We start from the raw sequence: 72,089 nt of genomic DNA on the forward strand, positions 1-72,089 counted from the left end.
TCTTCCTGAGATATAATTTCCCTCATTTTACCTTCACTTTCCTCTTTTTTCTGTTACATCTCTAGTTTCTTTTTCATATTATAACAGTAAAATCAGATTACACATGTCTTCTTAATGTATACCCATAACAGAAATATAGTTCTCAAGAGTTTTTTTTTCTTTTTCCTTTTTATGCTTCTCTTTAGTTCTATATTAAGTCGTCAAATTTTTTGTTTAGCTCTGGTCTTTTCATCAAAAATATATGGAATTCAACAGTTTTATCGAACGTCCATCCTCTTCTCTGAAAGAAAGTGCTCAGTTAGCAGGATAACTTATTTTTGGCTGCATTCCAAGATCCTTCCTTTCAGAATATCAGATTCCAGGACTTTCAATCCTTTAAAGTGGAAGCTGCTAGGTCCTGAGTAATCCTTATTGTGGCTCTTCAGTATTTTAATTGTTTCTTTCTGGCTGCTTATAATATTTTTCCTTGGTTCGATAGTTCTCAAATTTAGCCAAGATATTCCTTGGTGTTTTAATTTTGGGGTCTCTTTCAGGAGGCATTCAGTGAATTCTTTCAATGGTCATTTTACCTTCTGTTTCTCTGATATTCAGGCAGTTCTCTTTGATGATTTCCTGAAAGAACTAGTGTCTAGGCTCTTTTTCTCATCATGTATTTCAGGGAGTCTAATAATCCTTAGATTGTCTCTTCTTTTTTTTTTTAACTTTTTATTATTATTATTATAGCTTTTTATTTACAAGATAAATGCATGGATAATTTTTCAGCATTGACAATTGGAATCTTTTGTTCCAATTTTTCCCCTCCTTCCCTCAACTTCCTCCCCCCAGATGGCAGGTAGACCAATACATGTTAAATATGTTAAAGTATATGTTAAATACAATATATGCATACATATCCATACAGTTATTTTGCTGCATAAGAAGAATCAGACTTTGAAATAATCTACAATTAACCTGTGAAGGAAATATAAAATGCAAGCGGACAAAAACAGAGGGATTGGAAATGCTATGCAGTGGTGCACACTCATTTCCCAGAGTTCTTTCACTGGATGAAACTGGTTCTATTCATTATTGAACAAATGGAACTGATTCGGTTCATCTTATTGTTGAAGAGAGCCACATCCATCATTGATCATCATATAGTATTGTTGTTGAAGTATATAATAATCTCCCAGTTCTGCTCAACATCACTTCATGTAAGTCTCTCCAAGGCTTTCTGAAAACATTCTGCTAGTCATTTCTTACAGAACACAAATTGTCTCTTCTAGATCTATTTTCCAGGTCGGTTGTTTTCCCAATTAGGTATTTTATATTTTTTCTATTTTTTCTTTTTTTTTTTTTTTCTTTTTTTTGCTTAACTGATTCTTGTTGTCTTATTGAGGCATTCATTTCCATTTATTTAATTTTTCAATTTTGAATTTTACCGTGTTATTTTTTTCATTTACTTTTTTAAAAATTCTTTTTGTATTTGTCCAATTGAATTTTTAAATGAGTTGTTTTGTTCTATGGAATTCTTTTTTATTAATTTCATAATTATAATTTTTTGACAGTACATATGCATGGGTAATTTTTTTTACAACATTATCCCTTGTATTCATTTTTCCAAATTTTCCCCTCCCTCCCTCTACTCCCTCCCCTAGATGACAGGCAATCCCATACATATTAAATGTGTTGCAGTATAACCTAGATACAATATATGTGTGTAAAACCAAATTTCTTGTTACACGATAAGAATTGGATTCCGAAAGTATAAGTAACCTGGGTAGAAAGACAATAGTGCAAACATTTTACACTTAATTCCCAATGTTCCTTCTCTGGGTGTAGCTATTTCTGTCCATCATTGATCCACTGGAACTGAACTAGGTCTTCTCTATGTTGAAGATATCCACTTCCATCAGAATACATCTTCATACAGTATCGTTGTTGAAGTGTATAGTGATCTCCTGGTTCTGCTCATTTCACTCAGCATCAGTTCATGTAAGTCTCTTCTATGAATTTTTTTCACATTTCACAAACTCTGTTTTTTAAGAAGTTATTTTCTTTTTCTCTTTCACAAATTCTGTTTTTCCTGGAGTTGCTTTCTTTTTCCATTTTATCAAATCTATATTTTAATGAGTTATATGCTTTTCCCATTTCACTAAGTCTATTTTATGTTCCCTTTTCTAAACTCTCTTGCAAAGCTTTCATTTCCTCTCCCCATTTAGTTTCTTCTACAAGAGCCTTGTGTGATGGGGATCAGGTTATATCACCTTTTAGGGTTTCATCTGAAGACAATCTGCCTTTAGTCTCCTCAGGGTTTGAAATTTGTTCTCTTTCACCATAAAAGCTTTATTTTTTGTTAGAGCTCTCTTTACTTTTTACTCATTTTTCTTTTAAGTTAAGGTCTGCCTTTAGGGTGGGAGAGGTTTTCCAAGTGACCACAACTGTGCTGGATCAATGCTGATTCACTCCCAGTCCTGTGTGAGTGTGGCCAGGTCCCTTGCATTTCTGGCATTTTGGAGTTCACTATTGATCTTTTGTGTTTGTGTTGGATGTTTTATAACTCCTCTGCTGATCTACTAGCTTGCCAGTGGCCCACTGCTGTAGATTCCTGTAGGTTCCTCCCTGTAGAGATTCTCTGCTATGTGGAGTCTGCAATGCCCCAAGGCTCTGTGCTGTCTGCACTAGCATTTGTAGTCAGCTGTTTGTTTTAGGCGGCCTTCATCCCATTTCAGATTAAAACAGACCTTTTCTGCTCTGTTTCCTACCATAAATTCTCTGCTATGCCAAGCCTGTACTGCCCTGAGACTCTGAACTGTCTGCCTGGAGTTTGTACTCAGCTGTACTCTGTTTCCTACTGTAAATTCTCTGCTATGAGGAGCCTGTACTGCCCTGAGACTCTGAGCTGTCTGCCTGGAGTTTGTACTCAGCACTGACTGCCTCTCTCCAATATAAACAGACCTTTTCTGGCAGTCTTTGAAATTATCTTCTGCTGATAATTTGTTATACTCCCAATATTTGTGGGTTCTCCCAATCCAGAGATAATTCAGAGGCTGAATTTCATAATTATTGTGAGGGTTGTAGAGAAGATCAGAGAGAAATGTGTATCATCTTCACCACTTGGCTCCACCCCTGAAGTTCAGCTATACCTAAAAGTTGCATGTGTTTGTCCCCTTCTGTTTCTTACCACCTCTCAATTAGCATTTAAGTACTTCTTTTAAAAGTGATGACTACTTTGAATTCTCTTATCCAAAGATATCTGCTTAAATAGCAATTCTCTCGGGAAATTTAAATTGAAAGCTCATTATTATTGTTGTGTATTCTTTTATTTCCATAGTTAGAATACAAAACCCAGACTCCCCCAAACAACGGGAAAAAAGGTCAGGTGAGGATGGGGTCTTTTGTGTTCAGGGAATTTAATCTTGTATTTTGTAGTTTATACTCTGCACTCCTTTTGCTGACAAAGATCTTGTCATATGGTAGGTGCCTTTTCTCCTGAGACCATAATAAATCCCCCTTTGCTTTTTCTTATTCTGAGAGTCTGTAATTGTTTTTGTGGTCCATACTGTCCCACACAATACTAAAACAGAATTTAAGGAAAAGAATAATTGTAAAAGTACAAAATACCCAAGGTCAACAAAACAAAATGTAGAAATCCTAAACTGCCCAGTCTCAGAAAGAGAAAGAGATCACCTGTAAAACTAACAAAAGAACACAATCTCTGCTTCAAATAGTTTTATAAGTGAATTCTTAAAGGAGAAATTTGTTGTGCCATAGTTTCCTTTTATTGTCCTGCCTCAGTTTCCCTAAATTGTTCTGCCTCAGGTCCTTGAATTGTTCTGCCTCAATCCCCCTTCCTAACCATTAGGACTGAGTTAATTAGGGTTGAGAGCCCTGACCATTAGCATTTCATAAGCAGATATCTCATAACTAAGAGGTATGCCTACATATCTCTAAGTTCCAGACTTTCTGTCTCTAGGTGACTACCAGTTCACTCCTAGTTTACCAGAATTTATGGTCCTACTCCCAACCTGTCAGAACCGAGTTGATGGTCCTTGCCTGGAAATTCCAGCCATTTCCCAGTGTTCCGACTCCATCCCTTGCCTTTGTCTCTTCTGATCTTAAAGCCACATATAAAAATCATTGGAATCTCACATTTGATGTTGGATTCTTTGATATGAAAGAATAGATTCTGCTCTGCCTCCAGACTATCTCTCCCTCTCAGAAACCCAAATAAAATATTAAAAACTCTCTTGGGAGTGTAACAAATTCCTGACAGGGGAAGAGAGTAAATCACTTGATACGGTACAGTGTCTAACAGTAATCTTGAGGTTTCTGACCTTAGAGTGCTATTGTTCTGACAGTATGTCTGTCAATGATTCTGGCCTTCGAAATACAATAATATAGTTATGTATTTCTTCCCCTATATTTTAGGGAAGATAGAGAAATGATCCTGAAGCCTTCTGCTTTAGAGTATTATTCTAATAATCTGTCTGTCAGTGGTTCTAAAGTCTTCTGACCATAGGATAGTCCTACAAACATTGCTGACTGTCAGATAATCTGCAGGTCAGTGATAATCAAGTTCCTGAGATAATAGTGATCACCCCTCAAACCTTTATAAACCATAAACCTTTATAAACCTCAAATCTTTATAAGCCATAAAGTTAGCAAATAAGTCATATGAAGCTCTCATGTCTCTAACTTTGTCTTATAAATGTATCTTCTTTCTCCTGGTTCTTTTCTAAATTCTTTTGGAACTTAGCCCTCTTCAATTGGCATTACAATTACAATAAACTTTGTCCCTTGACTTGGGGGTAGGTTCAAGCCTGCAGATTCTTTTGGGTTACCTTGCAACACCAATCTGCCACCCCAACCTTTTGGGGTTGATGTAAACTGTGTCCCCCTGATCTTTGGGGGGCGGTGGATCTGGGTTACAGGAACCTTAAAATCCCAACTCCTCCTGGCCTCTGGGAGGGGCTCCACCCTCCCAGTTCCTAAGGGAAACTCCCAGATATCCATCTGCAATTCAATTGGAGACTTTGGCCTGGGGCATTATCACCACCCTTCATTGAATTGAAAATTAGTCCCTCAAATTCATCTGGAGATCACTCTCTAGCTTTGAGCCATAAAAACCCAATATAATCAAAGGCTGAACCCCAAACCTTTGCTAAAATTACTTTCAGTATTTAGCCCAACTGAGGAAGTTGTTTCTCAGTGTAATAAACCCATTTTTGCCACAAACCTCACTGAATCGGGTTTGTGAATTTTTTCACAAAAACCTGCAGCACAGGCCAGGGATTTCTCACCCTCATTGCTCACATCTTAACAGGGTCACCTTTTGAACTTTAGCAACATCACTCACTACAAATATTGGTATTTCCACCTTACAGATCAGAGAGATTATGACTTTTTCAATGTTCATTTCAAAGATGGGAATGAAACTTCCTGAAACCAATACAAAAAAACCCTAATGTGCCTAAAAGATGATAAAAAAGATATTAAGAAAACAAGCATCAAGGTGTCCCTAATGAGTTCAAATACTGAGGCAAAAATTAGCCTCTATTACTGAAAGAAAAATATAGCCAAATGTGACTATTGAGTTGAATTCTACTAAATTTGTGTCTCGGCTACATTTTGCTCTAATACTTTGCCCGTGCATATTTTAGATTCATTCTTTTACTCTGAGTTTGTTTTCTAAACTTTCATGTCCCCATCTATCTCTTTATTGCAGAACTTTTTTTCCTTTTTTTATTTTTTTACCTTGTAATCTATTTTCTCATTTTAGATCTGATGCCTGAGCTGGGCTCTGTGCACTTAAGAGTTGGGGGTATTGTCTGAGCTGAACTTTTATCTTCTTAGGTTCTTCTATTGCTTTAATTGCTCAACCTGGGACCTGCAAATTTTCAGTGATTTAAAATTGTTGTGTTCCAGGGCTAAGTCAGCTTCCTGCCCTTCTCATTTGCTCTTGAATATGTTGTTAATACACTTCAGCATCTGTCAGCTTGTCCTTCATCAGAAGTTGTGGAAAACTACTGCTGGAGATATATATGTGTTGGAAGGGGGGCAGGGGGGAGTTGACTTAGAAGCAGCATCAAAACAGTTGAACTTCAGACTATTCTGATCTGGTACTTATATTGAGGCTCAAAAGGAGACCCCCCCCCAAAAAAAAGGTTGGGGTCACAGACCTATGTCATTAGGTGTCTCAAAAGAATTTGCAATCTTGAACCCATCTCCAAGTCAAGGGGCAAAGTTTATTGTAATTGTAAATTGAAGTGAGCTAAGTTCCAAAAGAATTTAGCAAAGGACCAGGAGAAAGACAATAAATTTATAGGACAAAGTTAGAGAGATCAGAACTTCATATGACTTATTTGCTAATTTTATGGCTTCAGGTAGGTTTGAGGGGTAGTATGTTCACTATTATTTCAGGAACTTGGTTATCACTGACCAGAAGATTATCTGATAGTCAGCAATGTTTGCAGGACTATCCTAAGGCCAGAATACTTTAGAATCACTGACAGATTGTTAAACAATAGCATTCTAAGGCAGAAGACCTCAGGATCACTGCCATATCTTCCCCAAAATCTAGGGGAAAATATGTAACTATATTATTATATTTCTAAGACCAGAAGGCTTTAGAATCATTGACAGACAGATTATTAAAACAATAGAACTCTAAGATCAGGAGAAGTCAGGATTATTGCTATATTTCCCTTAGAAGCTGTACCCTATCATTTCTACCATAGTTATTTCACTGAAAGCTTCAGCTTAAGTTGAAAGCTAGAACTGAGTCCTTCCTCTGCTCCTGGGATAAGAGCCATGCAACTATAATTTGCTTCTGTGTTCTTTCCTCAATATGAAGTTCAGGCCCAGGAAAAGGTCTACCAGATGGCACCCATTCTTGTACTCTGTATGAGTTCAGGATTTCTTCCTGCTTCTGTGCTTCCTGCTCGATGCTCATGTTTTCAGCCCTTGGCATTGGAATGCTCCACATGCGAGATGTTCCTAGTGGGACCCTAGACCCTCTGTCCAGAGCACTCTGCCTTTCTCTCTCAGCCTTGGACAATGACTCATTGAGACTTTTTCCTGAATTTCCTGATCAAAATTCATTATAGTATGTTTTCTAGATCTTTGCAGAGGAAGTATTGTGGGGAAACTAAACTATTTCTTTTGGCTACTCTTTTATTTTGACCCCCAGGTGTTTGATGGTATATGTCAGGCATTATGCTAAGCATGGTCTCTGCTCTTACACAGTTTGCTTTCTAATAAAAGAGAATGTAGCAATATGTACTTACAAGACAAATAGAGTATAGATGAAAGTTAACCTAAGACTGAAGTCACTGGATGGGGAGAAGAGATCAGTCTCCTTCAAAAGACCCTGATAAGGGAAGGATTCTGGAGAAATGGTGGAGTAAGTCAGAAAATTCTAAGTACTCCACAATTCCTCCACAAACAAAACAAAATTGTGTCTCAGAGCAAAAACAAATGAGACTTGGGAAAGAACAGGGGTTGAATGTAAAGTTAAATACCTCCAGACCAGTTCTGCTGAAACAGCACAGTGGGAGCCCTGGGACTTCCTGGGTTCAGAGGTAGCCTTAGCCTGAACCATAGGAACTTTCATCTGCTGGACCCACCAGAATCTGAACAAGTCTGGGCTATGACTGGGAAGACTGAAGGAACCTCTCTGATAAGGAACCCCAGGCCCAGATGTGCTGCTGCAATGCTGTCCTGGCTAATAAGGAACCCTTTAGTGAGTACAGAAGCAGTGGGGCAGGATAGCCATGAGTTGTAGGAATTCACAGGAGGTAAAGTTCTTGGTTTGGGGTTCCAGGCCAGAGGGGATTACTGAGGTTAAACTAGAGGCATTATCTCCAGCACCCCAGGACTAAAGGTAATTACACTATTAAATTCTTATTTTAAAAAATGAGCAGGCAAAGTAGAAAGAACCCAACCATAGAAAGTTACTCTGAGAATAGGGAAGAGTAAGGTTCATCTTCAGAGGAGGATACTGATGTAGGGAAAAAAAAAAACCCTCTCCTAATCAAAAGAATATTAAATGATTACTCAAAAAGAATTTATAGAAGAACTCAAAAAAGACTTTAAAAATCACGTGAGATTGGGGAAAGCTTTAAAAAAAGAACAATCCAAGAAAAACAAGAAGATTATGAAAAAAAATCAACCAACTAGAAAAGGAGATCCAAAATTTTAAAGAAGAAAATGATATTTTGAAAATTAGAATTGAACAAAGGAAAGATAGTAAAAGTATAAGAAACTAAGAAATAATAAAGCAAAATATAAAGAATTAAAAAAGAATTTGAAACATAAGAAAAACAACAGATCTAGAGAACAGACCAAGAGAAGAAAACATAAGAATAATTGGACTACCTAAAAGTTATAATCAAAAAAATAAAGAATCTTGACATAATAATACAAAAAAATAATTAAAGAAAATTGTCCTAAAGTGATAGAACAAGAGGGGAAAGTAGAAATAGAAAAAAAAATCTACCAGTCATCACCTCAAAGAAATCCTACAAGGACAACATACAGGAACATCATGACTGAATTTCAAAAACCCTAAGTCAAAGAGAAAATTTTATAGACAACAAGTAATAACAACAAGAAACCAATTCAAATATACTGTAGCTGCAATTAGAATTAAACAGTATTTACCAGCAGCTATAATAAAAGACAACAGGGCCTTAGAATATTATATATTGATGATCAAAAAAACTAAGACTGTGGTTGAAAATATTATATCCAGCAAAATTAAATATAATAATCAATGAAAAAAGTGGACATTCAATGAATTTTTAAGATTTTCAGGATTTTGTCTCAAACTTCAACTCAATAGAAAACTTAACATACAAAAGCCAACATCAGAGACTAATTTCAAGAGATTCAACAAAGAAAACCTTTATGTTTTATACATGCATATGTAAACCACATATCAAAGATTGGCAATGGTAATTAAATAGTCCAAAAAACGAGTGGGATAGAGCTGAGTATAAGGTGACTCTAAAAAGCAACATCATGTGTAAAATGCTGTTGTCTCCAGACAGTTGCCATTAACTCCCGTCCAGAGAAGTGACTTCCCATCCTGCAGAGAGCCACGTCAAGCCTGGTCTAAAGCAGAGACTCACTATCTCTGGAGTGCTGCCCTCCTTATCCTCCCAGAGAATGGGCGTGGGATAATGCAAGGGCTTCTGGGAAGAACTGCTTCAACTAATGAGCTTGCTCCTCCCAAGCACACAAGCTCTTTCCCAGGAATTCACAAGTCAAACTACCAGGAAAGGCCGGAACTAGAAAATTGTCAAGTACCGACTTAGCACTTAGTAAGAACCTAATATCTCATTATCTCATTAGCACTTAGTAAGAACCTAACATCTTCCCCTTTCTTTTGATTTAGAACATAGGGTGGTCATGACCTTGAAACATAAATCCATCAATATGGGAGGCATTACACATAATTACATAGATTACATAAACACATATTAACATAGTAACATAGTAACATAACACATGCTAGAAGTATGTAACAAATAACATGATCAAATAATCATAAATTGAGAATTTATAAATGTCCATAAATCCATTGTCCATTAGTCTCATCTTGTGTTAGGAAATCCAATGATTCCTGCTGGTTTTTAAAGTTCTTTAACAATCTTCTTATTAGCCATGCTCTTTCAGTGTCAGATGTTTCTTAGATTTTCTCCTTTGTTTTGAGGTCTTTCTCTATTTCTGTCTCTCTCTGATGGACAAGACGAATACAGCTCGTTGGCACCCATCTGATTTCTTCTCCATCTGAAGAAATACAAGCAAACCCTCTCCCCCAGGCAGTTAACCTATCTGGTCCTTTCCATTCACCACTTTCTGGGTCTCTCCACATCACCTGGCAATTATCTAAGGACAGTGGAGCTGCTTGCACTGGACACTGCCTTTCTGGTGGGTTATAAAAACTGTCTGCCGGAGCCAGTGCATCTTTGTCAAAAATTAGAACATTAATGGTATAGAGAACTAAATTTAGAAGTTCCCTAGGACTACTTGTGGCTTTTGTTTTTGGAGGAGTGTCTTAATGTCTCTGTTTCTTCTCTCTACTATTGCCTGACCTTGCGGATTAAAAGGTATTCCAGTAATGTGTAATATCTTATACTGCGCACAGAAGTGTGCAAAATGTTTAGAACTACATGCAGGTCCATTATCTGTTTTCATTTCTTGTGGCACATCCATAATTGCAAATGCTTGGATAAGGAATTCAGTGACCACTCAGGCTGTCTCTTTTGCTGTTGGCACTGCAAAAGTGAATCCTGAAAAGGTATCTACCACAACATGAATAAAAGATAGACGACCAAAAGATTTATAATGGATCACATCCATTTGCCAGATTTCATTGGGTCTCAAACCACGAGGATTCTTCCCTGGAGGGAGTGTAGGAGCTTGGAAAGGAAGACAAGCTGTACAGCTTTTTACTATGCTCCTAGCTTCCTCTCTTGTGATTCCAAATTGTAAACGTAAAGCTTGAGCAGCCTGATGATATTTAGAATGAGATTCTTGTGCTTCCTGAAATAAAGGACTACTGGCTAACATGGTTAGAAGGCTATCTGCCTTTGAATTTCCATCAAAAATAGGACCTGGAAGTCCACTATGTGAGTGGACATGCAAGATATAAATCTTGCCTGGATGTTTTCTCACTTGCTCTTGAAGTTCCTTAAAGAGCTGATAAATATTAGAGGCTGCAAATTTTATTTGGGTTGTGACAATTCTTTGTACTACACCTACTGAATAGGCTGAATCAGTAATTATATTTACGTCTCCTGGGTAATAAGTAAGAGCTTACATGATAACAAATAATTCATTCTGTTGAGTGGACTGAAAAGGAGTCCTGACTACTCTTTTTATGGTTAAATCATGAGAGTATACAGCACAAATATTTTCTTTGGGGGCATCTGTAAAAATTGTTGGTCCTTTAAGAGGAACCTTAGAAACCTTTTCTTCAAAAATCCATTGCCAATTATGTAGTAGCCAGGTTATCTTTAATGGAGATCCATGTGCAAAATTTGGAGTGGTGGCTAATAAAATTTGCCATTCTGGGATGGTCTCACAGCATACATTAATTTGTGCATTAGTATAGAATATGTATATTTTTTCAGGACTTATTCCAGATAATTGTGTTACTCTCTTAATAGCCTTTAATAAAATCCTAGCCACAAGCACTGGGTAAGGAGTAAGGCTCTGTTCTGGCTGTGCTTGGAGGTTTACCCACTCAATCACACTGTTTCCTTGATGAAGGACTACTGTGGGTGCCTCTTTTGTAGCAAAAACTGATATTTCCAAGGGTTTTTGAGTGACTCTTTCAACCACATTGGATAAAGCCAGTTCAACTTCTCTCAAAGCCTCTTGTGCTTCTTTTGTAAGCTGGCATGGTGAATTTAAAGCACTGTCTCCCCTTAAAATGTCATATAGATGTTGTAGTTGATTGATAGTTAAGCCTAACACTGGATGCATCCATTGGATATCTCCTATTAATTTTTGGAAATCATTTAAGGTGTTCAACTTCTCTGTTCTTAAAGACAGCTTTTGTACTGTGAGTGTCTTAGGATATACTTCATATCCTAAATATTGAAAAGGAGCATGTCTTTGAATTTTTTCTGTAGCTATATGCAGTTTGTAGTACTTTAGTGTTTCCATGGTCTTTTGTAGACATGCTTCTAACATTTGTTCCTCAGGTGCACATCCCAAAATATCATCCATGTAATGTAACAATATTACTTTTGGAAATGCTTTTCTTATTGGAGCAAAAGCAGCAGCAACATACATTTGGCACATAGTAGGGCTGTTTTTCATTCCCTGTGGCAAAACTGTCCATTCATATCTTTTATAAGGCTCAGCCAAATTAACATTAGGCACTGAAAAAGCAATCCTTTTCATATCCTCCTTATCTAGAGGGATAGAATAGAAAAAATCCTTAATGTCTATAACCCATAGAGGCCATTCTCTTGGCAACTGAGTAGGAGATGGAAGTCCAGGCTGAAGAGTTCCCATAGTTTCCATCTGTTCATTTACTCTTCTTAGATCAGTTAACATCCTCCATTTCCCAGATTTCTTTTTCACCACAAATACTGGGGAATTCCAAGGACTTAGAGAAGGCCGCAAGTGTCCTTGGTCAAGTTGTTCGTTCACTAAAGGCCTGAATTTTATCACTTCTTTAGGGCCACTGTTCTACCCACACTGGTGAATCAGTCTTCCACTGAATAGGAACCGGTAAAAGTGCAGGTAGGCCTTCAACAGCAGCCCTGCCTAAAAAGCCGAAGTGCTTATTTGTAATCCTATCTGCTGTAAAATGTCTCTTCCCCACAGATTGATGGGGATTTTTTCAACCACAAAAGGACTAAAAACTCTTGTTTCTCCTTCAAATATCCATCTCAAAGGCCTAACACTAACTTCTGCTGCTATTGATCCTCCTACCCCAGGCATGTAGGTGTCTGCCTTAATCTTTGGCCAGTGACTGGGCCAATTGGCACCTCTAATAACTGTACTATCTGCACCGTGTCTACCAATCCTTCAAATGGTATTCCATTTATATAAATAGTAAGCATAGGTCGGTTAGCTGTCACAGCTGCTGTCCAATATATTCCTGGATTTTGTTCATTGGAGTCAGAATCTAGGCGACTATCACCAGGTTGCTTATTAGGGATATGTAACAATAAGCCTGATGCTGCTACTTCTCCTGGTTGATAAATCACACATTGTCTACCTGTGTTAGTGACTGGGATATTAGCTACACATTCTCCAGTTTCCCACATCAGTGTATGGATGGACACTGTTTTGTAGGCAAGTGAAATGGTCAAGCCTACTGTGCCTGGAGGCAAAGGATCCATAGGCTCAACAGGAACAGATTTCACTTCTCCAGGGAGTATCTCAGTAGTCTCTATTGCACACAACTCTATTTTTCCTAATTTCAATCCCTTTCTTCCATCTGATTGCCTTTTGGCTGATTGATCATGTCTTAAAATTTTCTGGATGTAACCTCAGCTGTCATCATGCCCCACTTGGGGGGCTGAAGCTGGGCCCCGCCTTTCATTTCCCTGGGTCAATCTATATTCGGAGGCCCAGTGGAGACTCTTGTGACATTTTGGACATGGAGTGTTAGGTCTTCTATCACCCTGTCTTTTCATTGTATCTCCATATCTACACTGAGCTCTTAAATGTCCAATTGAAAACATTGCCGAGTTTCTCTAGAAGTCCCTTGCCAGGAGCGACCCTGTCTTTCCACGTTCTTCATTGTCCGGGTGTAAAAAGCATTTGTTCCCACTGTAGCACAGCGTCTTATGATCTCCTCTAAAGGAGCATCTTTGTCTAATCCCCATATAATTCTTTTGCAAATCTCATTGGCATTTTCCTTAGCCAGATATCTGGTCATTATTTCTGTAGCTGCATTTTCTCCAATAGTTCTTTTGACAGCAGTTTGCAAACGTCCCACAAAATCCGCAAAAGGTTCATTGGGACCTTGCTCTATTTTAGTGAAAGCCTTTCCCCGATCTTTCTGTCCAGGGAGGACACCCCAAGCTTTTATTGCAGCCTTAGCAATTTGCTCATATATTGTCATGGTATAATTAATCTGTTCTGAATTCTCTCCATACTGACCTTCACCAAAAGTGCTCAAAGGTGAATTTTGTGTTAACTCCTATTTCCAAATTGCATCTGACTTGGATTTTACATAATTCATGAAACTCCGCAAGCCATAACAAATTTTCTTCAGGTTCCAGGCATGTCCTTGCTATGGATTTCCAATCATTCGGGGTTAGGACTTCATAAGACAAACCGTCTAGTAATATTTTAACATAAGCTGATGTAGCCCCATAAAGGGTACAACCTTTTTTCAAATCTTTAATTTTATTCAAATCTAAAGGTGCATATTTTCTCCTTTTATGACCTACAGAATCAATCTCTTCAATCACAGAATATGCATGTATAAAATCACTTATATCCTGTCCTTCTCTCTTAGCTTTAACCAATGCTTTTTCTAATCTTGTCATAGGCTTAGGCTGCTTCACAGGCAATTATGTTTGTGTTTCTGCCTCTTCCCCTCCTCCTTCTTGCTCCACCCCTGAAGGGTTAATTGAGGGAGGAGATGGGAGGTGCTCCTGTTGCTCAGAATTGTACTTAACTTCATTGTTATCTGATTCATCCTTTTCACCTAGTTTAGTTGACACTTCCCCATTTTGCTCCTTCTTCTCTTCCTTTAGAATAGCATTTTTTAAAGCCATTTGGATTAAATTGTAGGTATGAATTGTATTTTTGGAAATTGAGTTTAGTCTGGAACCAAAGGGCAAAATGTCATAAGGGCAATTGTAGTGTTCACCTAATTGCTTTCCTACTAATTCCCATTCATCTGGATCCAATTGTTTTTCCAGAGAAAAACAAGGACATATGACCTTCAAAGTTTAAAAGTTCAGTAATATCCTCCAAAATTATAATCAATCCTTGGCTTTTCATAACCTTGATAATGCTCTCCACTATCTCTGGAGTGCTGCCCTCCTTATCCTCCCAGAGAATGGGCGTGGCATAATGCAAGGGCTTCTGGGAAGAACAGCTTCAACTAATGAGCTTGCTCCTCCCAAGCACACAAGCTCTTTCCCAGGAATTCACAAGTCAAACTACCAGGAAAGGCCAGAACTAGAAAATTGTCAAGTACCGACTTAGCACTTAGTAAGAACTTAATATCTCATTATCTCATTAGCACTTAGTAAGAATCTAACAACCATGTAGAAAAAGATTAAAATAGTAATTATGCTATACAAATAATGTGTAAAAGCAAGAACTGATACAGAGGAATTAGATAACAGGTAGTTCTGAAAACCTACTCACATTGGGAATTGATTAAAGAGGGAAATATATATATAAAAGGGTATAGCAACCTCCAAAATCTATAAATAAATAAAAGGGAAAGAAATAGAGTAAAGTGGGATATGGAAGGACATGTAGATTAAAGGGAGTAAAATAAGGTATGCAGATCAATAGGAATGAGATAAAAAGGTAGAGAAAGGAATAGAAGGTCAGAAAAAAAGAAAAAGAATATGAGGGAGGGATTCATGGAGGAGCACAGAGAGGTTAAGTAATAGACAAATTAAGGAGTAGAACTATAGAAAAAGAGAAAATAAGAGATATACACAAATATAATAAAAATGATCAGGAATATAACCTATTATTTTTTTAAAAGTGGAAATATTAATCATTGATCTTAAATGAAGTCAAACTTTAAAAAAATTCCAAAAAGAGAGAAATGTACATTATATGTCAGCCATATTAATATTGCTTTAGTTGGATGTGTCTTTGTGTATGTGTGTGTGTGTGTGTGTGTGTGTGTGTGTGTGTGTGTATGTAGGTATATGTATATATGTATATATATGGGTATATATATACATATATATAATTTATATTTGTGTGTTTATGTGTTTATGTATATGTGTATGTATACATACATAAATATATTTGTGCTTAACTGTAACCTGGGGAGGCGGGGAGGAAGAAAGAGGGGAAAAAGAATAAAGTTAAAAGTGTACAGCACAGAACAAAGAAAACCTACAAAGAAACAAAAAAAAAAAAAAAAAGATGGACAGTCATGAATACAATGTCTTCTATTATATATTTTTTCTTGAAGTGAAAATTTATTGTTATATATTTTGTATCCTCCCTGATGTTCTTGCTGAATATATAACATGTGGCTTTTTTTTCTTTTTCTGTCTTTTTTTTTCCTTTTTTGTTTATTTTTTTTGTATTTAAGTTTTAATTGGATAAATACACTTTTAAAAGGCATTGTCAAGAAGCCAGAATGGAGCGACATTTAATAGACTTCATTACCAAGATGAAATGAACAAGAACCTAATGAAGATCAAGCTTGTGTTCTTGTATACTAAATCAAGAAAATGGCTATCCTTTGGTATATTAATACCATGGGACTTTTTCAGTAATATTCTTGGGTTTAGAAGACAAAATTTTTTTTTCTATGATATAAGAGAATCTACTAAATTCAGAATATTTAAAGAAGTTGAACCCTAGGGGGAAGGTGTAATTTAAAAACTAAGCTAAGTGTTGAAGTCAAGAAAACCCTATGTCAAGAACAGCAAATAAGCCAGTGGCCCTTGATCAGAGTGTATATAGAGAGGGATAAAAGATAACCTAACTAGAAAAATGGGAATGCCAAAACAGAAAACTTTATATTTGTTCTTGGAGGTAAAGGGTATCCACCAAAATTTGTTTAATTTAGTTGGATGAGGGAAGGTAACATGGTCCAACCTTTACTTTATGAAAAATCACTTTAACATTAATTGGAGAATGAATTGGAATGGAGAAACACTTGAGTCATGGAAACTTGGAAATTAGCTAGAGATGATGAGGGCCCACACTAGGATGGGAATTATATGAGCCAAGAAAATGGGACATATATGGGAAATTATGTAAAGGTAAAAATAACAAAACTTGATTTCATTGATTTGGGGAGGTGAGAAAATGAGGAGTCAAGGATGATGCAAAAATTTTTAACTAGGATGACTAGGAAAAGGATGGTATCCTGGAAAGTAATAGGAAATTTGGGAAGAGGAGAATGTTTGAAATGGGGGGAAATAAATCCTATTTTGGACAGATTGAATTTGAAGCCAGATTGAAGAGGGCTTTGAAGCAAGTGAGAGGAAAGGAAATGGAGGTACCACATATAGACATTTTTCTCAAAAAGTTTAACCATGATATGGAGAAGAGATAAAATATGAGAGTCAGATCAAATTACACCTCTTTTTTAAAAAGTTTATGAGACATATTGGCATGTTTGTACATAGTAAAGGTAGATCCAGGAGATTGAGAAAAATTTAAGATTACATAGAATGGCAATGAGAGTAATAGAGGGAATAATTGCTGATGAAGGGCAGGGGAGAAGGGTTGCAGAGAAATATGGAGAAAATTTTCTTGGTAAGAAGGATTAACTTTTCAGATGAGATGGTAATAAAGGAAAAAATAGAAGAGAAAGAATTCTAAGAACTAATAAATGGACAGCCCATGGATTACAGGATCATTCTCATGAGAAAGATTACCCCAGCAAGTTGGTTAGTTTCCTTATTGGGAAGATAAAGACAAGAGTAGCCCAGAGTAAGCAGAATAGATAGGCTAAGATATATACAGAGATTTCCCACATCAATGAAATCACAGTTCCACTTGAATATTCAAGTATTGCCTACATCCCTTTCTCCCATTTTCTCCTCTCTTGTTAAAACTCTTCCTTTGTAAACTTCTTTTATTTGAGATTATTTTGCCCAATCTTCCTGTCCCCTTCTCTTTTTCCAATACCTCTCTCTTACTTTTCCATTCTCCTTTTTAGATCATCTCACCATAATAAATTCATGTCAATAGTCTCTGTCTAATGAAACACCAACATCTAGTGATGATAAAATTTTGAAGGGCTGCATGTATAATATCCCACATGTAAGAATATAACTTAATTTTTTCCACTTCCTTATGATTTCTCGCTTATATTTATTTTTATTTGCATCTCCTGAGTTTGTGTTTGTAAGTCACACTTTCTACTCAGCTTTGTTGTTATTATTTCTTAAATTAGGAATGCTTGAAAGTACTCCATGTCATTAGAAATCAAAATTTCTTCCTACAGAGTCATACTTAATTTTGTTGGGCAAGTTATTTATTTATTTTTTTAAAAATCCTAACTTCTTTTTCTTCTTTAATCCCTCCATTCCTTTGCTAAAACTTGGGTGATTCTGTGGCTCTATAGTATTTGAATTGTTTCTTTCTGCTTGTGATATTTTCTCCTTTATGGAGCTCTGGAATTTGGCTATAACATTCTTGAAGATAACTTTGATATCTCTTTCATGAGATGAATAGTGGAATTTTGCAATTTCTACTTTATCACCTATTCTAAGATATCCAGGCAGTTTTCCTTCATAATTTGTTGAGTAGTGGGGCTGCTGGTACCAGCCCTGGAATTAGGAGGACCTGAGTTCACATCTGACCTCAGACACTCCTCAACAACTTCACTTAACTCCAATTGCCTCAAAAACTAGACCAACTAGTCTCTTCTCTCCTCCCATGGCTTAGAAGTAATTCAATAATTCTTGAATTATTTCTCTTTGATCTATTTTTCAAGTCAGTTTTTTTTCTCTATGAGATATTTCATTTTTTCATTCTTTTGATTTTATTTTATTGTTCCTTGATGGCATGTGGAATCGTTAGGTTCCACTTGACAAATTCTAACTTTTAGGATGTTATTTTCTTCATAATTTTTAATGTCTCTTTTACCAAGTTATTAGTTCTCTTTTCACAAATTTTCTTACAGTGATCTCATTTCTTTTCATAATTTTTCTTCTAATGTTCTTATGATTTTTAAATTCATTAGTTACTCTTTGAAAAATCTCTTTAGTTGTTCTAAGCATTATTCTTGGGCTTATGCTCAATTGGCATTATTTTTAAGGCTTTCTTGGAGAGGTTTTCAAATCATTTTCTTCTGAGTTTGTGTCTTGAGCTTCTTTGTCACCATGGTAGCTTTTATGGCCACATTCTTTTTGTTGTCATTTGTTCATTTTCCTCGAGTTATTTCTTTACTTTGAACTTCATGTTAGAGTTTGGCTCTGCTTACCTTTGGGGTGGATAACTGCCCTGAACTTCAGGCTTTTATGTTTTGCTGTTTTTAAAATTGGGAGAAGGAGAGGAAGAGATGTAAGTTTTTGATGCCTCCAAAGCAGTCTGATCTAGGTCCTAGTCTATGTTCTGATTCTTAATAATAAGATCCCTGCCTCAGGAGTTTGATCTGTGGGAGTTTCTTGAGGCCAGAAGCTATCTGACTAAGGGGTGATCATAATCAGACAATGGCTGTGGAAGTTTACACTCCCCCCAAGATCAGGAGACCACAAAATACTATTATATCAATCCTACAGAAATCACTTAACCCTTTTTGTCTTAGTTACTCATCTATAAAATGAGTTAGAGAAGAAAATGACAAACCACAATAATATCTTTGCTAGGAAAATCCCAAATGGGATGATAGAGCTGGACATGACTGAACAACTGAACAGTTTTGTGAAATATCTTTGTGGCAATTATTTTTTTCTGGTAAAAGTCTTATTTTGGGGGGCAGAGCCAAGATAATACACATTTCTATCTGAGCTTCTTTACAACTCTCATAATAATTAGCTCTGGACAGGCAGAACCCACAAATATTGGGAGTGCTATAAATTATCAGAAGAAGATAATTTCAAAGATTGCCAAAAAAGGTCTGTTTCAATTGGAAATGGGAGGGAGGCAGCCAGAGTAACCAGTACAAATGCCAGCATAGATAATTCAATGTCCTGGGCAGAGAATTTGCAGGAAGAAACAGACTAGAAAAGATCTGTTTTAATCAGAACCAGGAGAGAGGCAGTGAAGCACAAACAGCTGACCACAAATACCAGCACAGACAGAGCAGGGCCTCAAGGCAGAAAAGTCTCACTGTGGTGGTGCTACTTTCATGGGGCAGAGAGTTTGTAGGAAGAAGCCGACCAGAGAAGGTCTGCTTCAATTAGGAGCAGGAGAGACAGCAAGGCCCAGGCAGCTGACCACAAACACCAGACAGACAGCAGAGAGCCCCGGGGCTTTGCTAATGATTTCACATGGCAGAGCCAATGTCAGGAGTGAATCAGTACTGATCAAATACAGCTGTGGTGGCTTGGAAAATCTCGCCTGCCCTAAAGACAGAGCTTAACTTAAAAAGAATGAGTAAAAATGTAAAGAGGATTGTAACAATTGACTGATTTTATGGCAAAAGAGAAGAACAGATTTCAAACCCTGAGAAGACTAAAGGAAGATTGTCTCCAGATGAGGCTCCAAGAGGTGAAATAACCTGGTCTCTATCACATAAGGGTCTCTAGAAGAACTTAGAAGGGATCTTAAAAGAGAGCTAGAGGAAAAATGGGGAAAGAAAATGAAAGAGAGTCTGGAAAAAAGCAAAACAAAATAGACATAGTGAAATGGAAAAAGCATATAATTCATTAAAAGATAAGTTTGATGAACTTAAAAAAGAAAACAACTCCCAGAAAAACAGAATTTGTGAAACAGAAAAAGAAAATAACTTGTAAAAAACAAAATTTGTGAAATGCAAAAAGAAAATAACTCCTTAAAAACAAAATTTATAAAATGGAAAAAATATTCCATAGAACAAAACAACTCATTCAAAAATTCAATTGGACAAATACAAAAAGAAGTTAAAAAAAAGTAAATGAAGAAAATAACAAAGAAAGAAAGAAAGAAAGAAAGAAAATAGCACACTAAAATTCAGAATTGAATGGAAATGAATGCCTTAATAAAGCAACAAAAATCAGTCAAGCAAAAACAAAAAAAATGAAACAATGGGAAAAAAACTAGTTTCTTGAAGTCTGCTTGGTATACTACCAATAAACAGATTAGTTTAGGGAGTATTGTCATCTTTATTATATTCTCTTGACCTATCCAAGAGCACTTAATATTTTTCCAGTTGTTTAGATCTGACTTTATTTGTGTGGAAAGTGTTTTGTAGTTTTACTCATATAGTTCCTGACTTTACCTTGGCAGATAGATTCTCAAATATTTTATACTATCAGCAGTTATTTTAAATGGAATTTCTCTTTGTCTCTCTTGCTGTTGGATTTTTTTGGTAATATATAAAAAAGCTAAGGATTTATGTGGATTAATTTTGTATCCTGCAACTTTGCTAAAGTTGTGGATTATTTCTAATAGCTTTTTAGAAGACTTTCTGGGGTTCTCTAAGTATACCATCATATCATCTGCAAAGAGTGATAATTTGGTTTCCTCATTACCTATTCTAATTCCTTTAATCTCTTTTTGAACTCTTATTGCCAAAGCTAGCTTTTCTAACATAATATTGAATAGTAATGGTGATTGTTTCACTCCTGATTTTATCAGGAATGGTTCCAATTTATCACCATTTTATATGATGCTTACAGACAGTTTTAAATAGATATTTCTGACTATTTTAATTTTAATTTTTAATTTTAATTTCTTTTTCTGTTTTCTTCCTACCTGGTTTAGATATCATGTCTGTGTCATAAAATGAATTTGGTAGGACTACTTCATTCCCTATTTTTTCAAATAGTTTATATAGCATTGGAGTTAATTCTTCTTTAAATGTAGAATTTACATGTAAATTCATCTGGTCCTGGGGATTTTTTCCTACAGAGTTGATTAATAGCTTGTTCTACTTCTTTTCCTAAAATGGGACTATTTAACCAATTTACTTCTTCCTCTGCTATATTTTTGAACATATTCATCCAGTTCATTTAAGTTACCAAATTTATTGGCAGAGTTGGGCAAAGTAACTCCTAATTATTACTCAAATTTGTGGAAAGTTCTCCCTTTTCATTTTTAAAACTAACAATTTGATTTTCCTATTTCCTTGTTCTAAGCAAATTTACCAAGGGTTTATCTATTTTGTTAGTTTTTTCATAGAATCAACTCTTAGTTCTAGTTATTAATTCAATAGTTCTCTATTTTCAATTTTATTCATCTCTCCTTTTGTTTTTAGAATTCCCACCCCCCCTTAGGCTGGGGTTAAGTGACTTGCCCAGGGTCACACAGCTAGGAAGTGTTAAGTGTCTGAGACCAGATTTGAACTCAGATCCTTCTGAATTCAAGGCTGGTGCTCTATCCACTGTGCCACCTAGCTGCCCCCGTTTTTAGAATTTTACATTTAGTTTTTGATTGGGCGTTTTTAATTTGCTCTTTTTTTAGCTTTTTTTTTAGTTGCAAGCCTAATTCACTGATTTTTTCTTTCTCTGTTTTGTGTAAGTAAGTCTCTAAAGATATAAAATTTCCCCTTATTACATTTTGGCTGCATCCCACACATTTTGGTATGTTGTCTCATTATTGTCATTCTCTTGGGTGAAATTATTAATTATGTCTATGATTTGCTGTTTCACCCATTCATTCTTTAGAATGAGACTATTTAGGTTTCAATTACTTTTTAGTCTTATTTTCTCCTGGCTTTTTATTGAATGTAATTTTTATTGCATTGTGATCTGAAAAGGATGCATTTACTATTTCTGCCTTTCTGCATTTGAATTTGAGGATTTTATGTCCTAATATATGGTCAATTTTTGTATAGATTCCAGGAACTGCTGAGAAGAAAGTGCAATCCTTTCTGTCTCTATTTAGTTTTCTCCGAAGATCTATCATATCTAACTTTTCTAGTATTCTATTTACCTCTTTGACCTCTTTCTCATTTATTTTGTGGTTTGATTTATCTAATTCTGAGAGTGCAAGGTTGAGATCTCCCACTTTTATAGTTTTGGTGTCTATTTCTTGTTGCAGTTCTCTTAACTTCTCCTTTAGGAATTTAGATGCTATACCACTTGGTGTATATATATTTAGTATTGATAATGCTTCATTATCTATGCTGCCCTTTAGCAAAATATAATGCCCTTCCTTATCACTTTTAATTAGATCAATTTTTGCTTTTGTTTGATCTGAAATCAGAATGGCTACCCCTGCTTTTTTTACTTCACCTGAAGCACAGTAGATTCTGCTCCAGCCTTTTACCTTTACTCTGTCTGTATTGCCCTGCTTCTTTTAAACAACATATTGTAGGATTCTGGCTTTTAATCCAATCTTCTATCTGCCTCTGCTTTATGGAGTAGTTTATGCCATTCATATTTATGGTTAAGATTACTAATTCTGTATTTCCTGCCATCTTGTTAACCCCTGCTTATGCTTTTCTCCTTTCCATCCCCCTTATCCTCCTCCTCAATATTAAACTTGTGAGAACCACTTGCCTCTCACAGCCCTCTCTTTTTAGTATGCTTTCCCTCACCTTAGAGTTCCTCCCCCTCACAATTTTTGTATTCCCTTCTGCTTAGCTTACTCCTTCCCTTTTTACTTTTCCCCTCCAACTTTTCAATCAGGTGGGAGAAGTTTCTCCATAAAGTGATTATGTCTAATATTTTTCTCTTTAAACCAATTCTGATGAGAGTAAGATACACACTATATTCATCCCCCCTTCCTTCTTTTTCACAGATATAATGTTTCCTTTGCCTCTTCATGAGATGTAGTACCCCCACTTTACCCTTTTTCTGATACAATTTCCTTTCCCCCTCTAGTTTCTAGAACAAAGTATACATGTGTTCTTTATGTATCTTTATAGCAGAAATATTGTTTGTTTTATCTTTTTTATGTTCCTCTTGAGTCCTATATTTGGAGACCTAACTTTTTGTTTTGATCCGTTTTTTTTTCATCAGATGTAGATGAAATTCACCTATTTCATTAAATGTCCATCTTCTTCCCTGAAAAAAAAATGCTCATTTTGGCTAAAGTTATTTTTAGGTAAGTTATTCTTGGCTGTATATCAAGTTTCTTAACCCTTTGGAATATCAGATTCCAGGCCCTTCAGTCCTTTAATGTAGACACTGCTAGATCCTGAGTATTCTTATTGTGGATCTTTTATATTTGAATTGTTTATTTTTTTTTCTAGCAGCTTATAGTATTTTTTCCTTGGTCTTATAGTTTTGGAATTTAGCCACAAAATTTCTTGGAGTTTTTATTTTAAGGTCCCTTTCAGTAATTGATTGATTAATTCTTTCAATGTCTATTTTACCCTCTGTTTCTATAACATCTGGGCAGTTCTCTTTGATATTTCTGGAAAATAGTGTCCAGGCTCTTTTTTTCATTATATTTTTTCAGGAAGTCCAATAATTCTTAGATTATCTCTCCTAGACCTATTTTCCAGGTCTGTTGTTCCCAAGAAGGTATTTGACATTTTTTCCCCATTGTTTCATCTTTTTGGTTTTGCTTGACTCATTCTTGGTGTCTCCTCAAGTCATTCAATTCCATTTGTTCAATTCTGATTTTTAATTAATTATTTTCCTCACTTTTAAAATTTCTTTTTGTAATTGTCCAGTTGATTTTTTAAGTGAATTGTTTTGTTCTAGTGAATTTTTTTTTTTTTTACATTTTGCCAATTTTATTTTTTAGACTGCTATTTTCTTTTTCTAATTCATTAATTCTGTTTTCCTTGGAATTTTTTACCTTTTCCAATTCACTAATTTTGTTTTTCAAGTATTTGAATTCTTTATCCACTCTATCTTTAAGTGAGTGAGATGACTTAACCAGCCCCTCTTGCCAAGCTTCCCTTTTCTTTTCCCATTTTTCTTCCAGATCTCCTGTAAGAGTCTTTTTAATTTCTTCTATGAGAGTCTTGTGTGTTGAGGACCAGATCATATCCTCCTTTGGATTCATCTGGAGATAGTCTGTTTTTAGTCTCCTCAAAATTTGAGTGTGGCCAGGTCCCGAGAGACCCTAGCTTTTCTTTACTTCCTGTGTTTATAGCTTCTCTGCTGATCTACTGGCTTGCTGCTAGGGCAAAGTAGCCCCACTGTGGTAAAGTTCTCCCTGCAAAAATGGCTGAGATAGCACCCACACACACACTCAGGTCTCATACTGAACAGCAAGCCAGTAGATCAGCAGAGAAGCTGTATTTGTGTTTTTTTTTTTTTTCAGTCAAGCCCCAATTCTGAGGCCTTATCATGAAAAAAAAAAAAAGTGTTCTAAGAGCAAGAAGGGGCTTAGATGGATGTTTGTGTCCTCTCTGACATCTTGGCCAGAAGTCCCCTACTATGTACTTTTCTATAGAATAATTTAAAATCTAGTGGCAAACCCCTTTCTTTTCCACATTTAAAAACCTTTTATTATTATATCTCATATTATTCATGACTATTTTCTTTCAGATGAATTTTACTATTTTGTCTACTTTTATAAAGTATTTGTTACTCTTGATGGGATCAGAAACATCCTAAATATCTGGATCAGAGTTGCAGGTATAGTGAAAGAATTCAGAAATTCAAATCATCTCTAAGTTAAAGGGCAAAGTTTTATTTATACTATTGATAGGAGGTTAAATTCCAAAAGAAATCAGCAAAGAGCTAGAGTTAAGAAGATAAATTCATAGGGAAAAATAAGAGACATCAGATGCTTCACATCACAGAGATACCAACTTTTATAGCTTAGAGGTAGAATTAAGGAGTGGTCAAGTTCTTACTTTCTGAGCAAGTACAGTTTCCATGGTTCCCTGGGCAAAGCTTACAGAAAGGAGTGAAAAGAGGAGAACCTGGCAGAGGTGTGTTTTTAAACCTGAAACATCACTAGGTCAAGTGATGGGCATCGAATTTTGTTATGTTCCTGCATTAAACCTGCATTAACATTAGTCACTACATTATTGTTGCTCATTAGTTTCAGAAACCCTATTGTCACTGACTAGCAAGCTGTAATCTAACAGACAGTCTTCAAATTTTTGGACTTGGAATACTGATTGTATGCTGACAAAATAACCTAAGGGAAGAAATACATCATTCCTAACTACATTATTCCCAAGTTCAAGTAACCTCGGGATTTTTACTGCATCCTTCCTAAAGCCATATCACTCTAAATCTGTAAAATAAACTTGTAATGTCAACATTTTTACCCTTATGTGCCTCCAGGCATGTGCATTTAGCATCTTTCTAATTATTTACTTTAAATTAAATTTATTTTTCAAATCAACTAAAATCTTCCTTCTCTCCTTTCCACTTCCACTACCTGCAGCCAAGCAAAAAACAAAACAAAACAAAACAAAACAAAACAAAACACACAAACCAAAAAGTGTTACAACTGTGTTTATTCAAGTAAAACAAATTCCTGAATTGATCATATTTTTTTAAAAGTCTAAATATATTCTTTGAGTGTGTCATTTTTCTGTCAGGAAATAGCATGTTTAATCATGAGTTTTCTGTAATTATTTTTCCAATTTTGTAGCTATTCTTTGGCCTGGGTATGAAGATCGAATATTGTAACAATTGTTTAATCCTCTTTTTTTTTTCCTGTGGTAGTAATGCATAGCAGACAGTGAGCTGACCTCAGTAGCAGGATTCAAGTCTTGCATCTGACACATTGTGACTGTGTGTCCCTAAGCAAGTTACCTTCTCAGAATTCTTAAGTAATCAAACTCTCTAAGACTATAAATTGCAGAGAAGACACTGACCTGCAGCAGTGAAAGGAGTTTCCTCCCCAGAAAATTCCCTATATTAATGAAATAATACCAATGAAATTCCTTACATAATTTTTTTCTCTCCTACCCAAATGAAAAAAAAATTTCTTTATAACAAATATGTGGGTAACAAAACATCCCCACATTGGCTATTTGCAAAAATGTAGTAAGCATTAAGTCCAACATTTCTCTATCACAAAGTGAAATATTTGCTCATTTGTGGATTACATCATCTCCTGGGAAATTTCTATGTAGATGACACTCCAATCCTACATTACCATCTACCTCATGTACATTTTGGATTAGATGTCCATTGATACCTCAAACTCAATATTTCTAAAACAGATCCAATTTTCTTTTCCCTCTTCCATAATTTAATCTTTTCCTGAACTTTCTTATTACTGAAAAATGTACCATCCTTCCAGTCACCTAGATTTACTCCTTACTCTCACTCACCCCATATAGACATAGCCATTTGCATGGTCTTGTCATTTTTACCTTATTCCCTTCTCCATATCTTCAGTTTTCAGCCTAATTCAGAGGCTCATCACTTCTCACGTGGACTACCATAATATGATTAACAATTAAATGGTTTCCTTACTATAAGAATCTCCTCACTTCAATCTATTTCAGAGTGTAGCCAACAAATTGATTTTTAAAAATTGTAGATCTAAATCTTTCAATCTCATTCAATATACTCCAGCACATTTCTGTCAATTCCAGAAGCAAATTTGTTGTTGTTCTTCAGTCATTTCAGTCATATCTGTCTATATGACCCTATTTGAGGTTTTCTTGGCACACATACTGGAGAATTTGACATTTTTTTCTCTAGCTCATTTTACTGTTGAGGAAATTGAGGCAAATAATAGGGTCACATAACCAGTGAGTGTCTGAGACCAAATTTCCAGATGTCCCTATCCTTGCTTATTGAGGTCACACCCTTCTTTTATTCAAAATAAGGGAGGGAAGTCATATTGGTAAGAAATAGCAGCTGCTATCAGAAAAGCCAGGCAGTGGGTGTGTTGATGCTGAAGAAAGCAACAGCCATGGCTACAGGTTTTTCTGTAGAGAGGCTGAAGGAAGAAGCAAAATGTCCAATCTGCCTGGATTTTTTACAGGATCCAGTCAGTGTGGATTGTGGCCACAGTTTCTGCCTCCAGTGTATCACTGAATTTTGTGAGAAATCAGACAGTTCTCAAGGGAGTGTCTACTCCTGCCCCCAATGCCGGTGTCAATTTCATCAGAACAGCTTCCGTCCAAATAGACAGCTGGCCAGCATGGTGGAAAGCATCAAGCAATTAGCCTTAAACTCCAGTACAAAGAAAACCTGGTTATGTGAGATTCATAAAGAGGAGCTGAACCACTTTTGTGAAGAAGACCAAATCCCATTGTGTTGGATCTGTGACACCTCCCCAGAACACAGAACCCACAAAACCATTCCTTTGGAGGAAGCTATCAGAAGTTATAAGGTAAGAAATCTTTCTCCTTCAGATATAATCAGAGTTTGGAAAGAATAGTTCAGTTTAATATAACAATCCCCTCCTTTTTTGAGTGCAAAGCATAGTTTTATATGCTAATGAAAAATTTGTAGATATGGTATCACTTGTCTTCATGGAGCTTGCAGTTATGTTAGTAACATAAGATATAGACACTTATATACAATACAAGTGCTATGTAAGATACAAAGGTGAAGTTTGCTACTCTTAAGGGAAAATAATGAAAGGCTTACTGGAGGATGAAAGGTATGTACTATATTATTATTATTTTATAGGAATAAAATTAGTATTTTGAAGTGGTTTATAATTCACAAGAATAGATTTCTTATAGATATAGGTTTCAATGTAACTTCAGCATTACTTTTGGTGGGAGTGATTAATTTTTTTTCATAATCACATCTGAAAATCAAGATTATAAACTATTTTTCTCAACACTAGGCTAATAAATAGATTACAATTATTAATAATTTATGGATGATTAAACAGATTTGAAGATGTTTAATGACTCCTAGGTATCTGAATGAGTATGCCACCATGCTGTCTCTCCAGAGAATAGTCCATGATTTAATTTCCAATTTTGTTCATCAAGACGTTTCTTCAATACATAATTGTATTTATATATTGGACTCCACCTGGAATCCACTTCTCTTATTTGCACTCATTCTTTATTTTTTCTTCTTCTTTTCTGTTGGAGTCCAACTCCTGTAATGAGATGAATGGTGTCTAAACATACCTGGGACAGGCAGAGAAGTCTGGATTATAAGCTCTTCAAAGTTTATTGATCAGAGAGACTAATACATATATACCTCAAGTGCTCGTAGGGTTGATACAAAATACACTCTTTGAAGTTCCTATAGTTTTCTCTAACAAACAAGATCTACTGAAATGTAACTGATTAACGCGGGGATCTTGGTTAATTAGACAGAGATGCAAATAGTTGAAATACACAACAGGGTAAAGTTTATCATAACATTGTCTCAAGTATCTTTCTCCCAAATGCCTTTAGTCTCTATTGTGGGCTATTTTCCGTCCTAACTTCAAAGACTTGCCTTTAATCCAAAGAGTAGTGTTTGCAGTTTGCTTTAGTCGCTAGATTATTAATTTATTATATTGACAAGCAGGTTCTGCTATTTCAATAGGGAGTTTTGGTGAGCCAAATTACTGTAAGATTCAAAAGTGGATTCTACCTCCTGGCCCTCTATAGTTTTCCTTTTGCTTTTGATCCCATTTCCTCCTATATTCAGGAACTTACCCCTTCATTCATCTGAATTGCTCTAATTTTCAACTTTTTCTTATTCACTGGCTTGTTTCCTGATGCCTTCACACATGCTCAGAATTCTCCCATACTTATAAGAAAGAAAGAAATATCCTTCACTTGACGTTACCAACTCCTTAAACTATCATCTCACATCACTTCTCCCTTTTATTTACAAACTTTTAGGGGATAACAATGCTGTCTACAATCATCTCTTTTACTTTTTCACTTTCACTAATCTTTCAAGACCTTCATTCTGACCCAACCTCCTATTTCACTGGAACTGCTTTCTGCAAGATAAGCGATGATTTCCTCTTTGCGAAATACAATGACATTTTTCAAAGAATTTATCCTTCTTGATCTCTGTGCTACATTTTACACTTTTGATCAATTCCTGCTTTCAAACATTCTTACCTGCTTGTTTTTTTTGTGATATTATTTTGCTTTGATTCTCTTCTTATCTGTCAGAGCATTCTGTCTCAATACACATATTATCCATGTTTCACTCTCTATCACTCTATATGGGTATATATGCATATAACTATATTTTCTAGTCTCAATTATCTCTGAACTTCTGAAAATTTATTTCTAGATCTTCCACAAGTATCTAAAACTCAACATGTCTAAAATATCTTCCCCCTTCAATCCATCTCTCCTTATAACTTTGTTTTCATTGAAATCACCACCATTTTTCACATATTTGCAATCTAGAAGTTATCTCCTTAGTGCTTCATTCTCTCATGACTTCCTCCAACTATACATTCGGTCCATTGCCAATTGTTGACAATTCTATTTTTTCAATGTCTCTCACAACTTTCTTCTCTCTATTCAAACCACAATCACTCTAGTTCAGCTTATAGCACCTCTTGCCTTTATTGCTGTTTAGTTATTCATTATTATTGAAAATATTATAATTCATTATTATTCTAATTCTTTGCAAGAGTCTTGTATTTTCTACCATTTCCCAAAGACTGCCTAAGCTCATGTTCATTGCTTCTCTGATACTATCTATTCATCTCATCCCCTGCTGTTGCCTTCCTTCCCCCTTTGCCTTCATGCTTTTCAAACATCAGGGTCTTTTCAAATGAATCTTGTCTTATTATGTGACTTAAATATATAAGGTTCACCTTAGTAGTCTTAATAGCCTTAATTAATTTATACATATATATATGTATATATGCACATATATACATATATATACATATATACATATATATATATATATATACATATATACATATATATATATATATCTTTAAATATTGATTGATTTGATCTTGATGTGCAAAAGATTCTTAAAAGTTTTCTCCAGCACCATAAGTTGAAAGTGTCAGTTCAGTGGTACTTAGCTTTCCATATAGTCCAGCTCTCACAGCCATATGTTGCTACTGGAAAAAATTGTAGCCTTGATTACATAGAACTTTGTTGACATGGTGATGGCTCTGCTTTTCAGGATACTATCTAGTTTGTCATAGTTTCCTTACAAGGAGCAATATCTTTTAGTTTCATGACTGCAGTCCCCATCTGCAGTCATCTTTAAGACCAAGAATATAAATAAAACCTTATACATTTTATATTTTTTCTCTCTCTATTTGGCCAGAAATTTATAGAACCAGTGGTCATGAGCTTATTTTCTTTTTTATGTGGAACTATAAGCTTGTTTTTATACTCTTGTCTTTCACCCTTCATCAATAGTAGTCTTAATTCTTCTTCATTTTCTGCTGTAAGAGAGGCATCATCTGCATATCTGAGATTGTTGATATTTCTCCTGACAACTTTAATTCTGATTTTTAATTCATACATCCTAACATTTTGCATTATATACTTTGCATATGAATTAAATAAATAACAGCATACAGCGTCGTCATACTTCTTTTCCAATCTTATACCAAGGAATTGTTCCATGCTCTGCTCTAACTGTTGCTTCTTGAGTGGCATACAGCTTGCTCAGAAACCAAGTAAGATGATCTGGTACTCCCATTTCTTTGAGGATTTGTCACATTTTGTTGTGATTCACATAATTAAAGGCTTTAGAGTAGTCAGTGAAGCAGAATTAGATGTTTTCTGTAATTCCCTTGCTTTCTCCATCATTCAGCAAATGTTGGCAATTTGGTCTCTGGTTCTTCTGCCTCTTTGAAAAAAACGAGACTACTCTTGGGGCAGCTAGTTGGTGCAGTGGATATAGCACCAGCCCTGAAGTCAAAAGGACCTGAGTTCAAATTTGACCTCAAACACTTAACAAGTCCTAGCTGTGTGGCCCTGGGCAAGTCACTTAACCTCAATTGCCTCAGGGGGAAAAAAACCTAGACTATTCTTTTGCTAATTCTTGATTTACACATTGCTGAAACCTGCCTTGCAGAATCTTAAGTATAACTCTGCTGGTGTATGAAAGAATACAGTTTTTTGGTAAATTGAACATTGTCCTTCTTTAGGATTGGAATATAAACTCATTTTTTTCCAATCTACTGACCACTGCTGAGTTTTTCAAATTTGCTGGATATTGAGAGCAGCACTTTAACAGCATCATCTTTCAGAGCTTTACATAGCTCAACTGGAATTTCATTACTTCCATTAACTATTCCATAACCATTGGCTATGCTTCCTATGTTCCACTTAAATTTATTCTCAGGATGTCTGAGTTTACATCAGTAACCATGCCATCATGGTTTTTGGTGATATTGAAATCTTTCTTGTATAGTTAATCTGTATAATCCTGCCACCTCTTCTTACTCTCTTTTAGTTCTGTTCAATACCTACTGTTTTTGTCTTTTATCAAGCTCAATTTTTCATGAAACATTTCTTTGCTATCTCTAATTTTCTTGAAGAGATCTCTTATCATTCCTATCCTATTTTCCCCCTATTTCTTTACATTGGTCATTTAAAATTCCCTTTGGATAAAGTGATAAAAAATGATAAAGATAAAAAATTATCTCTCTTTGCTTCTATTTTCCCCTTTCTTTTTTCTTTTAAATTTTCCTTCTTTCCTCAACTATTTGTAAAGCCTCATAACCATTTTGCTTTCTTGTTTTTTTGTTTTTTGTTTTTTGTTATATATTTTTTTCTCTTTGGAATGTTTTTTGTTGCTGTTTCTTGTACAATATTGTGAACCTCTGTCCATAATTCTTTTGGCACTTTATCTACCAGTTCTAATTTCTTAAATCTATTCATCACCTTTACTTTTCATAAGTAAAGGATGTTAAATGGGTTATAACTATACAGTCTGATGCTTTTCCTCATTTTCTTCAATTTAATTCTGAATTTTGCAATAAGAAGCTCATGGGCTGAGTACCAGTAAGATCCAGATCTTGTTTCAACTAATTGTATTAGAGTTTCTTCTTCTTTGACTGCAAAGTATATATCAAAACAAAGTTGATATTTCTAAGACACATGTCTATATATAATTTCTCTCTTTAAAAAAACAAAACAAACAAACAAACAAACAAACAAACAAACAAAACCAAACTTCAGTGTCTCCCCTTTTCCCTTAAGGGAAAAAACAGATCTTGGTTGTTTGATATTTAAAGACTTTCTCTATCTGGCTTCAGACTATTTGTTTTAGGCTGATTATACATCATTCTCTACATTCTATGCATCAGGTACTCTACACTCTAGACAGACTGATCTACTTCTATTCCTGACTTTCTAGTTTGCCTTTGTGTAGTCATCCCTCTTTCTAAAATATTTTCTCTATTTACATCCAGTTGTTCCTCACTTTTGTGTCAAATCTTTAGCACCAACCTAGTAATTGGTATATAGTAACCATTTAATACTTATTAATGGATTGATTTTATTATAACCATTTGGAAAAATATCTTTCTAAAATTTGTTCTATTTTCTCCCCTCCATTCTTATATAGGTTTTGAATATCAACCTTTTCTTAGTGACTATTGCCATCAATGTGTACAATTTTTAAAATTTGATATTTTATAATTATACTTTCAGTATCTATGGAGTGTACAGATTTTTTTTTATCTACCATAAATTATCTCTGACTTTTATCTGCTTTTAGTAATTTTTCTTCTTTTACTTTCCTTATGTTTAATTTTTGCTTCTTTCTGATTTCAGTGTCCTCCATCTTCTTGGCTCTATAATTTGTGATTCTTTGGCCTCAAAGATTGGAATTGTATATAAAATAAGTAACCAATTCTTTTTTCAGTGAAGACTCAAGGGTTTCACTTTAAATATAATTCAAAAAATATTATTGGCTTCCCTGAAGCTATTTTGGTTTAAAAAGAGAACTTTGTCATTTATATCTTGATTTTTGGATGTATTCCAAATAGTTGAGGCCACCCTAATTCTGGCCTCCAGATAAGCAGAATATTACTGACATTGATAAAAACCTATTCCAAATTTCTCTTATAAAAAGGGAAATGTTAGATCTGTTCCTAACAGACAATTTGTCATAATAGGGAAGAAAAATAAAGTCTCAAGCCTGGAAACAAGAAGACCTGAATCATTTTAATCTTTTTCATTCCCGATTTTCTTATCCACAAAGTGAAGATGATATTTATCCTAAATTATATTTGAGGACTTTTTTGTGAAGAAAATGCCTTGAAAATTTCAAAGCAGTCTAAAAATGTTTGCTATTTCATTCCTAAAGTTCTATGATTTTGTAATTCCTCTCTGTCAGGTTAATTGTAAAGTTGATATCATTTTCCTCTTCTAATTCTTACTTATAACTTTGTCAGCATTATTGCTGCCTGGCTTATCTCACTTTTTGTACATCAGATCCCTCAAGCTAGTTCTATAATCCCATCTATGGAGTAACAAATAAGTTCCCTATTTTCTATGAGCATGAATTGGAATTACCATTTATTTCTTGTATCTTGTATCTTGAATTACTCACTTGAATGAAATTACTTTGACCAAATGTATTGTGGAATAGTTGAGAAGAAGAAGGGAAAGGAACTATAGTGGTGAAAGTTCCTGAAATTTCTGCTTAAAGGTCTCCTTAAGAAGAATATTCCATCTTAGATATGTTCACATATTGAAGTAGTAAAGAATAACAAACAATGCCATTTTACTAAAAGTTTGAACTTTATTTTGGAGGCAATAGCAACTTATTTGAGTCACCTTTGATCAAACATGTATATAGGAAAAAATATTCTGCAAATATTTTTAAGTATAGACTGAAAAAGAGAAAGTTTAGAGAAGGAAAAATATTGTCCTAGTTGATATGGATTGAATATGAGGCATCAGCAAAAAGAAATGGTATGGGTTAAATATGAGAAATGTTGCAAGTGGAATTAAAGGGAAAATTTAAATTTAATTTCATCTAAAAATTAGATGAAAAAAAATGATAGGTAAAAACCAAAAATATCCCTCACTCCTCTTTTTTAAAAAAAAAAGTTCCCCCACACACTATAAATGTAAATACTGTATCTGCTTTCTAACATGATTTCTTTATCAGTTAGTTTTGTTTAATTTTTGGCATGGAGAAAGTATCAGAAGGAAATAATTCTCTTCTCTAATTTTTATATTTCCTAACATATGTTTAGCATTTAATTGTATATTGTCTTATTTTCTAGTTGTTTCTTGTGTTTCCTTTGTTTCCCCAAATTGATTATAAATTCCTTGTAGAAATATTTATATTTTCATAGGGATTGTTCTCTATATTTACATTATCTGTCCATAAGTGTTGCAGTTTTGTTTTTTTGTTTTTTGTTTTTTGCTTAATCAAAAAGTCTAAGATAGCAAATAGTAATAATAATAAATCAAATTTACATAGTTTGTAGTTTAACAAAGCATTTTCTCACAACCTTCTGAACAAATTATCAATCTTAGTTTACAGATAATGAAACTGAGGTTGTTAGAAAATGCAAACCTCAGGCAGAGTAAGAATGATAGCTAATGTAAGAACTGGCTTTCCTCACATCATGCCACTAGTTCAGTAAGCTGTTGGTTGGTCTATCTGTCACAGGTCTCACCCCATTCCAGTCCAGATTCACTTGTCAAAGTGATTTTCCTAAAATGCAGGTCTGCCCATGTCATTCTTCTACTCAATAAACTGTAATGACTCCCTGATGAAGGGGGAGGGAAACAGTTCCCTTTAAAATTAAATTGATCTGAGAGATCAGGATCTCCCAGGCTCCAAGGAGTCTAGAGAGAGGGTCCATCCTCCCAGAAAGAGAGAAGCAACACTATTCAAGGGCAAATCAACTCCCATTAATCTTTTTGAAATTCTAAATTTTCATTCAATTGAGAAATCCTGTTCTGTGATCAGCTGAGGCTGTCCCAGCCCCCCACTAAGAACTACCCATATAACAGGTTTCCTTAAACTCACTCTTTGCAGAAGGCCCAAAGAAGCTTGCTCAGCTACTAGGACTCTGCTCACTGAGAAGGCATTCTCTTCTCAGTGTCAGACTCCATGTACCTAATAGGACTTTGCCACTATAGAAGTCAGTCTCTTAGCAAAACTTTCATTTTTGCCAATTAATAATTTGGGTTTTCACGAATTCTTTCATGAAGAACCTTTGCACCGACCATAAGGCAATTTTAATAACTCTCTGCCACTGATCGCATCACTGTCACTTCTATGTTCTAATATAAAATCTTTTGTGTGGTATTCAAAATTATTTGTAATCTGTTTTTCCTAACTTTCTACTCTTCTTATACCTTACACACTCATATATGCTATTTGATCCATTAACAGTGGCTTCCTTTCTAAGTACCCCATCTTTCAATTCTGAGTAATTCTCCTTCTGTCTCCCATGAATGGAATGTTCCTCCTCATCTCCAACTTCTAGATTCTCTGGTTTCCATCAAGTTCCAGAAAAACTCCCATTTCTATAGGAAGTTTTTTTTCCAATATCTCTTAATTCTAATTCTAGGGCCTTTTCTTCTGATAATTATTTCCTATTTATTCTCAATAGAACTTATTTGCACATAGCTATTTCCAAATTGTCTGCCTTATTCACATTATGAGCTCAAGGGCAGAGACCATCTTTTAGCTTTCCTTATAACCCCAATAATAAGCACAGATTCTGACCCACAGAAATGTAATGAATGTTTTTTGATGGATTGATTCTATAAAGAAAATGTGTTTGCTTATTTATATTTTTCATGTCAATTAATAGATCTTTTTCAAACCCTTTCTGACTCCCCAAGGGACTGTGGGCTGTCCTTGGGAATCACTTCCTGATTTAGAATTCCAACCTGGCTTCTGGGTTTTGCCAAAGGAGTTATCAGCTGATTTTCTACTTCAGGTAAAGGTTCAGTTGGATTTGGAACATGTGAAGAAGGAGATGGAAGAAGTGCTGAACCAGGAAACCAATGTGGGAAAGAAAATAGTGATTTGGAAGGTAAGAAGAATTTTACATTCGTCTTCCTGAGAGAGTGAATTTTAATATTCTATTATAGTGGTATGGTCCTTACTGATGCCTTTAGGAGTGGTATTTTAGAACACAGAGAGGAATTCACTTTTGCCTTTGTTTACCATTGGCTAGAATAATATTTAGCACATAATGGGTGCTTAATTAAACTGAACTGTTGAATTTTAATGAAATTCATAGTAGTCTTGCAGAAAGAGAAAGAATTTTACAATCCCAGTAACTGGTTTTAATACTGTCTCTGCCATTTTCTGTATGACACTGAGCAACTTTTTTGGACCTGTTTGTTTATACATAAAATATAAGGAATCTGTTCTAGATGACCTCTAAAATTCCTTCCAGTTCTAAATCTTTGAATATGAGACCCAGAGAGTTTAAATGGCTTGTCCAAGGCCAGAGAAGCACTAAATACCCAACCCCATATCCTCTTCAAAAGGAAAGCATTGAGTGCAAAGCAGACTGTTAAATGCCTCTTTCATCATTGTGAAAAAATTTTAATATTAAATATGAAAACATGAGTACATGGGATAATGAAAAGTCATTTATCATTATTTTGCTTCAAGTTAACATCTTTAAAATACTTGTCACATAAGAGTAATATTCAGATTTCTTTACTCTTCAAAGATATCCATTCTCAATCTCCTCTTGTGACCTGAATTAGTCAAAATCAATGACTAATTCAGAAAATCCTTCTTGCCTTCATGCTATAGTTTATATTCTTTCTTTCTTGTTCTCTCCTCATTAGAGGAGAACATATGATATCCTTTATGGTATTTTAAAAGTTGAAAACTCTTGTATGATACCATAACATAAATTTTTCTTATTCAAGTTGATATAGATTAACTCCTTTAATCTTTCCTCTCAGTTCAGTTGGACTCATCTTTTTATCTGCGGCTCTTCTCTGAGTGTATTCATTTTTCTCCATATCCTTTAACACATGGTAATTGCTTAGCCTCTGTCATTTTTATTCCTACAGGAAAAGGTGGAGCTATGGAGACAGAGATTCATGTTGGAGTTTCAGAAACAACATGGATTTTTGATTCAGGAGGAGCAGCAGCAACTGCGGAGACTAGAAGAGGAGGAGAGAGCAACCATACAAAAACTGAAGGATAGCAAGGCCAAATTGGCTCAGCAGATCCGAACTCTGAGGAACTTAACTGTGGAATTGGAGGAATGTAGTCAGTGTACAGCTCAGGACCTGCAAGAGGTGAATTCTAGAGAGAGTTAGAGGGAGGAATAAGCGGGAGAAACATGAATATGGAATCCTAGGGCTAAAGGGAGCAAAGATACCTATCTTTCATAATGTGCTGGAGCCCTATTTTACTCTGCCAAACCCACGAAAAAGTTATAGCTCTTAAAATGCATATTTCAGTGACTGATACCCAGTCAATAAATACATCAGAAACTTGATTTTCTTGAGAAAGTGATTTTCTTCAAAAGTCCTCTTCTTTTCTAGCTGAAGAAATTGAGGTTCAGAAAGAAAAGTAATTTGTCTATGGTCACTCAGCCAACTAAAGGCAGAGCCAAGACTAGAAATCAGGTGTACTGACTATTTATTCGGTGACATTTCTACTATACATTATCTAGTAAAACATCACATCAGATATCAATAATCCTCATTGCATATCAGATAAAAGTATTTTGTCACTGGGCCTCATCATCCATTTTATTTTCAGCAGTGCTTGATCTGAGGAAGTTCTTTTTCATGACAATCTGATTTTCTCATATAACAATTTAAACTTCCTTTTCCCCTCTCTCCCTGACATAAGATTATAACATATATAGGAGGTGCTGTGTGGTGAGAATATACAAACGGAGGGTCATAATCCCCAGTTTGAGAGACTTGTAATCTGGATGGGCAAGTAAGATATGGAGCAAAGAAGTAGAAATGTGGGCTCAGACCTAAGAGAGGAGAACAAAGAGGAAAGGAACATGGGTCAGAGGTATTTTCCATCACACTATAAATATTTCCAAATCTTAGTACTTGACCCATAATTAAGTGGTGATGGGCATGTTACCATGACAACAATTAAATCAATGACATGGTTTTAGCTAGCCCAGTAAATATTCCACTATGACATTCTCGCTGAATTTTACCACTCTTATGTCTGCAAAGAGTGGCCTTGTAGGATACTTTAGCCCTCATTGTCATATGTGAGGAGGCTTTTCAGTCCTTGTTTTCCTTGAACTACCTTTTGACCCTGTTAGCCATTTTCCTCTTCTCTTCTAGTCTTTAAAAATATTACATTAATTTTAGTTTTTTCCTACCTCACCTGTCATCGTCTCTGTCTGATTTACTAGTCCCTAGTCTTTTCTCACACATCCTTAAAAATTTTAAGAATATTTTTAAAGTTAAAAAAGGAAGAATCTGTAAAACCAAAATAACTCAGAAAATATATGCAACATACTACAACTGTGAACCCCTAATCTCTGAAAAGAAGTAAAAGTAGGTTTTTTTTCCTATCTCTCCATTGTGTATACATATTTTCTCTGTAATTTTTAATTCTTTATTGTTTTGTGGAAATCATTTTAATTACTAAATCTAGTGATCTTGTTTCAATTATTAATTTTCTTAATCTTTTTGTAGTCTATGATAGTATTAATCACCCCCCTCTTCATAAACACTTTTTTTCTTTTTCTCTTTTTTTTAATTAAAGCTTTTTATTTACAAGATATATGCATGAGTAATTTTTCAGCATTGATAATTGCAAAACCTTTTGTTCCAATTTTTCCCCTCCTTCTTCCTACCCCCTCCCTCAGATGGCAGGTTGACCAACTTATGTTAAAACATAAGTTAAATACAATAGATATGTCCATACAGCATAAACACTTTCTCTACCTTACTACTAGATGTCTGAGCACTGAAATCTTTTCAATCTCTTTATCTTGATCATCATCTGCATGCCAAGCCTATACATTAGTATCCCCAGAGATTTTGTCCTGGGTTCTCTTCTCTCTTCAGATTCTCTTACTAGGTGAATTAATAGAAGTACAACAATTAATCCCTGTGCAGAGGACTTCCAAATCAATATAATTCAGCTCTGTCATGAAAGGTGATCACAAAGTTACCCTCAGCTTCTCAATTTTTCTCATCTCCCATATTCAATCTGTTGCCATATTTTATATATTCAATTTTGATAACAACTCTTTTCTTTCTACTTTTCATTAATAGTTATCATACTAATTCAAATCCTGGTCACCTTTTTCTTAGGCTATTTCAGTAGTTTCCTAATTGATCCCTCTGTACCATCTCTCCTTTATTTAATCCATTATCTATAGTTTCAGAATTGTTATTTCTAAAGTGTAAACCCAACTATATCACTCTTTTTGTTCAAGAAGTGGTTTTCTATTGTCTCTAGAATAAAATACAATAACTTGTGTTAGATATTCAATACCTTTCACAATTTCACTTAAGGGTCTTTCCCCAGATTTATCATATATAATAACTATCTCTTTTGCAGTCTTCAATCCCATCAAACAGGTCTACTTTGTGTTCTCCATTTGTGCCATTTTATCTTTTATCTCTGTGCCTTTAGAGATTCTTCCAAATATGGAAATGTTTTTCTCTTTATAGCCTTTTCTTGTGACTTCTAGCTCCATTCAAGGATTATCTAAAATGCTCCTTCCATCAAGATGCCTTAGATATGATTCTCACTTTCCAACAAGACTGCCTTGAATCTTCTTTGTTTCTATTTTGTACTTACTTATATCTTTATGTATTGTGTCCCTGTAGAAGAATATAAACCCTTTGAGGGCAGGAAATATTTCATTTTTGTCATATTCCAGGAGTCTTATCATAATACAGGTTCAGTAAAAGCTTTCTTGAATTGAATATAGATAGATAAGCATAATTCAGTGAGGAATATGAAAGGAATAAAAGAGAAATTCATCTTGAAGAAAATTCAGTAAGTGAGAAATTACTTTCAGCAGTTGGAAAGTGTAATGTAATTCCTAAAAGAAGGAATTTGCCTTACTTCCACCCCCTGTAAAGTCTTTTATATCCAAAATCAGGATACAGGCATTCAGAATGCCTGGGATATAAAGCTTATTCCACAAAGCAATTATACTTTTTTTTTGCTGTAGAAAGATTCACTTAATGAAACTCATGATTATATAAAATATATATCCTTATATATGTAAAATGCTGAATTGATGAACATACAGCTCTATAATATAAATTATTTCTGTAAAATGAAAATGCAGTTCTTAGCAATAATATTAATGTATGTGGCACAAAATCATTCTTATCAAGAAGACTAAAATTGAGATCCAGTGGACAAAAGCCAAGAATCTCTGCCTACTACAGTCAAATTAAGTCATATGAGTGTAGTCAAATTGTTTCTTCAGCTCTGCCTCTTAGGAGTGATGAAATGCCAATGGACATTTTTCCATCTGAATGATGATAGATATTCTAATGTAATAGAGCTGGTTTACCTATCATGGAAAGACAAGGAAAAATATGAAATTGGAATACCTCTTGTATATAAATATTCATAGAAGTAACTTTTATAGCCTCTCTTGTTTCTATATATCAGGAGCTCACCTTTCAGGAAAATTTGAAAGCTTTTCAGTTAAACTTAACCCTATCTCTCTTGCTGCAACATAACTGGTAGATTTTCCTCTGACCATACTTTGTCTTCCTTTCCCCTCCAGCATGTTAAAGACGTCTTGAGAAGGTAAGTCCTCATTCTATTTTTATTCAAAGTATGTGAGGGTTAGATAATATATGGATGAATCTGGAAAGAGATAACAAGAAGGTGGGTGAGGAGATTGTGCTGAGAAGAGTCATGAGAAACTGTTTCTTTTTAGGAGTGAGAATATAAAATTCCAGGAGCCAGAATTCATTTCCATAGACCTGAAGATGATATGTTCTGTCCCTGGAATGATGACGATGCTCAAGAGGTTCCAAGGTATATTGTAGCTTGTGCTTTGTGAGGGTGGAGGGTCCTGGATTTTGAGGTCATGCAAGATTGCCATTATCTGCTTGGAATTTTGAACAGTCAAATCTCACATAGCCAAATTGAATCAGATTATTTAGAATAAGAGATGTGTTTGAACTGTAAAACATAATATATGTACCACACAACACTAGGTAAAAGAAAAGGGAAAAAAAAAGTCACCCTAATCAGTATGTTGTAGTGGAAAGGATATTGCACTTGAGTCAGGAAACTCTGGTTCTGTGGACTCCTGTTCTTCTGATAAATAACTATATAACTGTGGGTAATTCATTTTACCTTTCTAGACCTATCTTTTCTATTTTGGAAAATACATAGGCCAGATAGATAATCATTTTAATATTCTATAAATCATTGACTAATTGTTTGAACTAGCCAGCCAATTAATTTACAAACATATAATAATGGAAGTTTATTAATTTAGCGATTACAGAAGCTTTAGAAATCATTTAATTCTATCACTTTTTAATTCTATAAAAAACCTAACTCTCATGGAAAATATGTCTTGACCAACATCACTTATTTAGTTAGAGGCAGAATTTCATTTTTCTCACTGGTTAGGATTTTCCCACACAAATGAAAATTTTGGTAGGGACCTCAGCAATCATCTCAAGCAACGTTTACATGAAAAGAATCTAAACTATGATATACTCAATAATCATCTATCTTCTACTTTAAGATCATCAGTGAAGAGCAACTTACCACCTCTCTAAGCAGCCCATTATACTTTGGGATAGCTCTAATTATCAATAAGTTTTTCATATCTAGACTAATTTTTTTCTCTCTGTAACTTCACTAATTGTTCTTGGTTCTGTCTTCTGGGAGCAGACAAAACAAATCTAGTCTCTTTTCTTCATAAGACTCCTTCATCTACCTGAAGACAGCTCTCTGTTGCCCTGAATCATCACAGCTAAACATATCTAATTACTCCAACTGATCCTCATATAGTATGAACTCAAAATCCAAAATGTAATATTCTTCTCTAAGATGTAATATTCTCTGGGAGCAGATTTCTTGGGGGGGGCTTCTGGAAGCAGCCTTCATTTCAGTTCAGTGTAATCACCCCAAATGCAGCCAGAAGTTAAAGTTCAAATCCCTTATTGTCTCCTTCAAAGTCTTGTCTCTTTCACTTGGGGCTTTGCTAGTTTTCTGGAGACATTCCAGATCTTGGTTTCAGTGTTCTCCACAGGACAGCCTGCCTTGTTCTGCCCAACTGCCTTCTCTGGCTTCTGAATCTGCTCAACTGAATCCTGGTTGAGGCTTCTAGTGGGCTTCTCCTTTCTGGCCTTGACAGCTCCTCCTTATATGTTCCACACTGAGTATACACCAATCATTATATCACTAGAAAACCATTATTTGTTGTAGGATTAAATCAATGCTAAACTAGATTTAACCATTGTCTCCTCAATTCCACTTAGTACCTTGTTTCAAGTTCTGGCCCCTAACATCTCCTTGTAGGATCAGATCAATCATACTGAATCATGCTATCAATTCCACTCTCTTAGTACTTTGTAAGAATCTTAACATCTCCCTCTTTCTTTTGTTTTATAACATAGGTGGTACTGACCTCCCTGACTTCTCAAGCAGGTGAGAACCACAAAAAAGTAGGTGATCACACCTTCCCTGACTGCTCAAAAAAGGGGTGAAAACACCATAAAAAGAGGTGATCATGCCCTCCCTGATGTTTCAGGAAGGAGATGAAAACACCAAAGGAAATGGTAAATCAAATCAGATTAGCAGGTTTCTAAAGGGGCTCACTTGAAACAGGTATACATAAATTCATCAATATGGGAGGTATTACACATAATTATACAAATTACATAAGCACTTAGTAACACAGGATAATAGTGATATAACAAATAACGTGAATCAACATGAGGAATTATACATGTCCATAAGTCCTAGAAATAGTCCAAAAGGAATCTATTGTCATGTTCATGTACTAGGAATACAATAATTCCTGCAAGTTTTGAAGTCCTGCAATAGTCTCATCAACAATTTTTCATCTCAAGAAGTCCATTGATTCCTGCTGGTTTTCAAGTCCTGCAACAGTCTCATCTTGTGTTAGGGAATCCAATGATGCCTGCAGATTTTGTTCTCAGGTCTTTTCCTTTGTTTCCAGATTTTCTCTTTTTCTGTCTCTCTCTGATGAACAAGGTGTTTATGGCTCGATGGCACCCATTTGATTCCTTCTCCATCTGTAGAAATACAAGCAAACCCTTTCTCCTAAGCAGTTAACCTATCTGGTCCCTTCTATTTACCACTTTTGAGATTTCTCCTCATCACTTGGCAATTATATTGAAGTTACTTGCACTGGACTCTGATCTTATGTTGGATTAAAAAAGCCTGCATTCTCCCCGATTATAATTCCTTTCTGTTATCTGATTGCTTTTCTGTTGGTTGATCATGTAATCCCTTTCTGCCATGTGATTGCTTTCCGGCTGATTGATCACATCAGAGTATTGAGCTTCTAAAGGTGTAACCTCGGCTGCTATCATGCCCCACCTGTCTTTTGATTGAGGTCTTGGAGCTGGGCCCCACCTCTCATTTCCCTGGGTCAATCTACATTCTGAGGCCCAGTGGAGCCCTTGTGGCATTTTGGACATAGGGTTTTAGATTCTCTCACCCTGTCTTCTCAGTCTATCTCTATATCTACACTGAGCTCTCAGATGTCCTATTTTTCCACACTGAAAACATCAATGATTTTCTCTAGAAGTCCCTTATCAAGAGGGACCCTGTCTTCCCCTGTTCATCATAGTCTGGGTATAATAAGCACTTGTCCCCACTGTGCCACAGCACCTTATGATCTCCTCTAAAGGAACATCCTTGTGTAGTCCCCATATAATTCTTCTGCATTTTCTCCAATGGTTCGTAAAGGGTTTTATTTTATTTTATTTATTTTTTTTTTTGTGAAGGCTTCCCTCCCCTCCCCCCCACCCCCACCTCAAGCTTTTGTTGCAGCAGTAGCAATCTGTTCATTCATTCCTATGGGGTAATTAATCTGTGCTGAATTCTCTGCATACTGACCTTCACCTTCTAGTTGGTTAAAGATGATTTGTACATTAACTCCAGTTTGCTTATTGCATTGGGCTTAAATCCTACATAATTCATGATACTCCAAAAGCCACAACAAGTTTTGTCCAGGTTCTAAACATGTCCTTGCTATGGATTTCCAATCACTGGGGGTTAGGATTTCATAGCCAAATAATCTAGTAACATCTTAACATAAGATGATGTAGTCCCATAAAGAGTGCAACCTTTATTCAAATCCTTATTTTTTTCCAAATCAAAAGGAATATATCTTCTTTTTTGACCTGAAGAGTCAAGCTCTTCAATCACAGGGTATGCATTTATTATATCAGATACATCCTGTCCTTCATTTTTTGCTTTAACCAGTGCTTTTTGCAATCTTGTCATAGGCTGCTTCATAGGAGGTACTGAATGTGTTACTGCTTCTCCCCCTTTTCCTTCTCCCTCCACCCATGAAGGGTTAATTGAGGGAAGTAGGTCAGGGGATGGGGAATGACCTAATTTCTCCTGCTGAGAAGCAACACACTTATTTATCCTTTTCACCTAGTTTATTTGCATCCCACTCTTGCTCTTTCTTATTTTTCTTTATTCCATAACTTATATAATTTCCTAAAATAAAATAAAAAAAAATAAAGTTCAATTATATGTATTAAGTCTGTTTTTGGAAATTGAGTCAGGTCCATTTTCATTGTAGAATTGATGTAGTTGCTCTCCTACTAATTTCCACTCCTCTCAATCCAATTCTTTTTCCATAGAAAACCAAAGAGATGTGTACTGGTACAGTTTCTAAAAGTTCAGTGATCTGATCCCAAATTATAATCAAACCTTAGCTTTTCATAAATCTGACAATGCTCTTCTACCCATTTTCCTTGAATTGGAAAAGAAGGCTGTTTTCTAAACATCTGTCATGTTTCAGCTGAAATATTACTTTAGCCCTTAACAAAGTTTTTTTTTTTGTTGGACTCATCCTACTTTCTGGGTTAAAGATGTTCCATGTTCTGGCACCAAAATGCTCCATGTTCTGGCACCAAAATGTAATATTCTTCTCCTAATTTCTGGGTTGAGGAGACTTTTCCACTGAAATCAGGATCGTGTCTGCCCCATGTTGGGCACCAAAATATAATATTCTTCTCTAAGATGTAATATTCTCTGGGAGCAGGTTTCTTGAGAGGCTTCTGGGAGCAGCTTTCATTTCAGTTCAGTGTAATCACCCCAAATGTAGCCAGAAGTTAAAGTTCAAATCCCTTATTGTCTCCTTCAAAGTCTTGTCTCTTTCACTTGAGGCTTTGCTAGTTTTCTGGAGACATTCCAGATCTTGGTTTCAGTGTTCTCCACAGGACAGCCTGCCTTGTTCTGCCCAACTGCCTTCTCTGGCTTCTGAATCTGCTCAACTGAATCCTGGTTGAGGCTCTGAGAGCTTCTAGTGGATTTCTCCTTTCTGGCCTTGACAGCTCCTCCTCATATGTTCCACACTGAGTATATACCAATCATTATATCACTAGGAAACCATTATTTGTTGTAGGATTTAATCAATGCTAAACTAGATTTAACCATTGTCTCCTCAATTCCACTTAGTACTTTGTTTCAAGTTCTGGCCCCTAACATCTCCTTGTAGCATCAGATCAATCATACTGAACCATGCTAAATTAAATAACTATTGTCTCTATCAATTCCACTGTCTTAATACCTTGTATGAATCCTAACAAAACTACTGTACCATTTTCTTTATTTTCTTATGGATATGTTCAAACTTATGAGAGTTCTTTAAATCATGGCAGTCAGAACTGAATACAGCACTCCAGGTCTGATCAGTACACAGTACAATAGAACAATTATCTTCCTATTATTTCCTGGAAATTTTTCCATTCTTGTAGTCCAAAGCTTTCATTGGCTTTTTTTTTTTTGGTTGTCAATATCATATTGATTATTCACACTGAGCTTTTAGTCCATAAAACCCCCGAATCTTTTATAGAATAACAATTGGCTATCCTTATAATATCTGTAAAATTGTTTTCTAGATTCCTGGGCAAGACTCATTTATACTCATTAGAATTTCATCTTCTTGGATTCAATTCATGAGATAGTTTATGATACCAAACCAAACTTAGAGTATGACAATTGTTCTAACTTGCAGCTTATATATATATACGTGTGTGTCTATGTGTATGTGTGTTCCTTCAATATTTGTATTATCTGAAAGTTTAACAAGCTTACCATTTATACCTTAACACCATTGACATTATAATATTAATATCTAGACTTTGAGCCCTACCATTAAACCAGTTCTAGATCCTTCTGATGGTATTATTGTCTAATTCATATTTTTACATCTTCTCAACAATATTATGAGATAGCTTTTCAAAGCTTTGTTAAAATAGAAGAAAACTCTACCTTCAATTCACTTATTACCTCTTAGCAATCCTCTCAAAAACAAATATTAGGTTAATTGGGAATTACTTGTTTTAAATAATCATCCTGTCTCTTTGAGAGCATCATTTCCAGAGGTTTGCTAAACAGCTCTTTAATAGAGGTATTCTAGATTTTTTCCAGGAATTGAAGCTAAGCTCACTAGCTCATAATTTACAGACTTTATTCTCTTTCTTCTTTTGAAACTTGAAAGAATATTTACCTTTTTCAAAGCTTGTGGCACCTCTTCCAGCTTTCAACTATGTGACAATAGTTGAGTAAAAACATCTCCCATTCTTTTAGCCATTTGTAGTTGTAATTCATCGAGGCCAGGTGACTTAAATTTATAAATGGCACTTAGATTCTCTCTATCTGCTTACTTTTGTTAGATATTAACTCCATGTTCATCATTTTTTGTTTTATTATTTTCATTGGAATAGTCACTTTCCATTGGTGGGGACCACTACTATATCATGTCTCTCTTCCAGACTTGTGATCTATTTCCCAACTTTCTCATCTATTTCCTTTTTTCTCTCCAGGTGCTCTCTAGCACAATGAATAAACCACTTCTCTTTTTTAACATTCATACAAATATTATTTTTCATGTTTTCCATTCATTCATGGATTTTCTTACATGATTATACTTATATATTTTATTAATATAAAATGCTATATTCTTAATCCCTTTTAGATTATTTTTTAAAATTTTAATAAAGTATACCTATTTAGAGTTATATTCCAATAATGGATTTCATTCTACCAAATCCCAGGAATACCTGGGAAATTAAACTTGTCTTTCCTTCCAACTAAAACACACTACTTAAAGTTCCCCTTGTTGTTGTTTAATCATGTCTGACTCTTTGAATCCTCATTTGGAAGTGTCTTAGCAAAGATATTGAAATAGTTTGTCATTGTCATTGTCTTCTCTAACTCATTTGATAGATAAGGAAACTAGGGCAGAAAGAGAGTGGCTGAGTCTACCAGAAGTCTATTGTTGATAAGACCCAAACCCAAGTAAGGGACTCACAAAATTCAGACTAGTGAGACATCAATCATACTTTTCCTTTCAAGTGATCAATTTGGAAGCATTGAAAGTTTGTACAGGTACCTAGCCTGAAGTGTCTTTGATATCCTAAAACAATGAAATACTCAATAGCATGAGAAAACAGAAAAGAACCAGCCAAGAACTACTGGATTTGAATTTAGATTATCCTGATTCCAATCCCAGTCCAATGTACTGTGATACCTAATTATCCTGGCTGAAAAAAGAGCTATAGAAGAAAGAATTAGAAAAGGAATAAATGCTTTGGCACAAGAGGTCAAACTTTACCTATGCTACAAACTCCTTGAAACTTAAAATGGACCAAACCAATGACTGCACGAGATAACAAAAAATATTTTATGTTGTTAAATATTTTACATGGTGAAAAGTCTATGTAAGAAGAAAAAATAAGATGTGTCGTAGCAAATACACATGGCCTTGAAAAATGATTGATGAGAAAAATGTTAAGTCATTGGACTACCTGAAAACAAGCTATGACCAAGGGGGAAAAAAGCTTAAACTTAATATTTCAAGAAAGACTGTCAAAATTTCTTAGAGCCAAAAGGTGAAGTGGAACTAGAACCTACTAGTCACCTAAGAAATCTCAAGATTAAAATGTTCAAGAGCATTATACCCCAAATCCTGCATTTCTATTTCAAAGAAAAAACATAACAAATAGTCTGAAAGAGTTCAAGCACCAAAAAGCCACAATCAGAATGACACAAAACTTGGCAGTCATCACTAGGTGGAATCAGAGAGTTTGGATATTGCAGAAGGCAAAAGATATTATGCTTATAGATAAGAATAGTTTGCCAAGCAAAACTAAATATAATTTAGAAAGACACAGAAAAGGGGTGGAATTTTAATGAAATAGAACACTTCCAAGCATTCTTGTTAAAAAAAAAAAAAAAAAAAAAAAAAGACAAGAAAAGAGTTCAAACACATGAGTTTAAAAGAAAAAAAACATAAAAATGTAAAGGGGAACAAATAATTTTAAGGGACTAAACAAGAATAAACTGCTAATGCTCTAAAAATCAGTAGATGTGTGCACTATGAACCTCATATCATTAGGGATTATAGAAAAAAAAACAACTAGAAGGCGTAGAAATGGTTCTTATGTCTTAAAGATCTTAAAAGAAGAATGGAAAGGAAGGGGAAGAGGGGATAGGAAAAGAAAAGAAGGTTTAAAAATTTATCTTACATATTCAGGAAGAAAGAGAGAGGAAGGAGAAAGGGGAGCCTACACATGAACTTCATTCTCTTATGAATTGGGCAAAAGAGAGAAGAATATACACACAGAGAGAAACATACACAATTGGATTCAGAAATACATTTCATTCAAGAGAAAAATAAAAAGAAAGAAGAAAGGAAAATATGAGGGATCATAAATTATAGGAGGAATGACCCTCAAATAAACTCACGATATACAAAAAATATAACTCTTTAGAGAGTTTCAAGGAATAGGAATCTAAGGGTGCATTTGAACTAGAGAGTGAGTGAACAAGTTATGGGATAGAAGAAATGTGATAGAATATTATGAATCTATAAAAAATGGTGAAGGGGATATTTTCAGAGAAACCTAAGAAAACTAATGAACTGATGTAGAGTGAACTAAAAAGGAACCAGGAGAACAATTTGCACAATAACAATAATATTGTAAAAACAAACAAATATGAAACACTTAGGAACTCTGATCAGAACAATGGACAACCATGGTTTCAGATATCTAGTTACATGTTAGGCAAAGGATTTACTGAAGAATAAGAGTGGTGTCTGTACATATGATAACACATGTATACATATATAATATATTCATTTATTTTTCAAATGTTTAAGAATTGAAAAAAAGCTAAACATCTCACTATGATTATATTTACATTAGACAGGACAGCAGACTATATATATATATATATATATATATATATATATATATATATATATATATATATATATATTTTAACTATATTATATATATGTATATATATATATATATATATATATAAAACTATATATATATGTATATATATATATATATATTTTATCGTTAACAGGTAAATTTCAGTTTCTCACTTGTCAAGTCATAATAGTATCAGATTTCTTCCCAGAAGGGACCTTTGAAGTCATCTAACTTAATCCATCTTAGGAAAATAAAGTTAAGAGAGATTGTTAAATGATGAATTCTAAATTAGCTGGACCTAAATGAATGAAGTTTTACTGTACAGTTTTATTAAAAACATCAACTTATAAAGGAATTAGAATATTTGCACAATATAATTATTGATCAAAAGCATCATTAAAGGAATGTAGGGGGAGTGAAAGGATAGAGGAACTTAAAGATGCCTATGATAACATCAGTAGTTTTGGGGAGGAGGAAAGGATTGCAAATTAAGATTCTAATGGATCTAGAATGTGCCAAATGACCTTTGGAATAAATCTCCCCTTTTGTATTTTTTTCTTTATGATGAGAAAAGGAGAAAAAGATGGAGCCTCCTTGCCTCTGTGCTCTAAGAGAAGGTATCCCATTCTATCACTTCTATATTTTTCCTCACAGTTAATGTGCGGTTGGATCCTGCCACAGCTCACCCCAGCCTTCACCTGACTGAGGATCAACAAAGCATTTGGGATGGAAATGTGTGGCAAGACGTTCCCAACAACTCGGAACGATTTGACACATGGCCTTGTGTCCTGGGTGTGGAGAGTTTCACTTCGGGAAAACATTATTGGGTAGTGACTATGGAAGACAGGACAGAGTGGGGGTTAGGAGTTTGCCTGGAGTCAGCCCCACGAAAGGGGGAAGCCACACCAGCCCCTGAAAATGGAATCTGGGCACTATGGATGCTGGAAGGGAAGGATTACATGGTTCTTACATCCCCATCAGTTCCAATCCTCCAAGAAAAACGGCCAGAAGGAATTGGGGTTTTCTTAGACTGTGAAGCTGGGGAAGTGTCTTTTTACAACATCACAGAAGAAAGTCACATCTATACATTCACTCAAGTATTATCGGGAATCATCCGGCCCTATTTCTTCATTTGTGACTCAGCTCCTTTAACTTTAACTGCAGTAATAGAAAGGAGGAATTAGTTTCTTTTCCCCCAGGAATCCTTTTGTATATGATCTGTCTCCAAGAATGCAACCTAAATCATCATAGAGGAAAAACTACTCTCCTAAGAGGTTTTTTTTTTTTTTTTTTTTTTTTTCATGGAAATGGAAATGAAAACTAGGCTCTAATGCTTGGGAAGACATTGGGAAGTCAGCTGGTCTCTGACCATGATCTCTGATCATGAAAAAGATCATCTAAGTTCTATTTAGATTCTTCTCATTAAGAAAGAATAATAAATTTGAAATGTCTGCATTGGAAAAGTACTTTGTTTTACCTTTATAAAGAGAAGTTACTTAGGTGTGTGATTTATTTACTGATATTTCCTTTAAAACCGTGTTGGAAGAAAAAAAACCCAGCTTCTTTTTGTATTGTCTGAAAGGCTATTTGCTCTAATTGTATATAAGTTAATTTATTAGTCATTGAAAAATTTCTTTAGCTAAAGGAGAGGACTTATAATTTTGCAAAAGGTTTCTAATTTGTTGTGAAATTGTAGTTTAAGTCAAGAAAGCATCATAGTAATACAAAGAACTCCATACTTCTAGACTATAGAACTAGAAAACACACCAAAGCAAATGCTGTGGGAAAATTCAAGAAATAAAAATTAGTGTGCGATTTTTCCTAACCATGTTAGCACAAGGAAAAAGACAGCTCTATGATCACTAGGGATAGGATTTAGAAAAATAAAAGTGTGAGCAGCATTTGTTCACTGAGATAAGAGGTGCAAACTTGCAGCTTCATTACAAACTAATCAGTTCTTAGCTACCAAAAAGAAGCCTTGCAACCCTGAATGATATTTCAGAGTAGGGAACAATCATAGACAAAAAACTAAGAAGCAAGTTCAGAAACATTAGTGGTAAGACTCCAACTGAAGAAACAGAACGAGAGAACGATGACCCATCAGTAGTTTTGTCACTCAGAACAAAGAGAGATTCCAAGATTGTGGATAGTCAGTAAATCAATTATCAATTTATATTTGACCTGACCCAAAAACAACTAAAGAATTTTCAGAGCTCAGACTAGGATCATATCACATTTCCCCCAATCTAATCATTTTAAAAGCACTGAAAGCTTGTACAGATCTTCAGGCCTGAAATTCAGCAATAAGCAAAGAAAACAACAAAAGGACTGGCCCAGATCTTTTCTCCAGAACTGTGTAGAAACTGATCCTATCATTTAGTCTAATGTCAGAAAAAAAGGTTGGAAAAAATGAGCAAATAAGAGAATTATCTTGTCATAAAAACTTTAAGGGATAATCAAAATATACATTCAATAGAAGAGATTATTTACAAGCAAAACTTCAAAGAAAAATAATTTGGGCATAAAATCAACTAGAATTCCTAAAAGAAAAGAAATTAGCACTTTAAAAATTATAAATAAAAATTATAAATGAAATTAGAGTGCTAGAGAAAAAAATGAAAAATTTGAAAGTTATGGAAGAAAGAATTGGAAAGAGAATTAATAACTTAGCAAAAGAGCAAACTCCCTGAAACTTAGAATGGATCAAATTGAAACAAATGACTCTATGAGATAGTGAGAATTTTATACATGCATGCACACACACACACACGCCCACACGCACACATATACCTCTATGTCTCTCTGTATGCTTATTTGTATTTGTATGTCTACCTACATATATAAATGTATGCATATGCATATATACATATACATGCATATACACATACATACATATATATATTCAAAAGATTGCTTAAAAATAAAATTCAAAGTATGTCATAAAAATAACTTACATGGAAAATATAGTGAGAAGAAAAAATTCACAAGTCATTAGATTACTTGAAAACCATGACTAAAAAAGAACCCAAATATCACATTACAAGAAATGTAACTTCTGGATTAGTTTTCTGGAGGTCCTCTGTAAAGGCCTTGGTCTCAGCAGGATAGTCATCACGAGGATGGGCAGGAGTAGAATCTAAAGTCTTTACTGTCTCTTTCACAATCTGTTCACTCTGACTGTGTCTCCAGTTCTCTCAGCCCTCAAATACCCTATTATAATTACATCATTATAGCATACTGAGTATATGTGAGCTAGAGAACCATTACATCATCACATATATGATATATATATAACACAGGCTAGTAACAAACAATATGAATCAACATGAAGAATTATACATGTTCATAAGTGAAGAGGGCCAGAACTCTGGAGAAGTATACTTGAACCAAGGATACTTACAACAAGTTGTTAACTCAATGGAATTGATTAGATGATGGTTCTCTAGTTTACATATACTTAATATTTAATATGGGGATTTAATCAGTATGCTGTAATGATGTAACTGTAATAGGATATTTAAGGGCTTAGAGAACTGGGGACACAGTCACAGTGAACAGACTATGAAGGAGACAGACTGTGAAGGAGACAATAAAGACATTAGACTCTATTCCTGACCATCCTGAACATCCTGCAAAGACAAGGCCCATCTGGAGGACCTCCAGAAAACTAGCCTGGACCTTACATTTTGGTGCCCTATATGGGGCAGAAAGAGGTACACTACATTTTGATGTTCTGTATATAAAGACCTACACTCAGCAGTTCGACTGGTGGATCATAAACTCAGTGGAGAAGTCCTTGTGACATGGAATTAGGGTGAGTACAAAAATAGACAAGCAGGAAACTTTGGTAAGAGCCAAACTAGTCACTTTCATTTTTTTCTCAGGTGAAATGGGGCAAATACTAAGAAAAGAACCTTCCCCACCCCAAGGAAAGTGTGTAGCAAGCTTAGGTAGGGTAATAAAGAAGCAAGTTTATTGGCAACTTGGGAGCAGATCATTGGACTCTTAGAAATATTAGAGTTGGTTTTCTAAGGAAGAAAAATTAGAGCCAGATAAGTGGAAACTAGTGGGAGAGCAACTAATTGAATATTACAATGATAATGGTCCTGATTCAATTCCTAAGGAAACATACAACATAATACAATTGGCTTTAAGGAATCCAACAAGTTTTAAAATAAGGAAAAAGGAGAAAGAGCCTGAGGGGGATGGTACTGACAAAGCAGCTGAAAAGCATGAAGAATTGGGCAAAAAAGGAGTTAAGTACAGTGCTGATGAACATAAGGGGTGTGGTGCTTCTCAGAAGATACCCTTAGGGCATTGCTCATCTCATGCCCCTCCCCCTCAATTCCGCCTTTCTGTGTGGAGGGAGAAGGAGTGGGAGGGGCAGTGACACCATCAGTACCATCCATGAAGCAGTTTTACCCACTCCCCATGTCACCATTACAAGAGGGATTAATTAAAGCTAAAGAGGAAGGACAGCATATATCTGATTTAAAAAAACAAGCATACACTGTGATTGAAAAGCTTGACTCTTCTGGTTAAATCAGAAGAAGACATATTCCTTTTAATGTGGAAATTATTAACGATCTGAAAAAGGCTCTTTATGGGTCTACATCATCTTATGTTAAGATGGTATTAGAGAATTTGGCTTATGAAATTGTAACCCCTAGTGATTGGAAATCCATAGCAAATACATGTTTAGAACCTGGACAAAACGTGTTCTGGCTTTCTGAGTATAGTGAACTCTGTAGAATACAAGCCCAACAAAATAAGAGAACCTGAAATCAATATACCAGTCACCTTTGATCCTTATGCAGACATTTTAGCACAGATTAATTACCCTGTAGCAGCATATCAGCCAATTGCTTCTGCTGCTATCAAAGGATGGGACACCCTCCCAGGAAGACAAGATAGAGGGGAAGACTTCATGAAAACAGCACAAGATCTAGCAGAGAAGTTGAACAACTTAAAAGACTTTCACAAATTGATAGGAAGGAGATATCTAGTGCATGTGTCCAGTTGTAGGCTTAACTACCTATCAATTACAACCATTATATGACATTTTTAGGGGAGACACTGCTTTAAACTCATCATGCCAGCTTACTAAACAAACTCAAAAGGCTTTGAGAGAGTTTGAACTGGCTTTATTTAATATGGTTGAAAAAGTTACTCAAGAACCCTTAGAAATAACAATTTTTGCTACAAAAGAGGCACCCACAGCAGTCCTTCATCAAGGACATAGTGTGATAGAATAGGTGAAATTCCCAGAACAACCAGAACAAAGCCTTACTCCTTACCCAGTGCTTGTGACTAGAATTTTATTAAAGGCCATTAAGGGAGTAGTACAATTATCTGGAATAAGTCCCAACAAGATATACACCTTTTATACCAATGCACAAATTAATGTATGCTGTGAAACCATCCCAGAGTGGCAAATTTTATTGGCTTCAGCTCCAAATTTTACATACAGGTCTCCATTAAAGATAACCCGGCTATTACATAATTGGCAATGGATTTTTGAAGAAAAGTTTTCTAAGGTTCTTCTTAAAGGACCAACTATCTTTACAGATGCACCCAAACATAACATTTGTGTTGTATACTCTCATGACTTAACTATAAAAAGAGTAGTCAGAACTCCTTTTCAGTCCTCAGCAGAATGAATTGTATGCAATCATGTTAGCTCTTGCTTATTATCCAAAAGATGTAAATATAATATCTGATTTGGCCTATTCAGCAGGTGTGGTAAAAAGAATTGCCACAGCCCAAATAAAATTTGTAGCTTCTAATATATACCGTGTTTCCCCGATAATAAGACCTATCCTGAAAATAAGACACCCACATACTCTTTAATATTCCGCTAAAATAAGCCCTCCCCCGAAAATAAGCCCTATCGAACTTACTATGAAAACGGTCATCATGGTGATCCCCTGCGCTATATGCTGCGTAGCGGTACCTTCAGTAAGCAGCGCCGCCCTCCCCTCCCGGGTGAAACGCACGTCGCGCTCCGAGCTGCATCCAATCAGAGCTGCAGCAGTGAGCGCGTCATCCTCTTCTTCCCTGGTGATTTGCTTGCTGGCGCTACTGAGAGCAGCGCCGCGGAGTAGAGCTGAGACAGGACCATCTAAAAACTCGGTAAGTTCAGTAAGCGATGGAGAATAAAATAAGCACTCAGGGGGCATGATGGAGGCTAAAAGGGGCATGATGGAGGCTAAAATGGGCATGATGGAGGATAAAAGGGGCATGATGGAGGCTAAAATGGGCATGATGGAGGATAAAAGGGGCATGATGGAGGATAAAATAAGCCCTCCCCTGAAAATAAGCCCTCTGGTGTTTTTTAGTCCCAAAAAAATAATAAGACAGTGTCTTATTATCGGGGAAACACGGTATCAGCTCTTTAAGGAACTTCAAGAGCAAATAAGAAAGTGTCAAGGTAAGATTTATATCTTGCATGTTCACTCTTATAGTGGACTTCCAGGTCCTAATTTTTATGGAAATTCAAAGGCAGATAGCCTTCCTGCTATGTTGGTCAATATTCCTTTATTTCAAGCAGCCCAAGAATCTCATTTTAAAGATCATCAGGCTGCTTGAGGTTTATGTTTGCAATTTGAGATAACAAAAGAGGAAGCTAGGAGCATAATAAAAGGCTGTACAGTTGCCTTCCTCTCCGTGCTCCTATGCTCCCTCCAGGGAAGAACCTCCATGGTTTGAGGCCCTATGAAATTTGGCAAATGGATGTGACCCATTATAAATCTTTTGGTAGTCTGTCTTTTATGCATGTTGTAGTAGACACCTTTTCAGGATTTACTTTTGCATGCCAGCAGCAAAAGAGACAGCCTGAATGGTTACTGAATTCCTTATAAAAGCTTTTGTAATTATGGATGTGCCACAAGCAATAAAAGCAGATAATGGACTGCATGTACTTCTAAATATTTTGCACACTTTTATGCACAATATCAGATTTTACACATCACTGGCATACTTTTTAATCCTCAAAAGACAGGCAATAGTAGAGAAGAGAAACAGAGACTCAAGATACTCCTCCAAAGAAAAGAGAATAAGGGAGTCACAAGTAACCCTAGAGAACTTTGAAATTTAGCTCTTTATACTATTATTTTTTATGTTTGATAAAGATGCACTGGCTCCGCAGACAAATTTTATAACCTGCTGGAAGGACAGTGTCCAGTGTGAGTAGCTCCACTATTTTTAGATAATCGCCAAATGATGTGGTGAATCCAGAAAGTGGTGAATAGAAGGGATCAGATAGGTTAACTACTTGGGAGAGAGGGTTTACTTGTGCCTCTACAGATGGAGAAGGAATCAGATGGGTGCCAACGAGCCATATTCACCTTGTCCACCATAGAGAGATAGAAAAGACACTTAAACAAAGGAAAAAACCCAAGAAACATTGGGTGGTTCCATTGCTGACTGTGCCCATCACTGAAAAAATATGGCAGTTATGGCAATTGACTCATGAACATCTAAAGTTGTCAATGAGACTGCTGAAGGACTTCAAAATCTTTTTTATTATATATAGCATTTTATTGACAGAATATATGCATGGGTAATTTTTCTACATTATCCCTTCCACTCACTTCTGTTCCATCTTTTCCCTTCTCTCCCTCCACCCCTTCCCCTAGATGGTAGGCAGTCTCATACATGTTGAACATGTTCAAGTATATCTTAGATACAATATATGTGTGCAGATCTGTTGCACAAGAAAAATCAGATTCAGAAGGTAAAAATAACCTGAGAAGAAAAACAAAAATGCAAGTAGTCCACAATAATTGCCCATTGTTCCTTCTCTGGGTGTAGCTGATTCTGTCCATCATTGATCAATTGGAACTGAATTGGATCTTCTCTTTATCGAAATATCCACTTCCGTCAGAATACATCCTCATACAGTATTGTTGTTGAAGTGTATAATGACCTCCTGGTTCTGTTCATTTCGATTAGCATCAGTTCATGTAAGTCTCTCCAAGCCTCCAAGGCTGTTTTCATCCTACTGGTCATTTCTTACAGAACAATCATATTCCATAGCATTCATATACTATAATTTACCCAGTCATTCTCCAATTGATGGGCATCCATTCATTTTCCAGTTTCTAGCCACTAAAAAAAGGGTTGCCACAAACATTTTGGCACATACAGGTCCTTTTCCCATCTTTAGTATCTCTTTTGGATATAAGCCCAGTAGTAACACAGCTGGATCAAAGAATATGCACAATTTGATAACTTTTTCAGCATAATTCCAAATTGCTCTCCAGAATATTGGATCTGTTCACAACTCTCCCAACAATGCATCAGTGTCCCAGTTTTCCTGCATCCCTTCCAACATTTGTCATTATCTTTTCCTGTAATCTTAGCCAATCTGACAGGTGTGTAGTGGTATCTCAGATTTGACTTAATTTACATTTCTCTGATCAATAGTGATTTGGAACACCCTTTCACATGAGGAGAAATAGCTTCAATTTCATCATCTGAAAATTGTCTGTTCATGTCCTTTGCCCATTTATCAATTGGAGAATGGCTTGATTTCTTAGAGTCAATTCTCTATATATTTTGGGAATGAAGCCATTATCAGAACCTTTAACTGTAAATATGTTTTCCCAGTTTATTGCTTCCTTTCTACTTTGCATTTGTTTTGTTTGTACAAAGGCTTTTTAACTTGATATCATCAAAATTTTTTATGTTGTGATCAATAATGATCTCTAATTCTTCTTTGGTCACAAATTCCTTCCTCCTCCACATATCTGAGAGGTAAATTATTCTATGTTCCTCTTATTTATAATCTCATTTTTTATGCCTAAATCATATTCCTATTTTGATCTTATCTTGGTGTACAGTGTTAAGTGTGGGTCCATGCCTAGTTTCTGCCATACTAATTCCCAGTTTTCCCAGCAGTTTTTGTCAAATAGTAAATTCTTATCCCAAAAGTTGGGATCTTTGCCTTTGTTAAACACTAGATTGCTTAGTTATTGACTATTTTGTCCTGTGAACCTAACTTATTCCACTGATTAACTTGTCTATTTCTTAGCCAATACCAAATGGTTTTGGGGACTGCTGCTTTATAATATAGTTTTAGATCAGGTACAACTAGGCTGCCTTCATTTAATTTTCTTTTTCATTAGTTCCCTTGAAATTCTTGACCTTTTGTTCTTCCATTTGAATTTTGTTGTTATTTTTTCTAGGTCATTAAAATGGGAGTTTGATTAGTATAGCACTAAATAAATAGATTAGTTTAGGTAGTATTGTCATCTTTAATATATTCACTCAGCTTATCCAAGAGCACTTAATATTTTTCCAATTATTTAAATCTGACTTTATTTGTGTGAAAACTGTTTTGTAGTTTTGCTCATATAATTCCTGACTTTCCTTGGGCAGATAGATTCCCAAATATTTGTGCTATTGACTGTTATTTTAAATGGAATTTCTTTTTGTATCTCTTCCTGTTGAATTTTGTTGGTGATGTATAAAAATGCTGAAGATTTATGTGAATTTATTTTGTATCCTGCAACTTTGCTAAAGTTGTGGATTATTTCTAATAGTTTTTTAGTAGATTCTCTGGGGTTCTCTTAAGTATTCCATCATATCATATGTGATATTTGGTTTTCAATCTCTTTCTCAACTCTTATTGCCCAAGCAAGCATTTTTAATACAATATTGAATAGTAATGGTGATAGTGGGCAACCTTGTTTCATTCCTGATCTTACTGGGAATGGCTCCAGTTTATTCTTATTACATATGATGCTTACTTATGGTTTTAAATAGATGCTTCTGACTATTTTAAGGAAAAATCCATTTTTTCCTATACTCTCAAATGTTTTTATTAGGAATGGATATTGGATTTTATCAAATGCTTTTTCTGCATCTATTGAGATGATCATATGGTTTTTGTTAATTTGGTTATTGATATAATCAATTATGCTAGTAGTTTTCCTAATATTGAACCAGCCTTGCCTTCCTGGTATAAATCCTACTTGGTCATGGTACATTATCCTGGGGATGATTTTCTGTAATCTTTTTGCTAATATTTTATTTAAGATTTTTGCATCAATATTCATTAGGAAGATTGCTTTATAATTTTTTTTCAACCTATCCGTATCATAAAAGTTATTTGGTAGAACTCCTTCAATCCCTATTTTTTCAAATAATTTATATCGCATTGGAGCTAATTGTTCTTTAAATGTTTGGTAGAATTCACATATAATCCATCTGGTCCTGAGGATTTTTTCTTAGGCAGTTGATTAATAGCTTATTCTATTTCTTTTTCTAAAATGGAACTGTTTAACCAATTTACTTCTTACTCTGTTAATCTGGGCAATTTTTTTTTAATTTTTAAGATATTCTTTTATTTCATTTAAGTTATCGAATTTATTGGCATAAAGTTGGACAAAGTAACTCCTAAGTATTGCTCGAATTACCTCTTCATTAGTGGTGAGTTTTCTCTTTTCATTTTTAAGACTAACAATTTGATTTTCCTATTTCCTTTTTCTAATGAAATTTACTAAGGGTTTATCTACTCTGTTGGTTTTTTCATAAAATCAACTCTTAGTTTTATTATTTAATTCAATAGTTTTTTTTTTTTTTACTTTCAATTTTATTAATGTCTCCTTTTATTTTTAGAATTTCAAGTTTCATGTTTGTTGGGGGAGATTTAATTTGTTCCTTTTCTAGCATTTTTAGTTGCAAGCCCAATTCATTAACCTTCTCTTTCTCTATTTTATGCAAGTAGGCCTCTAGAGATATAAAATTTCCCTTTTAAAAATTGCTTTGGCTGCATCGCACACATTTTGGTATGATGTCTCATTATTGTCATTTTCTTGGGTGCAATTATTAATTATGTCTATGTTTTGCTGTTTTACTCAATCATTCTTTAGGATGAGATTATTTAGTTTCCAATTATTTTTGCTCTATTTCCCCCTGGCTTTTTATTGAATGTAACTTTCATTGTATCATGATCTGAAAAGGATGAGTTTACTATTTCTGCCTTTTTGCATTTGAATTTGAGGTTTTTATGTCCTAATATATGGTCAATTTTTGTATAGGTTCCATGAACTGCTGAGAAGAAAATGTACTCCTTTCTGTCTCTATTTAGTTTTCTCCAAAGAGCTATCATATCTAACTTTTATAGTATTCCATTTATCTCTTTGACTTTTTTCTTATTTATTTTGTGGTTTGATTTATCAAATTCTGAGAGTTCAACTTTGAAATCTCCCTATTATAATTTTGCTGTGTATTTCTTCTTGCAGCTCTCTTCATTTGTCTTTTTAGAATTTAGATGCCACACCTCTGGTTTCATATATGTTTAATATTGATAGTGCTACTTTATCTGTGCTACCCTTTAGCAAGATATAGTGCCCTTCCTTATCTTTTTTAATTATATTTTGCTTTTGCTTCATCTGAGATCAGGATGGCTACCCCTGCCTTTTTTTTTAACCCCTGCTTTTTTTACTTTTCTTGAAGAATATTATATTCTCCTCTAGCAATTTCCCTTTACTCTGTATGTATCACCCTGCTTCAAGTGTTTTTCCTGTAAACAACATATTGTAGGATTCTGGCTTTTAATCCAGTCTGCTATCTGCTTCCTCTTTATATGGGAGTTTTCCCCATTTACATTTATGGTTAAAATGACTAATTCTGTATTTCTTGCCATTTTATTAACCCCTGCTTATGCTTTTCTTCTTTCCTTACCCCTTACCATTCTCCCCAGTATTAAACATGTGAGCACCACTTGCCTCTCACAGGCTTCCCTTTTTTAGTATCCCTCCTTCTACCTTAGAGTTCCTCCCCTTTTCTTACCCCTTTTCCTCACAATTGCTGCATTCCCTTCTACTTAGTTTACTCCTTTTCTTTTCACTTTTTCCCTCCCGCTATTCAATGACATGGGAGAAGTTTCTCTGTAAATGGAATATGTCTAATATTGTTCTCTTTAAGCCAATTTTGATGAGAGTAAGATATGTTCATTTCTCTCCCTTCTTTCCCTCAGATATAATAGGTTTCCTTTGCCTCTTTGGTACTACCCCAATTTTACCCATTTTTGGTACAATTTCCTTTCCACCTCTAGTTTCCTTTTTATATTATAACTGTAAAACCAATTCATACATGTGTTCTTTATGTATATTCACAACAGAAATATAATTCCCAAGATTTCTTTTTACCTTTTTATGTTTCTCTTGAGTCCTATGTTTGGAGATCAAACTTTTTGTTTAGTTCTGGGTTTGTTTGTTTTTTTTTTTGTTTTGTTTTGTTTTGTTTTTTGTTGTTGTTGTTGTTTTGTTTTGTTTTGTTTTTGTCAGAAATAGATGAAAATCATTTCTTTCATTGAATGTGCATCTTCTTCCCTGGGAAAAATATGCTCATTTTGGCTGGATAAGTTATTCTTGGCTGCATACCAAATTCCTTAGCCCTTTGGAATATCAGATTCCAGGCCCTTCAATCCTTTGTCCAGTGTCCTTTGGACACTGCTAGATCCTGAGTAATCCTTATTATAGCTTTTCTATATTTGAATTGCTTTTTCTAGCTGCTTGTAGTATTTTTTCCTTGGTCTGGAATTTGGCCACAACATTTCTTGGAGTTTTGATTTGGGGGTCTCTTTCAGTAGGTGACTGATGTATTCTTTCAATGTCTACTTTACCCTCTGTTTCTATAATATCTGGGTACTTGGATGATTTCCTGAAAAATAGTGTCTAGGCTCTTTTTTTCATCATAATTTTCAGGAAGTACAATAATCCTCAGATTATCTCTCCTAGATCTATTTTCCAGGTCTGTTGTTTTCCCAAGTAGGTATTTAATATTTTTTCCATTGTTTCATTTTTTTGGTTTTACTTGACTGATTTTTGGTGTCTCCTCGAGTCATTCATTTCATTTCATTGTCCAATTCTGATTTTTAATGAATTATTTTCTTCATTTTCTTTTTTATTTCTTTTTGTAATCGTCCAATTGAGTTTTTAAATGGGTTGTTTTGTTCTATGGAATTTTTTCCCCATTTTTCCAATTTTATTTTTTAGAGAGCTATTTTCTTTTTCCAGTTCACTAATTCTGTTTTCCTTGGAATTGTTTACTTTTCCAATTCACTAATTCTGTTTTTCAGGGATTTGATTTTTTTATCCATTCTATCTTTAAATGAGTGGAATGACTTATCCAGACCCTTTTGCCAAACTTCCCTTTCCTTTTCCTATTTTCTTTCTAGCTCTCTTTTTCTCCTTTCAAGTCCACATTTGTTGTCCTTCCTTTGTGGAGAGTTCTCCAACTGGGAGGACTGAACTCTATTGAATAGGGCCTTTCTCTTGTGCTATCTCTAGCTCCCACTGCTCCTTGTAGTTGCCCCCTCTCACTGTGAAGTCTAAGAAAGAAAATGGATAAAAGACCCAGCAGCAAAACAAGATGGGTCAGTTTGCCTTTTGAATTTATTCTATGAGCATCGTCTGCGGTGGGGATCATATCATATCCCCCTTAGGAGGTTTATCTGGAGACACTCTGTTTTTAGTATCCTCAGGGTTTGAAGTCTGCTCCCTACCCATGTAGAAGCTATCTATAGTTAGAGTTTGCTTTAATTTTTTACTTGTTTTGACAAAAAAGAATAAAAGAAAACATACAAACAAAAACAAGCAAATGCAGTCTGCTTTTTGGTAACAACCAAGTTTCCTGTACAGATTACAGGAGGTAACAGTGAGGTAACAGTAGAATAGTAATGGTGGCACTGCCAGCACAGTGACCACTCTCTGAGGTATATGTGTAAATGTTATTTATATACCCTCCTTCTAAGACTCATGTGTAATATCCAGACTAGCTTTCTGGAGGTCCTCTGGACAGACAGGCCTTGGTCTCAGCAGGATAGTCACCATGAGGATAGTAAATCAGGAAGAGAGTCGAAAGTCTTTATTGTCTCCTTTACAGTCTGTCTCCTTCACAGTTTGTTCACTCTGACTGACTGACTCTGTCCCCAGTTCTCTCAGTCCTTAAATACCCTATTATAATTACATCATTATAGCATACTGAGTATGTGTGAACTAGAGAACCATTACCTTCCCATACTAAGTATATGTAAACTAGAGAACCATTATCTCATCAATTCCACTGAATTAACACCTTGTTGTAAGAATCCTTATTTCAACTATACTTGAAATTTCAATTGAATTTGATTGAAATTGAATTTGAAGTATTTGAATTTGAATTTGTTGGAATTTGAAATTTTGAAATTGAATTTCAAATATACTTCTCCAGAGTTCCAGGCTGTACATCTCCCTCTTTCTTTTGTTTCAGAACACAGGTGATCACACCCTCCCTGACTTCTTAGAAAGAGAGATGAAAACACCAAAAAAGAGGTGATCACATCCTCTCTGACTTCTCAGGGAGGTGAGAATACAAAACCAGATATTGTTAGTAGGTTTCCTCTGGATAAAGGGTCTTACTTGAAACAGGTATACATAAATCCATCATCATGGAAGGCATTACCCAAGCACATAGTAATATAACACAGGCTAGTAGTGATGTAACAAATAACATGAAACAACATGAGGAATTATACATGTCCATAAGTCTTAGAAGGAGGGTATATAAATAACAATCACGCATATACTTCCTTCAGCAGCCAAGAGATAGTACAAAACCAACTATTGTCCATCACTTCACATGCCAGGGAATCCAAAGATTCCTGCAAGTTTTGAAGTCCTGGAACAGTTTCATCATGTGTCATGGAATCAAATGATTCCTGTGGATTTTGAAGTCCTGCAGCAGTTTCATTAACATTTTTTTGATGTTCATGAGTCAATTGTCATACACATTGGTTTTCCATGCTTTTCCAGTGGCACATGTAGTCAGAGATGTGTAGGAGGAAACAAAGTTTTTAATCCCCTACTCCAGAAGTCAAAGGATAAGAATTTTTTGTTTATTGTTGCTTTGTATCTGTAAGTTGTTCTAAAATATTATCGCTATTTTTAATTTAAATTTTAATTAATATCGATATTTTATATTTATATTATTATATTCTAACATTAATGATCATATCATAATTTATATTTAATTTATATTAAATTATTATAATTTATATTTTTGTTCTTTCAGCTATCAATGTGCAACTGAATTTTTAAAAATTATTTTCTGTCACAGTCAAAGGATTTGTCATGATTCTTGGCAATTCGAAATCTTGAAAGCTCCACCTAGTTTCTCATATTTCACTTAAGTTTATCACAGTGCAGTTATATTGACAGTATCATAGATGTTAGACCAGCTATGCCAAACCCCATATTGTATAGATGAGGAAACTGGCCTAAAGGAGTTTAAGCAATTTACCCAAGATTATATAGGTCATATTAGAAGTAGAATTTGAACCCAGATACTCTTGACTTCAAAGCCAGAACTTGTTTTACTGTATGATTTCTTTGAGTTATTTCTGATATGAAGGACATAGTATCTCTGGTGGGATATAAGTTAGTGGCTCACTGACACAAATCTTATATTGACACAGGTGATAGTGATGGCTACAGGACTTCAAAACTTGCAGGAATTATTGGATTCTCTGACACATGAATTAATGGATAATAGATTGGTTTTGGAGTATCTCTAGGACTTATGGACGTATATAATTCCTCATATTGACTCATGCTGTTTGTTACATCACTATTAGCCTGTGTTATATTGCTATGTGCTTATGTAATAACTCCCATATTGATGGATTTATGTATACCTGTTTCAAGTGAGATCCTTCAGAAACCTGCTAATCTGATTTGATTCCCCATTTTCCTTTGGTTTTCATCTCCCTTCCTGAGATGTCAGGGAGAGCGTGATCACCTCCTTTTTTGGTGTTTTTACCCCTTTTTTGAGGAGTCAGGGAAGGCGTGATCACACCTTTTTTGGGGTTCTCACCTCCTTGAGAAGTCAGGGAGGGTATGTGTAAAGTTCTGTTGTCTCCAGAGACTGCCAATAGCTCTCTGGAGGAGATCTGCTGTGTCAACTCAAATCTCTCGGACAGATTCTTCTTCCTGTAGAGAGCCCTTGTCTCCAGACAGTTGCCGCCAACTCTGGTCCAGAGGAGTGACTTCTTCTTCCTCTGGAGAGCCACCTCAAGTCTGGCCCAGACAAGAGACTCTTCTTTCCCCCAGAGAGCCGCCTCAAGTCTGGTCCAGACAAGACTCTCTTTTATCCTCCCAGAGAATGAGAGTGGGATAAGGCAAGGGCTTCTGGGAAAAATGACTTCAACTAATGAACTTGCTCCTCCTAAGCATGCAAGCTCCTCCCCAGGAGTTCACAAGTAAAACTCCCAGTAAAGGCCGGAACTAGAGAATTGTTAAGTACTGACTTAGCACTTAGTAAGAACCTACTATCTCATTATCTCATTAGCACTTAGTAAGAACCTAACAGGTATGACCATCTATGTTCTAAAACAAAAGAAAGCAGCAGATGTTATGGGCCAGAACTCTAAAACAAGGATTCCTACAAGATGTTAAGTCAGAGGAATTGATGAAACAATGGTTATCTAATTTACCATGTTACTTAATAGTCGAAGTTCAGTATGATTGACTTAATCTTACAACAAAGAGTGGTTCCCTAATGATATGATGATTGGTTTATACTCAGTGTAGAGCATATAAACTGGGAGCCTTAGCCAGATTCATTCAGAGCTAGAGAAGACAAGCCCTTGGACTCAGATTCATTCATCCCATCTCGTACCCCCTCGGTGTCAGCTCTCTTTCTTTACTTCTCCACTGAAACCAAGACTCCAGAAGGCCTCTAAAAAAGCTAGCTGAAACCTCAAGCAAGGAGACAAGACCTTGAAGGAGACAATAAAGGATTTGGATTTTAACACCTAGCTATTCTTGTGGTGATTAGGAAACTGAAACGAAGGCTGCTCCAAGACCTCAAAAAAAAACAGACTAAGAACATTACACTTATCATTCCTGAATCTTTTTGTTTGGTGTTTTTCTCTTATAGCTCACATCCTTTCCTTTCACTATCCCTCTTCCTTTGCATCTTTCTCTTCTCCCTTTTTTCTTTTCCCTATCTCACTCTCCATTTCTTCCCTTCTCTATTACTGTTGCCTGTTGTTTCCCCTATATATTCAGTTTTTCTTTCTCAATAACTTAGTAAAACTAAATACATAAACCTTTTCCTTGTACCTTCAGAGATGAGACTTAAAGAAATTACTAAATTCATATTTCTACTTTCTGAGCAAATTTTGAGTATCTGATGAGATTATGTTCATGAAAAGCTTTGAAATCTACAATGTGCTATCCAAATAATAATTCTTATTCTGATTATTCCCCTTCTTTAAACTTTAATGACATTTTATCTCTACATATTATTTTAATTAACTTGTCTTCATTTTTGAATTAATTTGCTTTTACTTTTTCTTTTATATCTTTATTTTATTATTTCTTAATTCTAAATTAACCAATTAAATTAATTAATTCTTATTAATTCTAAATTACTTGAAGACAAGAACATAATCCAAAATTGTATTGCAGATTGCAGATTAATGTTGTAACCTTAAATCTAAGTCCTTTAAGTCCTGAGTTCACCACTTATAAGTTTTGTTCTTCAGGACAATTTGTTTAACTTATTTAAGCATCAGTTTTTTTAGTTTGTAAAATGACAATTATCCTAATTGAACTATCACAAAGGAATGTTGTGAGAATTATTATATTTTTATTTTTCCTGTGGGCATTCAAAAACACACAACTCATTTGACTAATTGAAACACTGTACTGAGAATATAAAAAACACTTCCCAATTTCTTATTCTGTAAAGTTTGGATCATTCCTTCTCTTGTCTAATTGGAATCAGTCTTCCTGAAGTATCAAGCATTTCCACTTCCCTAATTTTCAGAGCCTGATATAGAATCCTTGTCAAGGGGTTCTAATGCAGATCTCAATAGTCATCTGCACGTTGCCAAAGAACTTTCTAATTTATATAAACAGCCAGCAAAACTGGTTTTGTGCACTTAATTGACTAGGAGACATTTGGTAGTATTGAAACGGGTTGTAATCCCTTTAAGAAACTGTATTTCGTATTGATCTGTGCTTCCTTTCAGATTCCCAGCCCCTCCAACTGAGGCATATCCTCCCCAGATAACATTGTCTTTCCCAAATGCCAGGGCCTTTGATTCAATTACAAATCCTGGTCAAAAGTATCCCTTTGAATTTCAATTCAAGACCCAGGCTTGTCCCAGCCCCCACTGGATCTGAGCCAATTTAGGCTCTCCCAGCCCCCACCAAGGCACCCAATATAATGAGCTTCTAACAACTAAAGTCTTTGCAGATACCAAGACTTTCTGTCCACTGAGAATTGCATTCTCAGTGCAAAACTCTATTTTCCATAGATCTGCCACTATAGAAGTCAGTCTCTGGTTAAATTGATTTCTATCTAACAATAATTTCATTTTGCAACTAATATTTGGGAATGAGTGAATTCTTTCACTCCTAGAACCTGCGGTCAATTTAGTGGGCATCCTTATAACTCTCTTATAGCCACTAACCTTTAGACCACCTGGAATCTAGACCACTCTACACCTCATCAATATGACTTAGTGAGAAATTTTGACCATATCCAGCTCTCCCCAATTACACTTTAAAAAGTGGAAAGAATTTCAGAAAATGAAGCAGAACAACAAAGAACAATAAAGAAAAGATCTGGGTATGAATTCTGCATCTTTCACTTACTATAAAATTGCTCAGATCATTTAAACTGTCATCCTCAGGTGTTCATTTATAAAGTTGAAGGACTAGACCAATTGACCACTAAGAACCTTTTTGATTCTAAATCTATCAAAGGACAGAAATTCATTTGAGAAAATGAATTTCATTGGGAAAAAAATTTACCAATCTTAGACTCACTGGCTTCCATGGGGCAGAGCCAACAATAAATACTGAGATACAGAATGTTTTAAATTAGTTGAAGGAGAGTGACCAAAGGCTTTCAACAACCTACTTACAGGTAAGTCCAAGCATTGATTCCATGGTCTTCCTTCTTCCTAATCTCATTTCAGAGTATGCCACATGTATGAGAATCATGGTATATTTAATCTCATTCCTTACCCCAACTCTAGACCTCAAGCTTCAGGCTCCATAGGGAAATATATATGAAAGTTATGAATTAAAGAATTTCAAATTAGTTGTGAGGTAGATGATCCTCAAGGACCTTCATAGAACACTCATAACCTGTGTCAGATACTGTATTCATGCTCCACCCACTCTTCATTCCTTCCCTGACCTAACTTTCCAGGGTTATTATGGTAGTGGCACAGCAGCTACTGAGCAAAAAAAAAAAAAAAAAAAAAAGTTTGAAATTCACTTCAAATGGAGCAGGCAATAACCAAGCAACTTCCATAAGGACTTTTAGCAATTCATTCTTTGTATTAGTATTTTCATTGTCTAGCACAATGCTTAATACATAATAAGGACTTAATACATATTTGTTATTGAATTGAAATGATTTTGCCAATTTTCTCCAGCTCATAATAGAGAGAAAATCAAAAGTTAAGTTCTCCATACTAGTGGAGCAGTGAGTGTGTGGAAAACAGTGGAAAAACTGATGAAATTGATGGGGGTTGAGGTCCTTTTAATATTCCTTTCTGATTGCCAATACCTCCATGGCTGAAGAAGCTAGGATCTTTTGATTCACAAATCCTGGTCCAAAAGTATCCTTTTGAATTCCAATGATATCTGGGTTTTCCCAACCCCCACCGGATCTGAGCTAACTTGGGCTTTCCCAGCCTCCCACTATCTGCTCAGGTTTCCCCAAGGCCCACAAACAGCTTCTTCCTTATCTAAAAACCCATTGAATTCTATAACCCTGGCAGAAACCAGCCAGGATTCCACCCACCTTCAAGATCATAAAAAGGAAACTCTGGAGTCCACTCATTGCAGGAGCCCAAACATGGCATTCTTACATCAGCCATGCCAAAGATTCCTGTCTGCCCAGCGATCAAATCAGGCCCTGGTGTCTTTCTACCTTTACCCTTACTTCCAAACTCTTACAATAAACCTTTTTTTTTTTTTTTTTTTTTTTAATCAATCTAGGTTTTCTGGCCTGTAAATTCCTTTAGAGGGGACTCTGTGCTGTCACTAGACAATCCTTGTGCCGAACCAAAAGGGGTTCCCCCTTTCCTAACTCTCATCAAAATGACTAGGATAAGGAATATTCTTAATATAATTAAGAGGGATAAAATATTATAGAATTACAATATTATTTTGTGTATGTATATATATATATATATATATATATATATATATTTTTTTTTTTTTTTTTTTTGGATTACATAGTCTTCCAGCCTTACTTTCAACACTAGGGCTTTGTGTGGGGCCAGGATCTGTCTACTTCTGGAAGTAATGTGCCTTTATGTGGTGCTGGTCTCTGTTTTCTGGGGTCCTGTCCCAATTCTCTGATTATCAAATGCTATGTTCCTAAAGAATCAAAGACAAGGCTTGGACAAGGAAGCTGGAAATTTTCAGTAGACATCATGTGGTTTGATAGAGGACACAATCTGATTATTGTGGGTCTTCAGACCTTATTTTGGGTCTAAGTAACACAATTTCACCTCTCCACAAGTCTGAATCTGGGGATTGAACCCCTATCCAACACACATATTAAATATGTAATTAGAGGATTAGCACTATTGTTCTCCCTCTGATTTAAGCCCTCAGGCTGAATTTAAAATTTTACTTTTTGATTAGAATAATAGCACTTCCCTGGATTCAGCCCTTGGTATATATCACAGAACATACTTTGAGCCCTAAGAGAAAACTTGCCCCTCTGATCTTAGTCAAGTTACTGGATCTCCCATTCTGTTCTACCTCAAAGTGGAAGAACTAATAATAACTGGTCCCTACTCCACAGTTCCTGTCTTGTTCACTTTCTATGGTATAAATTCATGATCTTCACATGGAAAAATGATCCACTATGGTTTCTGCTTAGATTTTCCAATTAGTATTTATTTTGGAGTTCCATTTAAATTTTTGGTGATATACTTTTGGGAAAAGGTAGACTTTATTCTTCTTACTCCACCATTTTTTCTAGTCCATGAACAAAACCTTCAAATGAAAAATTATAAACTAGCAAATAACTATATGAATTTTATTATTATACATCACCTATAATAAAAAATAAATTAAAATGATTTAGTCTCACTCAATGCAAATAAGCAAAAATTACCAAAGATAGAACTGGAGAATATGGGAGAAGCAACAGTAACTCAGACAAACCTATATTGTTATTGTAACTGTAATTTGTTTCAACAAATTCTAGAATATGAAAGAAATGCTATTATAATTTGTTCTATAGTCTTTGACATACTGATACCATTATTAAGTGTAAACATCAAGGAGTACAAAAATAGACAGAAAAGCCTTATAACTACCAAAAATATTAATAGTGGTGTATGTGACAGCAAAAAATATAGAAACAAAGTAGATATATAGATTTGAGAGTGACCAAATAGATTGACGCAGATGAATGGTGTTATTATTGTGATTTTAAAATATAAAGAATTCAAATAAATATGGGAAAGAATGAATGAACTAATATAGATTAAAATAAATAGAATTGAGAGAATAAACTACACTCTGATTGCTATAGCAATATAAACAATAAAATGAAGTAGAATGTTGAGTAATTGAAATGACTAATCTTGGTACTAAGAGAAGAAATGGAAGAAAATATTAATTCCTTCCTTCAATCAATCAATGATAAATAAACACTTAATAAGTGATTACTATATTGTGGTACTTTGCTAAGTGCTTCAGTAGGGATGTCATGAATTACTAGTATCAAATTTTATACAAACTATCACAATAACAGTATGTGGGCTCATTTTGCTGAACTATTTGTCTTATTGTAAGGCAGGGTTCAATGGGAATGAAGTTATAGTTTGGAAATGACTGTGATATAAAAACTAAAGGCATCAATAAAACTTTTTAAAAAGAAAAGATGATCAGTCATCAATTATGAATCAATTAATGAATCAACCAGGTACATATTAAGTATGAAAAAAGTTCTGGGCACTAAGGTCAATGCTGAGGAGAGAAAGATAAAAAAATGGTTCTTACTCAAAGGTTACTAGGTGGAACAATAAGTAGAAAAAATAAAAGATCTGGAGTCAAGAAGATTTGAGTTCAAATTAGGCCTACCTGTATGATCCTGTGTGAGTCCTTAGCTGTAAGATGGGAATAGTAGTACCTTCTTCCCAAGTTTTTTGTGAAAATTAAAAGATATTTACAAAGTGCTTGGCACAATGTCTAGCACATAGTTTACTTAATAAATACTAGTTTTCTTCCTTCTTTTCTTTCTTTTTTCTCTTCCTTTCTTCTTCCCTTCCTTATTTTTTGCCATTCTTTCTTCCTTTCTTCCCTTCCTGAAGAAATCTAGATTCCATAACAAGAAATAGCATGTAATTGCATAAATATAAACCAAATATACATTAAAATATGTACAGGGTAAATTTGGGAGTGGGGAATGGGGAGAGAAGCACCCGTCATTGCTGTGACTAGGAGAGATCTGAAGGAAGTAGTATTTGAATTAAACTTTGAAGGAAATTAGAGATTCTAAGAGTTGCAGATGAAGAAGTGAATTCCAGACTTGAGTAATAGTATTTACAAGGCATAAAGTTGGAAATGGGATGTCAAGGATGTTAGTTTATCTGTACAAGAGAATGCATAAAAAGAAGTCTTAAATAATA

At 35.1% G+C, this 72,089-nt stretch overlaps 1 protein-coding gene across 1 annotated transcript; it reads left to right on the plus strand.

Annotated features, from left to right (window-relative positions):
- Positions 1 to 27,017: 27,017 nt before the first annotated feature.
- Positions 27,018 to 50,919, plus strand: LOC141566878 (E3 ubiquitin-protein ligase TRIM58-like). Its single transcript, XM_074312002.1, has 6 exons — positions 27,018 to 27,480; positions 35,968 to 36,063; positions 37,067 to 37,297; positions 40,744 to 40,766; positions 40,900 to 41,000; positions 50,075 to 50,919. The coding sequence occupies exons 1-6, from the start codon at positions 27,037 to 27,039 to the stop codon at positions 50,602 to 50,604; spliced, it is 1,425 nt and encodes a 474-aa protein (XP_074168103.1). The 5' UTR covers positions 27,018 to 27,036; the 3' UTR covers positions 50,605 to 50,919.
- Positions 50,920 to 72,089: the final 21,170 nt, after the last annotated feature.

This window comes from Sminthopsis crassicaudata, chromosome 4 (genome assembly GCF_048593235.1).
Source record: "Sminthopsis crassicaudata isolate SCR6 chromosome 4, ASM4859323v1, whole genome shotgun sequence".
In the NCBI taxonomy this organism is placed as follows: Eukaryota; Metazoa; Chordata; class Mammalia; order Dasyuromorphia; family Dasyuridae; genus Sminthopsis; species Sminthopsis crassicaudata.

Coding starts and splice junctions, on each gene's coding strand:
- LOC141566878 (XM_074312002.1), top strand. CDS start 27,037: ATGCTGAAGAAAGCAACAGCCATGGCTACAGGTTTTTCTGTAGAGAGG. Junction 27,481..35,967: donor AAGCTATCAGAAGTTATAAG/GTAAGAAATCTT, acceptor TTTCTACTTCAG/GTAAAGGTTCAGTTGGATTT. Junction 41,001..50,074: donor GATGCTCAAGAGGTTCCAAG/GTATATTGTAGC, acceptor TTTTCCTCACAG/TTAATGTGCGGTTGGATCCT.